The 60,948-nt window shown below is 41.8% G+C and overlaps 1 protein-coding gene across 3 annotated transcripts; it reads right to left on the reverse strand.

The window, feature by feature from the left end:
- On the reverse strand, positions 18,119–58,606 carry ANKRD46 (ankyrin repeat domain 46). 3 transcript variants are annotated; one of them, XM_018058306.1, is made up of 5 exons: positions 58,496–58,606; positions 30,958–31,053; positions 27,845–28,182; positions 26,523–26,681; positions 18,119–20,102 (listed from the first exon to the last, which is right to left on the reverse strand). In XM_018058306.1, exons 3-5 carry the CDS (start codon positions 28,153–28,155, stop codon positions 19,886–19,888), a joined length of 687 nt encoding a protein of 228 aa, XP_017913795.1. In that variant the 5' UTR covers positions 28,156–28,182; positions 30,958–31,053; positions 58,496–58,606; the 3' UTR covers positions 18,119–19,885. The 3 variants fall into 3 exon arrangements, with proteins under 3 accessions (XP_017913795.1, XP_017913794.1, XP_017913796.1); XM_018058305.1 differs by lacking the exon at positions 58,496–58,606 and adding an exon at positions 54,005–55,053; XM_018058307.1 differs by lacking the exon at positions 30,958–31,053.

Consider the following 60,948-nt stretch of genomic DNA (forward strand, 5'->3'; position numbering starts at 1 on the left):
TTCACTGCTGTGTCCCAAAGTCCTGGAACAGGACTGCCACATAGAAGCCGCCCTATAAGTGCTTGTTAGGTAAATTAATGACGTTTCTCCAGAGGAAGCAAACCTCCTACCCCAGACTTATCCACCCAGATCTGACCAGGCTAAAACAAAAGACTGCAAAGAAAAGATGGGTCTGGGGGATCCCAGGCCATGTTAGGACTGAGAAAATTGAGGGAGGCTCCGGACTCCTCCTGTTTTTGGCATCACTGACTCGATAGACATGAGCTTGAGCACACTCTGGGAGTTGGTGGTGGACAGGGAAGCTGGGCGTGCTGCAGTCTGTGGGGTCGCAAAGAGTCGGCCACGACTGAGCGACTGAACTGAACTGAACAGTCCGGCACTGTAGCCCAGTGCGGATACTGAGTACTTGAAATGTGGCCGGTCCAGACTGATGGGTGTTGAAAGGGCAAAATTTCAAAGACTTAGGGCAAAACAGAATGTGACATGGCTCATTAATACTTTTAAATATTGATTCCATCTTACTTTTTGAGATTAAATTTGAGATTAAATAAAATATACTATAAAAATTAAGTTCATCTGTTTCTTATTACTTATCAAAAGTATGGTTACTAGAAGATTTAAAATTCCTTCAGTGTCTTGCACTGGGTTTTTATGGGGGAGCCTGATCTGTGAGGAAAAACTACTGATGTCTAGAAGTCAAATCCCACGAACTTGAAAATCCACATTTCCTAAATGCAAGCTGATGGTCCCTTTATTTCAAGTCATCAAGAGATACAGCAGGATTCCATTAACACAAAGGCCCCTTCAGGATTTGACTACTTGGGTTAATGGGGACTTTTGAAGAAGCTTGGCTTTGTTTTCATTCATCTATTATGTGGCAATGCTTTGCCTGAGGGGCCGAAAGCCCTCCCGGAGACACACTTGGCCTCCCCCTTGGTTGCTCAGGTGGTTATTGAATTCCCACACGTCCAGGAACCAGGCAGAATGGGAGGGCATTGGGAGATAGAGGGCGGGCTCCCTGTCCTGTCCCAGAGCCCCTGCCCTGACCAGGTGGCTGGGCGGGAAACTGCTGTGCCTCGGGGCTGCGTCGAGGCCAAGGTGGCCCCGCTCAGACCTCCAGGATGGCGGCAGTGGGCACTGGGGGCTGAGCTGCTTGGGCACCCAGGCCAGTAGGTACTTGAGGCCCAGGTCTTAGGTCAAGGGAAAGGGCTCTGCGTAATCAGCATGAATACAAGGGGCCTAGTGCTGCTGGGAACTGAGTCTGAGATGGAAATACGAGGCTGTGAGCGAGGGTCAGGAAAGACCAGCTCCCACAGCCTGGGAACATTGTGGAGTCCAGGCCCCAGTAAGGGGTGCCCCAAAATGGGATCGGGGGACAAGGAAGACAGAATGAGGGGCTCAGTGTCCTGGGGACCTGGTGCCAGGTGGACGCAAGGATGGAAGGAGGGGCTGGGTTAGGGAGACTTTCTCGTGTCTTCCAAAAATCTGTGAAAGTGAAAGAAAGTTAAGTTGCTCTGTCCTGTCCGACTCTTTGCGACCCCATGGACTGGAGCCTACTAGGCTCCTCTGTCCGTGGAATTTTCCAGGCAAGAATACTGGAGTGGGTTGCCATTTTCTTCTCCAGGGGATCTTCCCGACCCAGGGATTGAACCCGGGTCTCCTTCATTGCAGGCAGACAACTTTACCATCTGAGCCACCTGGGAAGTTCCACGCACCCCCCCCCAGCCATAATTTTGCTGTATTATTTTTATATAATTGGAGAGAGAGAGGAGAAAGGAAAGATGGTCAAGGAAAGGCAACATTTCTTGAACACTTGCCCTTGGATATAAGCAATCTGCCCCAAGCCTTTCCTGGCTGTGATCATTCCCCTCTGACCCAGGGCTGGGGATCTGAACTGGGAATTATCCTCTTCAGTTTCTCATGAAAAGCAAAATAGGATTTCATCCTTTATTTATTCCCTCTTTCTCACTGTGCCAACGGTAGGGGAAAAAAGAGAAAAGGATATGAAGAACAGAAAAGGATTCACAAGAGATTGTAAGGCTGGAAAGTGTGTAAGAAAGGAAAACAAGATAATGAGATGTTATTTATAATTTGCTTTAACAGCAACTCAGAAATGCAGGCCAACCACTTACGAGAGGGAAGTGGGCTGCTTTGTGTGAGATACTCCAGGGATGGACTGGCAGGAGGCGATTTAGGGTGGGATCAGGGAAACCACATCCCCAGTCAATCTCCCCCTGGGTTACAGGGTCTCCTCAGCGGAGAGGGAGTTGCTGGGGGTCTTGCCCAAAGCCCAGAGGAGCAGGGGCTGCCGGTGGCCATAGCTGGGATGAAGGGCCGCCCTCTTGGAGCTCTTCTTCCATCCCCAAATCCACCCGTGAATGCACTTTCATCAACTGCAAACTGTATTTATGGCTTCTTGGAATTTTCCAAATGAAGTAACTATTTTCTCCAGACCATTTTCTTCTCAACTGAAATCGGATCCCCACTGTCCACGGAGACAAACAAAACAGCATGACGTCATCCACCAGGGAGTTGTCACTTCAGACGCAGTAGCAGCTTTTTATTCAACATCAGATGGATGTGACTTGCCTTGGGGAGGTCTTCGCATCCTGCCCTGGCAGAGGAAGAAATGGTCCCCTGAGCTTGCCTTGAGGAGCTGGGAGGAAGGAGGGAGGCAGGTGCACCAGGCAGGCTGCCGGGCAGGCCTGGACAGGCAGGGCCTGGCGGAGAGATGGCCCTGCTTCCCCTCTAACTGCAGAGACGCTGCTCCAGAAGTCATCAGGGGATTCGCCCCACCTGCCAGGGACACCAGCTCGTGTCCCTCCTTTTTCAGAGTCCTATGCTCAGGGGATGGCAGCTGGGTGCAGAGAACACTGACCTCTATTCAGCTTCCGCCCCCTCTGAAAAGGTGGGGAGGGTAAAAAAAAAAATCCCTGTTCTGCTCCCCTACAGAGATGCTCTTGGACCAAATGAGGGAGGATGAATCTGGAAAGCACAAGGCATATTGCCCTGTTCTTGCCCTCAGATCTCTCAGGGTGGCGAGCTGTAGCTCCTCGGCTACAAAACCCTTGGCTTCCTCCTGGGATGTTCTGGGGGGATTGGCAGGGGCAGGGATCCATGTCCTCTTGAGCTGATAATGAAGGTATTATTTAATGAAAGCTCAAAGAGGCGGAAGCCGACTGGTCGCTTGGGCACCCGGTCACTCATCGCCTGGTCACTCATCGCCTGAGGGCCTGACCAATCACCGAGAACAAAGGTAGCGCTGTCTCTCAGCCAGCAAAAGCTTTTTAAAGTGTAGCTCGGGGCTGCCACAGTTGTAGGTAGCAGTTGGCCTAAAGGGGAAGCAATCTCATAATTATGCTAACGACTGAAGAGTTATTGCCCACCAGGCCCTGGGCTGAGCTGCTCACAGGCACCGTCTCCTTCAGCCTCCGGTTAGGGTTACTATTCTCAGCTATCAGATGAATGGGGCAGGGGGAGGGGTAAGGTAAGCTGCCCGAGGCCACTCCAAGCTAATTGTGGGCTTAGGATCCAAACCAGGGCTGTCTGACTTCAAGGCCCAGGAGTTTAACCACCACACCATTCTGTCTCCTGGTTACACACAGAAGCTGTCTGTGAAAAGGGGTGCTTTATTTTGTTTTCATGTGAAGCTGGGAAATGGTCAGGCAGGGAGACAAAGTTGGGTGTGTGTGTTACCCTTGGGTGCTGAGGGTGAGGGCACCTCCCTCCTCCTTTCATATCCATCATTGCCACTCAGAAGCACCATGTTGACCTTCTATAACAATTTATCCAGAAATCAGGAAATGTCTGTACATACTCTAAAAGGCTGACATTAAAAATAAGTTGACAGTCCATATTTATCCCACAGCTGAGAATGTGTGAGCAGTTGGAAGCCAGTCAATCCTAAAGGAAATCAACCCGAATATTCATTGGAAGGACGGATGCTGAAGCTCCAATACTTTGACCATCTGATATGAAGAGCCGACTCATTGAAAAAACCCTGATGCTGGGAAAGACTGAAGGCAGGAGGAGAAGAGGGTGACAGGATGAGATGGTTAGATGGCCTCACTGACTGAACAGACATGAGTTTGAGCTCCCCTGTCCCTCACTGTCAGGGAGACAGTGAGGGACAGGGGAGCCTGGTGTGCTGCAGGTCATGGGTCTCAAAGAATTGAACATGACTTAGCGACTGAACAGCAACAAAGCCAGTGAACCAGAGTCAGGCCACCGTCTGGGTCATTAGGACTCCATTAAAGGCAATAAAGAATTCCAATTAGCAGGAGAAAAAGGGTTCAGCCACATAATTTTAGAACTGGAATGGTTTCTTTCTAAAAAGAATAATCCTCTTGATTTAACAGAAGTTGTATTCCCTGTAGTCAACAGAAGTTGACCTCCCTGGCAGTCCAGTGGTTAAGTCTCCACCTTCCGATGCAAGGGACATGGGCTTGATCCCTGGTCAGGGAACTAAGATACTGTGTGCCATGTGGCACAGCTGGAGAAAAAAAAAAAAAGCTGTGTTTTGAGCAGGATCAGATGTTTAGCTTGCAGCAAGAGAATCGTGATTTTGGAGTGGGAGGTCCCTTCTACTCATAGCTTTCAATTGAGTGAGGGCCAGAGAAAAAGATCATTACTTGCCTTCCGAGTCTCAATCTCTCTTCCAACTACAGCTCAAGATGTGGGCAGGGCTGCTGCTGCTGCTAAGTCACTTTAGTCATGTTCGACTCTGTGCGACCCCATGGACGGCAGCCCATCAGGCTTCCCCATCCCTGGGATTCTCCACGCAAGAACACTGGAGTGGGTTGCCATTTCCTTCTCCAGTGCATGAGTGAAAAGTGAAAGTGAAGTCACTCAGTCGTGTCTGACTCATAGTGACCCCATGGACTGCAGCCCACCAGGCTCCTCCATCCATGGGATTTTCCAGGCAAGAGTACTGGAGTGGGGTGCCACTGCCTTCTCCAGTGGGCAGAGAAGTCCTTAGCAAAGTCTAAGGTTTGTCAGAAGGGAAATAAAAGAGCATTGCTTCCTTGCATTGGATGCTGGGGCTGCCACTTTCTCGAATGGGAATTTCAGAATGGCTGAAGGTTTGTTGATGAAGCATCTAATGTGTTCCCATTTCAGACTAACACCTGTATTTTGAAGATCCGAAGAAGTATAGGAAGTATAATATAGAAGTATAGAGTTTCTAGGCTCAGCCATTAAAACACTTTTGTAATTAGGCAAGATGATGTCTTGACAGTGCCAATGTCATCACAGATACAAAAACCAGGAGAGAAAAGTTTTCTGCTTCCTAAACAGAAAACAAGCTCAATTAGAATGAAAACATAAGCTTCCACAATTCTCATTTCCAAGTTATAATCAAGAGTACTTCTAACAGAGGAATCCCTTCTAAAAGAATTTAGCAAATGTTGTCACCAACATCTGGATCTTTTCTCACAGAACTCAGTGGAAATCACCCTCTTGAGTCTTACAGGGTGTGCATTTGGAATTTTAAAATGTCACAGTTGGTTATAAAGGTACTTCCTTTCTCAGTGTATACTTGAGATGGGACAGTTCAGAGGTTATGAGCTGAGATATTTCCCTTCTCCCTCTCAGTGGAGAGGTCTCTGGATTCAACTGACAGCTGAAAGGCTCTTTCACCAAGGAGGAGCTACCAGAGCAATGAGATGATGCATGGAAGGTTCTATAAGGCCATTGATATTGAAAAATAATGGATGGGGATTGCAATTAATAAAGCAGTTGTTAAAGCTGCCTCACCAAGTCAGAAATTGCATAATACTGTGGTCATGTATGGATGTGAGAGTTGGACTGTGAAGAAGGCTGAGCGCTGAAGAATTGATGCTTTTGAACTGTGGTACTGGAGAAGACTCTTGAGAGTCCCTTGGACCGCAAGGAGATCCAACCAGTCCATTCTAAAGGAGATCAGCCCTGGGATTTCTTTGGAAGAAATGATGCTAAAGCTGAAACTCCAGTACTTTGGCCACCTCATGCGAAGAGTTGACTCACTGGAAAAGACTTTGATGCTGGGAGGGATTGGGGGCAGGAGGAGAAGGGGACGACAGAGGATGAGATGGCTGAATGGCATCACCAACTCGATGGACGTGAGTCTGAGTGAATTCCAGGAGTTAGTGATGGACAGGGAGGCCTTGTGTGCTGCAGTTCATGGGGCTGCAAAGAGTAGGACATGACTGAGCAACTGAACTGAACTTAACTGAATTATATAGATCATTTCCTCATAAAAAGTCAGTCAATAAATCAAATAATTTATTCTGCTGAGAGAAAAGAAGAAGTAACTTGTATTGAGTCCCTATAAAGTACTAGGTACTTTCAGATGTGGTAACTCAATAGGAGAAGCAAAATGTCCTAATGGCTACACACAAAATCACTGGAATTAGATTCTTGCTTTGGTTTACTCTATGACCTTAGGAGACATACTTCACTTTTTATTAAGCCTTGTTTTCTTTATGGGGATAACAACAGTATCAGCACTTGCAGGGTCTAGTATACATGCAAACACACAGTACTCAAATAAGACAGTTTTATTATTCCTTTAATTGTAAGTATCTTGGGGAGGGTATTATTTCTGTCTCACAGATGAAGAAAGACAGAGACGCAGAAAACCTAAATTATTTGAGCAAGGTCAGTCCATATTATGTAGTTTTGTCCAAGAAATTCTCCAGGCAAGAACACTGGAGTGGGTTGCCATTCCCTTCCCCAGGGGATCTTCCCCACCCAGGGATCAACCCTGGGCTCTACGGCACTGTGGGCGGATTCTTTACTGTCTGAGCCACCAAGAGAGCCCTAGGCAGAGCTGGGATCTTGTCACTCAAGTCTACATGTTTCCAATATAACCATAGCCTGCACCATCCGATGCAAACTGGAACTTAGACTAAACTAACAAATGAAGTTAGGCGAAATGCAGAAATGGTAATCTGATTAAATGTCTCCCCTCCCCAAATCAGGGGCTCTACCAAAGCAAGGGAGAATCATCCAGGCCTAAACTTACAGAGTAAGAATTTAGGAATCCTTATATTTTATTTTCTTCTAAATTTGAGTCAGAGTCTGAAAGAACAGCATGTGCTGATGGAATTGTACTAACTAGGACTATCTACAGAAAGTTACAGCCTTTGGACAGCTTTCTGTGCCAGTGACCTAGAAACTATTTCAAAACCTATTTTTGTTTCTTAGGGGCTGAAATTTCAGTAAAACAGTCCAGCCAACTGTGACCCAGAGTCTTCAAATTTAGAAGTTAATCTCCAAAGAAAGGGAATATTAATTTTTATTGTGACAAAGAATAACCTTCTGATAGCCCAATTATAAGAAGAAACAACTAACTCTGCAATGCCACACTTTTAAATACTTGCAATTTATAGCATGAAGATGCAAGAGAATTAGGCTAGCAATTATCCTTGAACCTCCAAAGAGGAATTTGGCTTATGGACACACATACAGAGTGAGCATTCTGCAACACTAATATTGCAGACTGTATCATTTTAAAAGGGATACAACTTTAAAAAGAGAAAACGAAAACAGGTGAAATTTGCTGAAATATATTTACTCATAAAATAAGTATATATATATACATTAATTTGTAATGATTCTGGCAAATAAAAATTTTATTCACTTACGTTTTTTAAATCTCAGGAGCAGAAACTTACTATTGCACATTTCAAGCTGGAATTATCCTTGGTCAGCGCTTACTATTAAATCGATCCTTAGACTAACTGGACATGAAAAATAACTCAGAGTTAAAACAAAACAAAGGGCTTCCCTAGTGACTTAGATGGTAAAGAATCTGCCTGCAGTGCAGGAGACCCAGGTTTGATCCCCGGGTTGGGAAGATCTCCTGGAGAAGGAAATGGCAACCCACTCCAGTATTCTTGCCTGGAGAATCCCATGGACTGAAGAGCCTGGCGGGCTACAGTCCATGAGGTCACAAAGAGTTGACATGACTGTGTGATTAACACTTTCAGAAAACCAAACCAAACCAAACCTTTAGGGAAAATAAAAGGGGAGAAGAATCTAGGCAATATCCCTAAAAAGAGTGATTCCTAAGCAGATACAGTGACAGCATAATCCTGGTATGAGTTATTCTTCTATCTTCACACATCTTTCACTTTAGAAATGCTTCCAAAGATGGGGGAAAGGACACAAAGGAACACCCGTTGAAGAGCTCAATTAACACCTGCAAGACATCTCTGATACACCAGGGAACCAGGTATTGAAGAGCCTTGTCGAACACCATCAAGCAGGGCATTTTATAACTCCAGGGCTTGAGTTTACAAATGGTCCTGCAACCACTGATCTAACTTGAATGAAAAGCATGCACCAGACAGCAGTATTGAAGACACCATTGTTCCAATAAGAAACAGTGGACTTACCAGTGATAAAGTGGTCCTTTAACTTCTGTTTACCTTTCTCACAGCATCTCCACAGTGTAAATCACTTCACAGGCTTCCCAGGCGGTGCAAGGGGTAAAGAACCCGTCTGCCAATGCAGGATACGTAAGAGATGTGGGTTTGAACCCTCCAGGTTTGACCCCTGAAGAAGGGCGCAGCAACCCACTCCAGTATTCTTGCCTAGAGGATCCTGTGGGCACAGGAGCCTGGCAGGCTGCAGTCCATAGGGTCGCAAAGAGTCAGACACGACTGAAGTGACTTAGCACACACACAAGACACTTTATAGACAAAGTCCATCATTTGATGTGGCTCTTTTTTTGGTTTGTTTGTTTTTAGAAGTAAAAAGATTTCTCACTTAAAATGTTTGTCTGGTCCAGTGGTTAAGAATCCACAAAGCAAGTATCCTCCAATTGAAAAAAAAAGAGAGAATCTGCCTGCTAGTGCAGAGGACGTGGGTTTGATCCCTGGTCTGGGAAGGCTTCACGTTCTATGGGGCAGCTAAGCCCGTGTGCCACAAATACTGAGCCTGCACCCAGAGCCCATGCTCTACCACAGGAGAAGCCACTGCAACGAGAAGTCTGCACTGCAACTAGAGAGTAGCCCCCCACCACTTGCTGCAGCTCGAGAAAGCCCATGGGCAGCCAAAAATAAAAAGGACACCCTGGGCTTATGACAGTATCAGCCTACGGAAGCACGTCAATATTTTGGTTATTATTGTTTTGGTTAATTATTAAAATACATAGAACACAATGTAAAGCTTATCTTTATGCATCTAGCATCAAATACTCTCTTGAAAATCAACTTTTATTGAAGTATAGTTGATTTATGATGCGTTAGTTTCTGCTGTATGGCAAACTGAATCAGTTATACATATACCCATCCACTCTTTTTTATATTCTAAATAGAATGGAATTCAGGTCATAGGTCATTACAGAGTACTGAGTAGAGTTCCCTGTGCTGTACAGTCGGTTCTTGTTGGCTGTGTTATCAATGTACACAGTAGGGTGTATATGTCAATCACAGTCTCCCAGTTTATCCCTCCCTTCACCCTCCCCCTTGGTAACCGTAAGTTTGCTTCTACATCTGTGACTCGATTTCTGTTTTATAGATAGCTTCATTCATACCATTTTTAGGATTCCACATATAATCGATACCATATATGTCTTTCTCTGTCCGACTTATTTTACTCAGAATGACAATCTCTGGGTCCATCCACATGTTGTTGCAAATGGCATTCTTTCGTTCTTTTTATGGCTGAGTACTATTCCATTGTGTGTATGCATGTATTCAGTTCAGTTCAGTTCAGGCGCTCAGTCGTGTCCGACTCTTTGTGACCCCATGAATCGCAGCACGCTAGGCCTCCCTGTCCATCACCAACTCCTGGAGTTCACTTAGACTCAAGTCCATCGAGTCACTGATGCCATCCAGCCATCTCATCCTCTGTTGTCCCCTTCTCCTCCTGCCCCCAATCCCTCCCAGCATCAGGGTCTTCTCCAATGAGTCAAATATTCACATGAGGTGGCCAAAGCCACCTAAAGTTTCAGCTTTAGCATCATTCCTTCCAAAGAAATCCCAGGGTTGATCTCCTTCAGAATGGACTGCTTGGATCTCCTTGCAGTCCAAGGGACTCTCAAGAGTCTTCTCCAACACCACAGTTCAAAAGCATCAATTCTTTGGCGCTCAGCCTTCTTCACAGTCCAACTCTCACATCCATACATGACCACTGGAAAAACCATAGCCTTGACTATACGGACCTTAGTCAGCAAAGTAATGTCTCTGTTTTTGAATATACTATCTAGGTTGCTCATAACCTTTCTTCCAAAGAGTAAGCGTCTTTTAATTTCATGGCTGCAATCACCATCTGCAGTGATTTTGGAGCCCAAGAAAATAAAGTCTGACACTGTTTCCACTGTTTCCCCATCTATTTCCCATGAAGTGATGGGACCAGATGCCGTGATCTTTGTTTTCTGAATGTTGAGCTTTAAGCCAACTTTTTCGCTCTGCTCTTTCACTTTCATCAAGAGGCTTTTTAGTTCCTCTTCACTTTCTGCCATAAGGATGGTGTCATCTGCATATTTGAGGTCATTGATATTTCTCCCGCAATCTTGATTCCAGCTTGTGTTTCTTCCAGTATAGCATTTCTCATGATGTACTCTTCATATAAGTTAAATAAGCAGGGTGACAATATACAGCCTTGACGTACTCCTTTTCCTATTTGGAACCAGTCTGTTGGTCCATGTCCAGTTCTAACTGTTGCTTCCTGGCCTGCATACAGGTTTCTCAAGAGGCAGGTCAGGTGGTCTGGTATTCCCATCTCTTTCAGAATTTTCCACAGTTTCTTGTGATCCACACAGTCAAAGGCTTTTGCATAGTCAAGAAAGCAGAAATAGATGTTTTTCTGGAACTCTCTTGCTTTTTCCATGATCCAGAGGATGTTGGCAATTTGATCTCTGGTTCTTCTGCCTTTTCTAAAACCAGCTTGAACATCAGGAAGTTCATGGTTCACGTATTGCTGAAGCCTGGCTTGGAGTTTTAAGCATTACTTTACTAGCGTGTGAGATGAGTGCAATTGTGTGGTAGTTTGAGTATTCTTTGGCATTGGAATGAAAACTGACCTTTTCCAGTCCTGTGGCCACTGCTGAGTTTTCCAAATTTATTGGCATATTGAGTGCAGCACTTTCACAGCATCATCTTTCAGGATTTGAAATAGCTCTACTGGAATTCTATCACTTCCACTAGCTTTGTTCGTAGTGATGCTTTCTAAGGCCCACTTGACTTCACATTCCAGGATGTCTGGCTCTAGATGAGTGATCACACCATCGTGATTATCTGGGTTGTGAAGCTCTTTTTTGTACAGTTCTTCTGTGTATTCTTGCCATCTCTTCTTAATATCTTCGGCTTCTGTTAGGTTCATACCATTTCTGTCCTTTATCGAGCCCATCTTTGCATGAAATGTTCCCTTGGTATCTCTAATTTTCTTGAAGAGATCTCTAGTCTTTTCCATTCTGTTCTTTTCCTCTATTTCTTTGCATTGATCGCTGAAGAAGGCTTTCTTATCTTTTCTTGCTATTCTTTGGAACTCTGCATTCAGATGCTTATATCTTTCCTTTTCTCCTTGGCTTTTCACTTCTCTTCTTTTCACAGCTATTTGTAAGCTTCCCCAGGCAGCCATTTTGCTTTTTTGCATTTCTTTTCCATGGTGATGGTCTTGATCCCTGTCTCCTGTACAATGTCACGAACCTCATTCCATAGTTCATCAGGCACTCCGTCTATCAGATCTAGGCCCTTAAATCTATTTCTCACTTCCACTGTATAATAAGGAATTTGATTTAGGTCATACCTGAATGGTCTAGCGGTTTTCCCTGCTTTCTTCAATTTAAGTGTGAATTTGGCAATAAGGATTTCATGATCTGAGCCACAGTCAGCTCCTGGTCTTGTTTTTGTTGACTGTATAGAGCTTCTCCATCTTTTGCTGCAGAGAATATAATCAGTCTGATTTCAGTGTTGACCATCTGGTGATGTCCATGTGTATGTGTATATATATATGGTTGGCACAGTGGTAAAGAATCCGCTTGCCAATGTAGGAGACACAGGAGACACGGGTTCAATCCCTGGGTCTGGAAGACTCCCTGGAGAAGGAAATGGTAACCTACTCCAGTGCTCTTGCCTAGAGAATTCCATGGACAGAGGGGCTTGGCGGGCTGCAGTCCATGGAGTCACAAAGAGTTGGCCATGAATGAGCATGCACACGCACGCACACGCATGCATGCACACGCACACATGCACACGCACGCACGCACACGCATGCATGCACACACACACATATACACTTTTCTTTTTTATCCACTCCTCTGTCCATGGACATTTAGGTTGCTTCCACATCCTGGCTATTGTAAATAGTACTGCAATGAACATTGAAGTACATGTGTCTTTTCAAATTATGGTTTTCTCCGGATGTATATTCAGGAGTGAGATTGCTGGATCACATGATAGGTCTGTTTCTAGTTCTTTCAAGAACCTCCATACTGTTCTCAATAGTGGCTGTACCAATTTCCATCCCTACCAACAGTGTAGGAGGGTTCCCTTTCCCCCATACTTTCTCCAGCATTTATTGTTTGTAGATTTTTTGATGATGGCCATTCTGACCAATGTGAGGTGATACCTCATTATAATTTTTATTTGCATTTATTTGATAATTACAGATGTTGAACATCTTTTCATATGCCTCTTGGCCATTTGTATGTCTTCTTCGGAGAAATGTCTGTTTAGATCTTCTGCTCATTTTTTGATTGGGTTGTTTAATAGTGAGATGTATGAGCTGTTGTTATATTTTGGAGATAAATCCCTTGTCAATCACTTCATTTGCAAATACTTTCTCCCACTCGGTGGGTTGTCTTTCCATTTTATTTATGATTTCCTTCACTGTGCAAAGTTTAAGTTTAATTAGGTCCCCATTTGTTTATTTTTGTTTATCTATTTTTGTTTTTGTTTTGTTTTTATTTTACTCTAGGCTGCTGCTGTTGCTAAGTTGCTTCAGTCGTGTCCAACTCTGTGTGACCCCAGAGATGGCAGCCCACCAGGCTTCCCTGTCCCTGGGATTCTCCAGGCAAGAACACTGGAGTGGGTTGCCATTTCCTTCTCCAATGCACGAAAGTGAAAAGTAAAAGTGAAGTCGCTCAGTCGTGTCCAATTCTTCGCGACCCCATGGACTACAGCCCACCAGGCTCCTCCATCCGTGGGATTTTCCAGGCACAAGTACTGGAGTGGGGTGCCATTGCCTTCTCGGATTACTCTAGGAGGTGGATCAAAAAAGATCTTGCTGTGATTTATTTCAGAGCATTCTGCCTCTCTTTTCCTTTAAGAGTTCTATAGTGTCGGGTCTTACATTTAGGTCTTTAATTCATTTTGAGGTTATTTTCGTGTGTGGTGACAGAGAATGCTCTAACTTGTATTTTTAAATAACATTAGAATGGTCTGTGGGGGTTGCGGGGATGGAGACCACAAGAGTAAGCGATGGTGTACCTGAGCTAAGAGTGGTAAAGTGGATTTGCACAACAGTTCTGTCCTTCACACCTGAGGGACCACAGTCATTGAGCCCTTCCCAGTCTTTTACCCTCGCTAGATGACTTCTAATGGCGCACTACCTCTAAAATTCTTAGTATTTATTAAAGTTTATTTTTCAGGCTTCATTCAAACGATTCATGAAAATGCTAGAATAGAACTAGGACATTGGCCTTCCAGGGTTTAGACTACTACCTGCTTATTCAGTGGAACTCAAATACTTTTTGAACAGAGACATGTAAAGAAGGTAAGCACAATTGCAGCAATGTCAAAAACCGTAACTGCATTCTGAATAGGAGGCAACAAACTATTTTTCCAATTGCAAAAGGTTAATACATTTTATGTCATTAGTTTCTGGAAAATGACAGGTAGTTTTGTGGTAGTTCTATCAATCCAAACTAATAACTGCCTAATTAACAACCCAGCCCCTATTATGATCCAAAAGTGACAGAGGGCTTAAATACTACAGAATAGCATAAATTCAAAGCGAACATTTAGACTAGGAAATAGAACTAAAGATGAGGATATAAAATGAATCAGGAATGTGGTCCTAATAAATCACCATAATGACTAATATTACAGTCATTTCTGATGGAACTCTCATCTGGCATTAAAGTTGACAGCGTCCAATGTGGAAGAGGAATTCTACTTGATCAACTACATAATTCACAGAGAACATAAAATGGAAGCAAAGTTCAGCAGAAATGCAGTTTTTTGTGGTTGTAAAAAACACTCACAGATCTTCATATAGAAGAATTGTGCCAACAGCATCCTCAATAACTTTCTATAGAATAGATGCAGTGGTTAATACAGTGCTAGTCCTAGAGACAATTCAAACTCCAAGATGATGGCACCATGATTGAGGAGAGGGCGGCATCACAGTGCAATGGTTAGAAGAGACCCCAGTCTTATACTGTCTGACTTCAAACCCCAGCTCTGCCAGTTAATAGCTGTGGGACCTGGGACATTATTCCAACCTGCCTCAGGTGACTCAGTTTCCCTAACTGTGAGGTGGGGCTACAAGAGCAATCTGCTGAGAATTAAGAAGCACTGCATTGTGTTACTATTTGTTAACAAAGAGCTCAGTAAAAGCAGTTGTGGTGGAAACTGCCTTCATTCCATTCCATAGCTAGTTCTATCCAACCCGACGAGCCCAAGGGAGATTTGAGAATATTGCTGTCCAAGAGAAGTTTCTGCAAAAACTGCCATCCAAGGACTTCCCTGCGGCTAGTGATTTTCCAAGGTCCAGTGGCTAGGACTCTGCACTCCCAGAGCAGGCTGCCCAGGTCAAGCCCTGGTCAGGGAACTAGAGCCCACAGGCGAAACTAAAGACCTCATGTGCCACAGCTGAGACCCGGCACAGCAGAAAAGAAGTGCTATCCATAAAACAGCCTCCTGTGGCTAATGAGCACTAGAAATGCGGCTAGTTTTGTTTTTAAACGTACAGCGCATTTGAGTTTCAGGCTCGGATAACTGTGCTAATGAAGGATTGCATTTCTAACTTAATTTAAATGAATTTGAGCAGCCACAACGATGAGTGGTTACGACACTAGACATATACACAGAAAATCTCCACTGTTGCAGAAAGTCTGGACAGTGCCAATCTAAAACAGCTTCCAAGCAACACTGTGAATATGGTTATCAGCTAAGTTTTCTGATGACTGTCAGACAACAAGGATCTCCAGACTGTATTCCCTGACATCTAACTAGAGCATGTCCAAACCTCTGTTGCCCAGTGAGTGGAGACCCCTAATGCCTGACGTGGAGCTGTCTGTTCATGATGTAAAGTGAAGAGAACAAACGCATGGAGGACTGGGCTGAATGCCAGCCTACCAGCACTTTGAGGGATGCCAAGGAGGTATCCACAGCAAGGCTGAGATCCTCCCTAGAAAACTGTTTTGAATCAACTTCAGAGCCCAGAGGAGTGGGCTTGATCCCAAAGTTCTACTTCATCTAGCACAGCTGGGATTGTCGCAGTTTGAACAGTTTTAAAGGGTGCTTTAGCCAGTGCTGGCCTCTTTCCTTCTCCCCAGTGTTCCATTAACTTTGAGGAATGCTACTTCCTGGTATACCCTCCAAAATAAACTACTAGGAAAAAGTAAACCGAGATGATAAAAGAAGCTGTAGTAGGCATCCCAGATAAAGGTGAGTAACAATTGCTGAAATTAATAGAATGACTTAGTATAAATCATGTAATATAAAGGAAAAATAAAGGGAAAGTAATTGATAACAAAGTGTGTATCTTGATATGTGAGTGCCCACACACAGCCACACTAGAAGAAACAGTGAAGTCATCAGTGCCCACTCACAGGGTTATGTGGGGGACTCAATTATTATCACTAGCACTGCTGTGAAGAAAAAGATTTTTAGGAAGAGGTAAAGTTCCTGGTCAAGTTTTGAACAAAATAAATAAAGAGTGCTGTGCTTAGTCGCTCAGTCATGTCTGACTCTTTTTGACCCCATGGACTGCAGCCCACCAGGCTCTTTGGTCCATGGGGATTCTCCAGGCAAGAACACTGGAGTGGGTTGCCATGCCCTCCTCCAGAGGATCTTCCCAACCCAGGGATCGAACCCAGGTGTCCCTCATTGCAGGCAGATTCTTTACCATCTGAACACCTAAAGAAAGATGGTTTCTTTTCTTATTCTCTACACGCTTAGAAATGGATGTGAGGCCTGAAAATTCTGGACTCATCTCAGAACCACCTGGAAAATGAAACCAACAGATAGGAGGACAAAGTGAAAAGCACAGAGGAACTGAGCTAAATTTGGATTCTGTCACCCTTGGGGTCAACTCTACCTCTGGGCTTCTGGTTACATAAATCAATTAATTTCTTACGGTTTAAGCTGCTTTGAATTTGCATTTGACTTCTTGAAGCTGAAAGCACTTTGATACATGCATAAACAACTTCACAAGTCAAAGACTGAGGCCTGGTTAAAACAACAACAACAATAAAAGGAGAACATTGTTGTGTATTTCTATACCAAATGGTAAAAAAGGAAGCAACTATGCTTTTTTTTTTTAAACCCATGGTATGTGAGGCAGGCTGTGCTGGTGCAAAGCCTGCATGCTCTTATGTCAAGGAGCTTGCAGTATAAGACTCTAGTCCTTCCATCCAGCGGCAGATATATGGCAAAGGAATGGTCAGCACGTTCACACACATGCAGCCTGTTGGAGGAAACGTGTGGAAAGCACATGCTTAATCTGCAAAGAAAAAATACACTTATGATTTAAAAAAAAAAGTCTTTGTGTTCAGAGTTCTACAGGGTGCACTGTGAACAAATAGGAGAGAAAAAAATAGTCTAAGTCCCTGTTCTCATGAAAACTATCATCAAAAAGACCCCCCTCAAAAAAATTCAGTTGACCCTTGAACAAGGGTTGAACTGCATGGGTCCACTTATACGTGGGTTTTTTGTTTTTTTTTCATTAAATATGTAGTTCTACAAGATCTGCTCTTGGCTGAATCTGCAGGTGTGGAACCATGGGTACCAAGGGCTCACTATAAAGTTACTCCCTGATTTTCAGCTATGCGTTGGTCAACGCCCTGAGTCCCTAACCCTCATACTGCTCAAGAGTCAACATACATGTTTACCAAGTGTGGTAAGTTAACCGTGTTAGGTTTTCTGAACGTGCCAGGATCTGAGCTTCAAAATTATGGGTTAGAAACCCTGGGAGGTTACAGAAACATGGGCCATATAGGAGGAGGAAAAGGTGTGTTTAGAAACAGGATTGAAAATTTTAGTACCATGTGCTGCTGAAATGGCAGTAGGTACGATTCTAGATGGTTCCACAGCCAGACTCAGGTCAGACAGCAGGGTAAAAGCAAAGAACAAACATATAATTGGGGAGAGAGCCTGAATGTGGAATCGCTATTCCAACTATAGCCTGTCTGCCCTTAAGTAACTGACCAATTACCTAACCCTCATAGTGTCAGTGTCCTCATCTTACAGGGAACATAAGGATGATCATAAGGATTAAACGATAGTGAAGTCGCTCAGTGGGGTCCGACTCTTTGCGACCCTGTGGACTGTGTCCATGGGATTCTCCAGGCAAGAATACTGGAGTGGGTTGCCATTTCCTTCTCCAGGGGATCTTCCCGACTCAGGGATCGAACACAGGTCTCCAGCATTGTAGGCAGACGCTTTAATCTGAGCCACCAGGGAAGTCCCAGGATTAAATGAGATGAGGTTTTAAAGTGATCTGTACAATTGGGAGGTGCTTAATCATGGTAGTTATTATCACTCGGGTTTCCCAGGTGGCGCTAGTGGTAAAGAACCCACCTGTCAATGCAGGAGACATAAGAGATGTGGGTTCGCTCCCTGGGTCAGGAAGATCCCCTGGAGAAGGGCATAGCAACCCACTCCAGTACTCTTGCCTGGAGAATCCCACTGACAGAGGAGCCTGGTGGGCCACAGTCCATGGGGTCGCAGAGTTGAACACGACTGAAGTGACTTAGCAACAGCAGCATTATCACTCTTAAATCCCTAAGTAATTCACCCAAATTAGTGTCAGAATATTTACAAGGCAAACACAAACGAAACTTGATACACATATTACATGGGGTTTCAAAAAAAAGCTCTTTGCTTTTTTGAACAGCCAACTGGAACCTATTTTTTAAAAAATCCTAAATTAAAAGAAAAACAATGATAAATACAAAAATAGATTGTGATTAAGAGATTATAAATATATTTATTGGTAATATTATTGAATACAGAATGCAGAGAACAGAATACAAAGAAATCATCACTTAAAAGGAAACATTAATCTTTAAAAATGCAATATTTACATATATGTTAACCAATTTTGCACATCTGTTTAGAGTTACAAACAAATACAAAGCTAATTCCAAAGCTTTTAATCTGAAGTGTTCTCCATTCTAACGTCCACTGCTTTTTGCTGTATTTACACCAAGTATGATTAATTTTGTTTGCAGCTAATCTAAAAGGAAGATGCTATGAGCTGACCCTGAGGCAGTCAGGTAAATCAGGAATTTCAGAACAGCTCCTTAAGACAGGATAAAGTCACATGAAAGAAAATGCCTCAATCCTAGATATATAAATGCAAAAGAGAAAATATTAAGAAGCAAAAAGAATCACAGAAATACCAATTCTAGTCTAAATTATAATTTCTAATTCTAGCAACAATTCAATTACCAGTAGCTTAGATGACTATGTTCTAAAAAATAAAACCATTAGTTTTTTCACCACAATTTTCTGACTACACCTAATGAATCATGTCTTCATATCTTTTTTTAATAACCCAATAATATGATATAAACATAGCAGAATCATTAACAAGAGGCCTTCAAACACACTGCAGAAAGCTGCAATATAGTTTGGGGGCCAGATTTCAATTTACATAATATTACCATTCATAAAGACACCTGGTACAATACTGTTCAGCACTGTTAACTCAGAAATGCTCCATCCATTCTTTCCATCAGAGAACAACTGACATGGATGGGATTGTTATGACAATTCTAATAGGGCCTCTAAAGAGGATTGCACATAAAATGAAAAAATTATGAACTATGATATAATCATGACAACACAGCTAGCTTATAGAACTGAATTTTTTCACCATAATCAGTGACATTAAACATCAGAAATATTTATTCCTGCTAACTACTGAGTAGAAAAAGTCTTCCAACTGTATTTTTGATGAATAGGATATCTTTGAAATAAACACTAGGGGGAAATTAAAAGTTTCTCGATTGAAAATTCTCAAGTTCATTTTTCACAGATATTAACAACAAGCAAAGCAGCTCACACAAAAAAATCAAACTTATCTTAAAAACAAATAAGTATAAGATCAAATCAATCATTTTTGAGGAATATATAGCTCCTTTTCACAAGTTCTGTTTGGTTTGTGACTAGACTTGAAAATATTAAAATAAACCAAACAGATCCGAACAATACTGATTCGTGCTACAAGATCTGAAAAAAGCATTTCAAGTTTTAAGCTGAAGGTTTCATTTCCCCCCTACCCTACTATTCCCCAGAGAAAGTAAATAGCGAAAAGCAGCTCTTGCAAAAATAAACAAAAACAAAACAAAACTACCAACCCAAGCTTTAAACATTTCACTCTAGTTGGTCTTATGTTAGGGTAAGGTTTCTGTAGCAAGGATTTCCTAGTCTCATCCTCTCTCTCTCATTTGTTAGTCAATGCCACATTTTTATCAAATAAGGCTATGCAGAGCCTTTCCTAAGAAGTCAGGCTGAGCTGGAGGTAGCTTTAGGACAGCATCCTTGACTACAGTATGTAGTTAGTTCAAACAGACAGGTTATTCTTCTAAAAGGATTACAATGTGTAAAAATGCAAAAAGAAACAAAAGTATAGCCCTCGCTGCTTTGCACTAAGAGATTTTGAGAACCTGAACAAGCACTGGAAGCCAGGACACTGGCAGCTTTCTCCTCTCCTGTGAGCTTCTTTAATGCACCAGTTCAGGCTGGTTTTCCACGAAAGGCAGCACCCCACTCACATAGTAGGCGATGCCAAGAGACAGCAGAGCGATGACAAAGATCAAGAGCAGCACCCTCCAGAAGCCCAGATCCTCTACAAACTCCTGCCACGTGGTACGGAAGCTGGACAGGACCCCCTCACCCTGCTGCAGGTTGGGATTGAGGAGCGAATGGCTTTCCATGGCGCTGTGAGAGAAGCAAAGGAAAGAAAGGGCATGAAACAACACGTCGCCCATTTCAAAAACAAAAAACCACAGAAACTGCACTGTTTAAGAAGACCAACCTTAAAATATACATTGACGAGAAGAAAACTGACATATATATTCTAACCCATTTATGTACTGACTTAAATACCCATTTATGTACCGATTTAAATATCTGCAAGTATTTGGACAATTTACCTTGAACCATAAATTGCTAAACAATAATGATTATGTTCCTTGGTTAAGTATCTAGAAGAGTAAAGTTAGAAGCTCCAATACTTAGGCTATCTGATACGAGCCGATTCATTGGGAAAGACCTTTATGCTAGTAAGATTGAGGGCAGGAGGAAAAGGGGGCAACAGAGGATGAGATGGTTAGATGGCATCATCAACTCAATGGACATGAGTCTGAGCACACTCCAGGAAATGGTGAAGAACAGGGAAGCTGGCATGCTACAGTCCATGGGGTTGCAAAGAGTTGGGCACAACTGAACAACAACAAAAACATCCCAACCGTGAAGCAGAAGTCTTGAAAGTGAAAGTGAAGTCGCTCAGTTGTGTCCAACTCTTTGCGACCCTGTGGACTGTAGCCTGCCAGGCTCGTCCCTCCATGGGATTCTCAAGGCAAGAATACTGGAGTGGGTTGCCGTTTCCTTCTCCAGGGGATCTTCCCAACCCAGGGATCAAACCCGGGTCTCCTGCATTGCAGGCAGACGCTTTAACCTCTGAGCCACCAGGGAAGAAGTCTTAAACAGTGTGTGAATCTTAAAGGCAGATTTTTTATCAATTTAGTTCAATAATCTGACCAATGAAGGAATTCCTTCTTTAAACTGAAATACTCTGATAATGGATGCTTACTATGTTGTACACTTGGACAGGGCTAGCCATTAGTGATTCCTCGTAATAGCTTCCTCCCACTGGTTTTAGCGCTATCTTGTACAATAACATAAGGTCAGTTTACTTCTCCTCTGTATAAAGGCTGAGTCTAGCTGAAAATAACAGTGCAAGTGCCATAAAAACTACCTAAGCGAGGACACGGCTGCCCCAAATGGAGCCCGCCTGACACTGGCACTCCAGAGGCTGCACGGTGATGAGCTCGAAGCTCCAGGGGACTAGCGCCCACAACTATGTCACAGCCCGCAGGACCAGTAGCAGGGAATCATTTAGATAAAGCCACAATGACCATGACCATAGGTATCGACCAGTGATTGCTGCTATTCTTCTTCCTAAACTTCTTTTCATATTCTTCTGACCATCTTGGGACAGAACAATGGAAACAGCACAAAACAAGGTCTAAGAGCCTGGTTCACCATGCATAGTTGACAGGTTTTTTTGGTAAGTTACAATTTTACTTTATTCACGGACACTCTTAACCACAGACCTCTCAGCCTTTCCTGGCATTAGTGTCTTTTACAATCCTAGGAAAATGACTTTGTAAAGGGCCAGTCTGTTTGCCAGCTAAACTTTTTTTATATGTTAAAAAAATGTTTATCTTCTGAATAGGAGAAAACATTTTTAATGGGAATTTATAACAATACAAAAATTTAAAGAAAACTCTAGCAAGTTCAAAGATAAGATTAGAACTCTGTGAAGTTCAGTAGAGGTTAATTTTTGGGGGGGGGCTCACTTCTCTATTTATTAGAATAACCACATGTGGAGAGGCATAAAGCACTTAAGTTTTATATGACTACAAAGTTATCACAAATCCCAAACTTCTTAGCCACAGATATTTCACTTACTCTGTTTAAAAAAAAGGCTTTTAAAACATCTGAGTTAGCTTGATACACAGAGACCCTGAACTACATATTTTTAAACGGTTGTACTTCCTGCTCGAATAATGTCTTCATTTTGACTTACATGAAATTCATTGACTACATCTGATTCAAAATGCTCTCATACTTAAAGGTGTTAGATATACAGGTATCCCCCACTTTTTGAAAGTTCACTTTATGCCACCTCACTTTTAAGAAACATCTACTATACTACCTCTATTTGCTAATTAAAAGAAACCCCAAGAGGATTTTTGCTTTTATAGGAAGAAAGGCATAAAGCAAAATAGTGCTCAGCATTTGTCTTGCAGCAAGACTGGCACCACCAAGCTCAGGAACCTCACAGCATCTCAGTGTCCAGCCACCCCAGCCTGAATGGTGTTTGAGCACCTGTGTTTTATCTCAGTTTGTTTTGTGCATCTGTTAGTAAGATGAGTCCTAAGGTTCTTTACTTTATGCCATCTCAACTTAAGGAAAAGTTTCCTAGGAACATTCTACTTTTGGACAGTGGGGGTGGGGTGGGGACCTATAAAATGAGACTTCAGTCGCGCCTTCTCTAAGAGCTCATGAAGTTCTGACACTCAGAACTGTCTATGGTGACTTGATCCAGTGAAACATTTTCTACTATCTAGGAAATATGTGATCCTAGTGTGATGGTCTGAGTGCACAATGTGTAATTTTTTTTGTACACCGTGTCATCTACACTGTCCCTGTTAGCCCATACCTAAAATAAAAAGGAACTAAATTAAACTTAGGTTAAATGGTGTAGGGAAGTATTTTTCGCCAACTTGATTTATAGGCCCTTAAGAAGTTATGCTATGTTTCAGGGAATTATAAGGGAACAGGAAAATACTAAATACATTCAAAATCTTGCTTTATCCCCTGTTCTAGAAAAGGCTAATCATCACATAGCTATGCCACAATGCCATGTCTAGCCAACACCTTTAGGCTTCCCCCTCACTTTTTTTTAAGTTGATATAATTCATGTACCATAAAATTCATCTTTCTAAAGTACAAGATTTAGTGTTATTTAGAGAATTCACAAAGCTGCAGAGCCACCTCCACTATCTAATTTCGTCTTACCGCCATACTGAACCCTGTGCCCTTCAGCAGCCACCGCCCCTGCCCCTGCCCCTGCCCCTGCCCCTGGCACCCACTGCTGCCCTTTGTGCCTGGCTTCTCTCATGCAGCATGTTCTCAAAGCTCATCGGTGTTGTGGCACGTGTCAGTATTTCATTACTTTCTATAGTGGGATAACATTTCACTGAATGGATAGATGACATTTTGCTTATCCATTCACCAACGATGGACTTTTGGGTGGTTTCTACCTTTTGGCTATTATAAATAAAGCTTCTATAAAATCTGCATACAAGTGTTTGTGTAAACATGTGTTTTCAATTTTCTTGGATATATACCTAAAAGTGGAATTGTTGGGTCATATGGTGACTCTGTGTCACTTTTCGAGGAGTTGCCAGACTGTCTTCCACAGCAGCTATTTTACCTTCCCACCAGCAATGTACGGTGGTTCAAAGTTTCCTACATCATTGCCAGTACTTGTTATTGTCCACCTTTTTGACTGCAGCCGTTCTGTTGGGTATGAAGTGGTATTTCACTCTGGTTTCAATTTGCATTTTCCCTAATGACCAATGATGCTGCCTTTAAGCTTTCTAATTTAAGCTTCAACCACACCTTCCTATCATGACACTGAAGGGCAGGAATAAGACTCGGCAACTAGGTAGTACAAGTATTAATAATTCAGTTTTTAAAGAACGAGCTTTACCTAATGCTGTAAATAATATGAATCCTCATATTGAAGTGCAATGGCAAGTATGTGAAAGAAGCAGGAAAAAATATTTCACACTGCACTGCTCAAGTGACTAATCACTTCTGAGTTAATAAGGAATCACAACTGAGGCAAAATAAAACATATTTCTAATACAGAGATGCCAAGAAACTGGCTAGTAACAAAATATACCAAGCAAGGTCCTGAAAATACACCAGGAAGAGCACATGTAGAACATTTTTCATGGTAAAGAAGCCCAAAGTCATGATGAAAATAAATTTCAAGTTATTTTAGAAGCATATGATCTTTAACAAAACCAGATAACTCAATGTCACTAAATTTCTTAGAGCAATCTGACTGCCAATCCAGGGCACGCAGGTGAGAGAAGGGCTTGCCAGTGCACCGCTGACTTATTTTATGTACTTGCCAGCCTTCAGTGATAAGCCATGAGGAGCATGCACCGTTTTAGAAGTAAAACACTTTAATTTCTTTGGACAATAATAAGTGTTTGCCACAAACAAAATAATCCTAAACTTGAGAGTGGAATTAGTGGTCCCGAAGAAGTACTAATGAAGAGGGAGGAAAGGGATCATGCGCACAGAGGAATCAAATTAAGGGTGAAGTATGACAGCCAGAGAGGATTTCATCTGGAACTCACAGAAACAATGATCCCAACAGTCTAAGTGACCATATGCTCCTAATTCTAAGTCCTGGTCAATCTGCTACTGAGTCAGTAGCCAACAAGGGCCCCAGTCCCCTGAAAAATCTGGGAGGAGATCATGTAAGTTCATTATACTTCTTACCTTGCAATGTCTGGAAGGCTGAAATTACATGGTGGTCAACCAAACTACACTCTGGTACAACTAAATCTGGCCTAGAGACTTTACCTGTTGAGCCTGTGATGCCAAGAGAAAAGATGACTGATTACCTTGTCAGAGCTTCCTGAACTATGTTCTAAACTGCTTTTAGATGAGGAATGATGAGATATTTGAGACCCTGTCAGTCACTCCATCTTAGCTTCAGTTACATACAGGAGCCCAAACTTCATTTGTTCCAACTCATGTTAAAGTCACTTTCACATCACTGAATTGTGTATGTGTTAAATCTTATCTTACTCTCCTCCTGTTTTACTTTTCCCTTAGTACTTTAATTCCCTATCTCTGAAACTACCTTTCCTAATATTGTCCAAGTTCTTCTATCTTTCTCTGCCTTTTTTGAAATCCCATTCTTTTTGTGACCTGTGCCTAAATTCTCAAACTCCTGTTTCCTTCCCTCCTATTCGGCTCTTCTCCCTTGTATTGCCAATACAGCAGGCTGCCCTGCATAGTGGCCAACAGAACATTCTGTGCATGTGGGCACACGGTGCTTCCTGTTAATGGCTCTTCAATCGTAATCTGGAGCCATAAGGACCAAGAGAGAGTTCAAAGAAAGTATCAAGCACTTTACTTGAAAGCAAATAAATATAAAGCTGACAAAAAGTTGTCATAAAAGATTCACTCAATGTAAGACCAGAAGCTATAAAACTCTTAGAGGAAAACACAGGCAGAACATTCTTTGGCATAAATCACAGCAAGATCCTCTATGACCACCTTCTAGGGTAATGGAAATAAAAACAAAAATAAACAAGTGGGACCTGATTAAACTTAAAAGCTTTTGCACAGCAAAGGAAAATATTAACAAGGTGAAAAGACAACTCTCAGAAAGGGAGAAAATAATAGCAAATGAGACAACTGACAAAGGATTAATCTTCAAAATATACAAGCAGCTCATGGAGCTCAATGCCAGAAAAACAACACCCCAATCAAAAGTGGGCAGAAGACCTAAACTGGTATTTCTCCAAAGACATACAGATGGTTAATAAACACATGAAAAGATGTTCAACGTCCCTCATAACTGGAGAAATGCAAATCAAAACTACAGTGAGGTTTCACCTCACACTGGTCAGAATGGCCATCATCAAAAAATCCACAAACAATGAATGTTAGAGAGGGTGTGGAGAGGAGGAACCTTCCTGCACTGCTGGTGGGAATGTAAATTGATGCAGCAACTATGGAGAACAGTATGCAGATTCCTTAAAAAAAAGACAAAAACTAGAAATAAAAATACCATATGACCCAACAATCCCACTAATGGACATGTACTCTGAGAAAACCATAATTTAAAAAGACATACGCACCCCAATGTTCATTGCAGCACTATTTACAACAGCTAGGACATGGAAGAATCTCGATGTCCATAGACAGATGAATGGATAAAGAAGCTATAGAAGATATACAAGATGGAATATTACTCAGCTACAAAAAGGAACAGATTTGAGTCAATTCTAATGAGGCAGATGAACCTAGAGCCTATTAAACAGAGTGAAGTATGTCAGAAAGTGAAAAATACTGTGTATGTTAACACATGTAAATGGACTCTACAAAGACGGTACTGACAATCCTACTCGCAGGGGAGCAATGGAGACGCAGACACAGAGAACAGGCTTGTGGCCACAGAGGGGGAAGGAGGGGCGGGACGGACTGAGAGAGGAGCACTGAAATGTATGTGTCATCACACAGAAAGCAGAGGGCCGGCGGGGACTTGAGACCTGCCGCAGGGAGCTCACACGGGTGCTCTGTGACACCCTGGGGGGTGGGATGGCAGGGTGGTGGTGTGGGGGAGGCTCAAGAGGGAGGGGACATGCGGATGCCTATGGCTGATCCGTGTGGATGTATGGCGGAAACCAGCACAATACTGTAAAGCAATTATCCTCCAATTAAAAACAAATACATTAAAAAAGACAAAAGAAACAAACCACAAAAAAAAATTCACTTGAAGTGACTTGCCTCTTAAAAAAATGAAATCTTAAGTACCTTTCACTCTCAGCTGTCTGCATGGTCTCTAGTTTTGAGTGAGTTCCTCTGTTAAATCCTTTTACCTCCTGTTCTTCCAACGATTCCAGCAATCGGATGACATCTTTATTCACTCCCCTGCGCTTTGCCAGAACTAGGGGTGTAGCACCTTGATGGTTGCTAAAAAGTTCATAAAAATAAAAATAGCTGTTACACTACACTGTTAGTAGCCATTTGTGGAGATCTCAGTGAGGAAGGCATGGGCCCCATTAACTCAAAATTCAAAACCAGAGCAGAACCAGTGGTTGAGATGGAGCCTGAATTTTGAGTTAACCTTTTTTTTCTTTTAGGAAAAAGGAAAAATATACACATAGTTAAGAGTAGATAAACGAGAATAAAGAAAAAAGAGCATCTTCCTAGAAACTAATTGGAAAAGTCTAGATTCTAGATTCATTCTTATCTGACATTTATATATTTCATGAGAAGAGTGTCTATTTTTTAAAATGTCTAAGAACTAAAAGAAAAAAAAACACCCAAGCTCAAAAGCAATCAAATAATCTGCTTTGGTTCACCTAACCATTTAACAACAGGAGAAAGCCCAACTAACACTGAATCCTACAGTTAATTCCTACCACATTTTGTCCTATAGTAGCAGTATCATTTACTGTCTTATTCGGATTTAGGGACATTATAGCACCAATAAATTAGGTATAAAAAATGTAGCTTAAAGGTCAAGGTTTCTTTTTAAAGTGACCTGATTTTATTCCTACTCAAGAGACAAGGTATCACGAAAACAAAACAAAAAACACTACTTCTTCAAATTGTTCAGTATAAGAAGGACTCTGAGTCCAGAGAGATAATGAAGCTAGCATGGTATATTACATGATAGAAGGCAAACAAGCTTTGGAACCAGGTGGAACTAGTTTTAAATTCCAACTGTGTTAAGTTATTTAACCCAGAATTCTTGTCTCAACTATTTCATCTATAAAACGAATACTTAAGAGCTATTCATTCTGAAGGTTAAATGAGCTAACACAGTAAACTCAGTGCCCAGGTCATAATAGATTTTCAACAAATGTTAGTTCTTCTTTTTCCCTTGTCTTATAATACATAATTAATTAGTAGCAGAACTTAGCCACTATTTTCATAGAAAACTTTACATTGCTTCAGCACAAATCTAGAAGTCAGGCTCTTGTTCCCTCACTCATTGTCCTCAATACCTTTCTGAGCTTGTCACTACACTTGATCAATGAGGAAACAAAATCGATAGATTTCAAGATTAGACCACTGGTTGAGAGGCTAATGGGAGGAAGTGGCGAGACTTCAAAAACCACAGAACTTACCAAATATCAATTTTGAGTCCATTGGAAACCAAGAATTGAATAGTATCCACATGGCCACAGAGATGAAGAGCCGTGTTTCCCTGATAATCAGTGGCCAGGAGATCAGCACCAAATTTATGTAACAACTGGCAGATGTCTACATTCCCTCGGGCTGCTGCGAGGTGAAGGCCTGTTCTGCCCCTGCTGTCACGAATATTTGGGTCAAAGCCACTTTCCAGAAGCCTCTTGGAGTAGTTAAAGTCTCCATCAATACAGGCCTGTAGCAAGGGTACATTAGTCTGAGAAGAATCATTTACAAAAACGTAGGACATTGTTCGGATGCAGTGGATGGAATGTGCCTGTAAAGAAACATGAGGTGAGTTGAGATTCAGAGAAGCCAAACTAAATCAAGAGAGTGAAGTCATTTAGAAAAGTAGTATTTCTTATTCTTCTTGGTCTCCTGCCTCTAATAAATGACTTCACCAAAGAGAAACATCAGAGTTATCAATTATGTCTTATTTTCCATTAAAATGTCTAAGTTTTCCCATGTCTGCTGGATCAAAATTGCAATTAAATTATCATAAAGCCCGATTTCAGTTTTCATCATATAAAAAGACTGAGATATTTTTAAAGTAAAGCAAGACATTAAGTGCTTAGGTTTAGCTTTATTACATTGTCAGAAGACACAGACAGTAAGTTTCTTACACGCACACTCACATGCACACACAGCAGTTCTCTTTCATATATTTGCTTCTTACTGTACTTGAGATATTCTATACGGTAAAACAGAATCATGTGCTCAAAAGTCAACTAAATCAGCATGAAAAGAGACAATTCACTTAATTCACACTCCGTAAGGACCTGCTCGATGCTGTTTGGGGCTTCCCTGATGGCTCAGTGGGTAAAAAGTCTGCCTGCCGCTGCAGGAGATGCAGATGTGGGTTCGATCCCTGGGTTGGGAAGGTCCCCTGGTGGAAAGCAGGGCTCCCCACTCCAGTATCTTGCCTGGGAAGTCCCAAGGACAGAGGAGCCTGGCGGGCTACAGTCCAGGGGGTTGCAAAGAGTTGGACACGACGGAGCGACTGTCAGTTTCACTTTCAAATGCTGTTTAGAGCACAGAGGTCAAATTTTAATAGAAAGAGAGAAGCTAAGGAGAGCAGCAAACTAAATTTAAAAACGAGACCTATCATGAAATTAAGAATGTCCATCTTTTTTACAGTACGGATCCTATTCTGCTTTGTTCTATGGTTATCTAGCTACCTGATTTTGCCAAACGCCCCCTGTCTGAAGATGGAAAGATGAGGTCTCCACGGGAATAGCTGTGTCCATGCTAATATTGCATCCATCCGAGTAGACTCACTTCACCAACGGGTTTGTCCACACCTCTTTCACTGACACTCCCTGCCCCCAGCAGTCTCTCGGGTCTCTCAGTGTACATGCATGCGTGTGCATCTCTACCCCACCTGCAACCATCTCTTCCTTGATTCATTTAAGAAAAAGTTAGAGCCTGACAAAAGAAACTCTACTAAGGAGTTAAAGAGAAAACAAACCAAAAGAAGAAAACCAAGGTAGAGACTGATGTGTCTGTAAAGATGGCTCCTAAGGTTTCAAAAGCTTAGTCACAGATGAGCTGGCTTGTAATTTACCAGGCAAAGTCTTTCTGGAACACAGATGGAACTGGATGCTATTGTGCCTAACCTCACAGGGATTCAGGAAAGCCTGGCTCTGGAGTCTGGTGAGATTCTTGGCCGGTACTCCTTTTAGCCTGGTTTCCCACAGAGCCACTGCCCCTCTGGTCCTGGGCCATGTTAAGCTCTGCTGCTGCCATGGGGGCAAAGGGGAAATGGTAACATAGACTGAGGGCCTGTTCTGAGCCAGGCACTGCATTAAGGGCTTTTAATGAATTTTATTTAATCTTCCTAATAAGTCCATGGTAAGATTTACTACACTTGATTTTAGTAGGAGTCATTGAAGCATTCTAAGTCAAGGAAATGGCATAGTCTTAGTATATCATTCTTTCAAAAAGATGATTTTGTTGGCAATATAAACAGGTTGGATTGGAGGGGCTCAAGTCTGGAGACAGGGAGATCAATCAATAAGTCATTGTAGAAATCCAGGCAAGAAATGAGGATAACCTGATCTAATACAGTGGCAGAGAGAAGGGGGCATACTGGAGGGATATCCTAGATAGAATTAACACAGATATGCAGAGTGAGAAGGAAATGTTGAGGGTAATTCTAAATAAGGGGGAAATCTGCTTATGATTAAGAATTACAGAAATCAAGATAAGATAAACTTCAGATTATGATACTATATAATACTTTTAAAAGAAATTAACCCATTGGGAAGATGTTACTCAAAAAACAGTAAAAAATTCTCTTTCAAGGGTAATCTCTCTATTTTCCCCTATAGTATTCATTAACTGGATCATACAAAAAAGACAGAGGTATCACAAAAGTCTTAAAAGTTAAAATACCATGTATCAAGGATTTTTCAAGAGGTACTGTGCTTTGGTTAAATTCTCTAAGAATAGATAATGAAAACCAATCTACTTGGTGTTTTTGAACCAAAACACAGCAAGAATTCTTGTGGTTTTCAGACTGGGATTCTTTTGAATATTGGCTCAGTAAAAAGGGCAAGACTTTCTTGTCTATTTTTTGAGTGAGAATAAGCATGGTATATTTTGTGAGTTTCTCTGTGTCCTTAAGAAACTACTACCCTCCAAATTGAATAAGCCTGAAGTCTAACAATTGGAAAAGGCAATGGCACCCCACTCCAGTACTCTTTTGCCTGGAGAATCCCATGGATGGAGGAGCCTGGTGGGCTGCAGTCCATGGGGTCGCTAAGAGTCAGACATGACTGAGCGACTTCCCTTTCACATTTCACTTTCATACATTGGAGAAGGAAATGGCAACCCACTCCAGTGTTCTTGCCTGGAGAATCCCAGGGATGGGGGAGCCTGGTGGGCTGCCATCTATGAGGATGCACAGAGTCGGACACGACTGAAGCGACGCAGCAGCAGCAGCAGCAAAGTCTAACAATAGGTCACATTTTTCATCTTGATCACAGAACTGAATATGACCAAATTCAAGGTTTCGCATATTGTGAAGAAGTCCACAGTAGAAAATACTCACGTAAGCCTTAGGATTGGATCTTTCTTTGTCACGTGACAGTTTCTCTGAATTCTTAACAAGGTTCACCAGAATATTCAGAAATGTGCCAGCAAGGATCTACAGTAAAGAGAAAATTCAGTTATAACAAAGGACCTGCTGTTCTACTAAACCTAGACAATGCAGAGGGACCTGTAAATACTTCCTAGACAATCTATGGGTAAAGCATCAACTTATGAAGTTGGTAAAGCCACTGAGGAGTAATAAAGTGGCAAAAGGAGCCCACAAACACAGTCAGAAAGACTAAAGAGTCAGATAATGTGCCACCAGCAGTGAAGAAAATTCACTGGACTGTGAAAATTCACTCTAACTTACTAGAATTTGAAATGCATATTTTTCACATTAGAAATGGTGGCTGCATCTCAGGTTAGCCCACCAAAGCAATTTCAGAAATAAAATGCTATTTGCAGTGGGGGGAAAAGTAAAAACAATCCAATATTTATGTTAAACCAAATAGGTATGGCTGCGCAGGCGAAGGAGGGCTGAGAGGAGCTACTCCACGTTCAAGGTCAGGAGGGGCAGCTGTGAGGAGGTACCCCTCGTTCAAGGCAAGGAGCAGCAGCTGCGCTTTGCTGGAGCAGCCGTGAAGACATACCCCACGTCCAAGGTAAGAGAAACCCAAGTAAGACGGTAGGTGTTGCGAGAGGGCATGAGAAGGCAGACACACTGAAACCATAATCACTAGCCAATCTGATCACACCGACCACAGCCTTGTCCAACTCGATGAATCTATGCCATGCCGTGAGGGGCCACCCAGGCCGGACGATGGATCATGGTGGAGAGGTCTGACAGAATGTGGTCCATTGAAGAAGGGAATGGCAAACCACGTTAGTATTCTTGCCTTGAGAACCCCTTGAACAGTATGAAAAGGGAAAAAGATAGGACACTGAAAGATGAACTTCCCAGGTTGTAGGTGCCCAACATGCTACTGGAGATCAGTGGAGAAATAACTCCAGAAAGAATGAAGGGACAGAGCCAAAGCAAAAACAATACCCAGTTGTGGATGTGACTGGTGGTAAGAGCAAGGTCCGATGCTGTAAAGAGCAATGTTGCGTAGGAACCTGGAATGTTAGGTCCATGAATCAAGGCAAATTGGAAGTGGTCAAACAGGAGATGGCAAGAGTGAACATCAACATTCTAGGAATCAGCGAACTAAGATGGACTGGAATGGGTGAATTTAACTCAGATGACCATTATATCTACTACTGTGGGCAGGAATCCCTTAGAAGAAATGGAGTAGCCATCATGGTCAACAAAAGAGTCCGAAATGCAGTACTTGGATGCAGTCTCAAAAATGACAGAATGATCTCTGTTCGTTTCCAAGGCAAACCATTCAATATCACGGTAATTCAAGCCTATGCCTCAACCAGTAACGCAGAAGAAGCTGAAATTGAACAGTCCTATGAAGACCTATAAGACTTTTTAGAACTAACACCCAAAAAAGATGTCCTTTTCATTATAGGGGACTGGAATGCAAAAGTAGGTAGTCAGGAAACACCTGGAGTAACAGGCAGATTTGGCCTTGGAGTACAGAACGAAGCAGGGCAAAGGCTATAGAATTTTGCCAAGAGAATGCACTGGTCATAGCAAACATCCTCTTCCAACAACACAAGACTCTACACATGGACATCACCAGATGCTCAACACTGATATCAGATTGATTATATTGTTTGCAGCCAAAGATGGAGAAGCTCTATACAGTCAGCAAAAACAAGACCAGGAGCTGACTGTGGCTCAGATCATGAACTCCTTATTGCCAAATTCAGACTTAAATTGAAGAAAGTAGGGAAAACCACTAGACCATTCAGGTATGACCTAAATCAAATCCCTTATGATTATACAGTGGAAGTGAGAAATAGATTTAAGGGCTTAGATCTGATAGACAGAGTGCCTGATGAACTATGGACGGAAGTTTGTGACAGTGTACAGGAGACAGGGATTAAGACCATCCCCATGGAAAAGAAATGCAAAAAAGCAAAATAGCTGTCTGAGGAGGCTTTATAAATAGCTGTGAAAAGAAGAGAAGCAAAAAGCAAAGGAGAAAATGGAAGATATAAGCATCTGAATGCAGAGTTCCAAAGAATAGCAAGGAGAGAGTAAAAAAAAAAGCCTTTCTGAGCAATCAGTGCAAAGAAATAAGAGCAAAACAACAGAATGGGAAAACTTAGAGATCTCTTCAAGAAAATTAGAGATACCAAGGGAACATTTCATGCAAAGATGGGCTCAATAAAGGACAGAAATGGTATGGACCTAACAGAAGCAAAAGATATTAAGAAGAGGTGGCAAGAATACACAGAAGAACTGTACAAAAAGATCTTCACGACCCAGATAATCACGATGGTGTGATCACTCATCTAGAGCCAGACATCCTGGAACGTGAAGTCAAGTGGGCCTTAGAAAGCATCACTATGAACAAAGCTAGTGGAGGTGATGGAATTCCAGTTGAGCTATTTCAAATCCTGAAAGATGATGCTGTGAAAGTGCTGCACTCAATAAGCCAGCAAGTTTGGAAAACTCAGCAGTGGCCAGACTGGAAAAGGTCAGTTTTCATTCCAATCCCAAAGAAAGGCAATGCCAAAGAATGTCCAAACTACCACAAAACTGCACTCATCTCACACGCTAGTAAAGTAATGCTCAAAATTCTCCAAGCCAGGCTTCAGCAATATGTGAACCGTGAACTTCCTGATGTTCAAGCTGGTTTTAGAAAAGGCAGAGGAACCAGAGATCAAATTGCCAACATCCGCTGGATCGTGGAAAAAGCAAGAGAGTTCCAGAAAAACATCTATTTCTGCTTTATTGACTATGCAAAAGCCTTTGACTGTGTGGATCACAATAAACTGTGAAAAATTCTGAAAGAGATGGGAATACCAGGCCATCTGACCTGCCTCTTGAGAAACCTATAAGCAGGTCAGGAAGCAACAGTTAGAACTGGACATGGAACAACAGACTGGTTCCAAATAGGAAAAGGAGTACGTCAAGGCTGTATATTGTCACCCTGCTGATTTAATTTATATGCAGAGTACATCATGAGAAATGCTGGGCTGGAGGAAGTACAAACTGGAATCAAGATTGCGGGAGAAATATCAATCACCTCAGATACGCAGATGACACCACCCTTATGGCAGAAAGTGAAGAGGAGCTAAAAAGCCTCTTGATGAAAGTGAAAGAGGAGAGTGAAAAGGTTGGCTTAAAGCTCAACATTTAGAAAATGAAGATCATGGCATCCGGTCCCATCACTTCATGGGAAATAGATGGGGAAACAGTGGATACATTGTCAGACTTAATTTTGGGCTCCAAAATCGCTGCAGATGGTGACTGCAGCCAGAAAATTAAAAGACGCTTGCTCCTTGGAAGGAAAGTTATGACCAACCTAAACAGCATATTAAAAAGCAAAGACAAAAAAAAAAAAAAAAAAGCAAAGACATTACTTTGCCAACAAAGGTCCGTCTAGTCAAGGCTATGGTTTTTCCAGTGGTCATGTATGGATGTGAGAGTTGGACGGTGAAGAAAGCTGAGCGCCGAAGAATTGATGCTTTTGAACTGTGGTGTTGGAGAAGACTCTTGAGAGTCCCTTAGACTGCAAGGAGATCCAACCAGTCCATCCTAAAGGAGATCAGTCCTGGGTGTTCATTGGAAGGACTGATGTTGAAGCTGAAACTCCAATACTTTGGCCACTTCATGCAAAGAGTTGACTCATTGGAAAAGACCCTAATGCTAGGAAGGATTGGGGGCAGAAGGAGAAGGGGACGACAGAGGATGAGATGGCTGGATAGCATCACCGACTTGATGGACATGGGTTTGGGTAGACTCTGGGAGTTGGTGATAGACAGGAGAGCCTGGTGTGCTGTGATTCATGGGGTCACAAAGAGTCAGACACGACTGAGCGACTGAACTGAACTGAAATAGGTACATTTAAGAAAAAAAAATTTCTAATTTGAATGCTGGTATACTTAAATCTCTGAGATTGTTCCCCCATCTTTTCTCTTCAGTGTGAAAGAAAACTGGCTCAGACCTAACTGCAGTGTTTTCCACCTATCTGACCTCACCCCTCTTGCACCTTGGTGGTGCCCCATCTCTGCGCTTTCACTGGTAGCCCCTCAGGGCACTGAGAGACATTTCCAGAGACTTCTTTTCAACCACTCTCTCCTCTTGAAGGAACATGGAAGGGAGCGAGGTCATGGACAGGAAGTATGGACCACAAAAAATCCTTAGTAATTTGCTAGGTAAACATTTTTGTGTGCCAAAAATGTTCTAGAAACCATGCAAAGTGGTAAAGTTGGAAAGTAAAGTCTAAATTCCAAATTTATAGCTCCAGCTGAAATTCATGACTTTTACTAGTCATTCACGCTGTTACCAAGTCCCCTTGAGTAAACTTATATAGGAAAGTAATTAGTGGCATTTTATGAAGCTCCATTTACCAATGTAAGTTAGGTTGTATCGTAAAGGCTATCAGTGTGAGGCTGGAAGTGAAGACAAGGGCTGACAAACTGCATGAGAGGACCAGTCCCGTAATAGTTCAGCAAATACCATGACAACTCAGTAAAACTCAAAACATATACCCTTCTCGACTGTTCCCTAGTTTTCTGTCAGTCTGTAATACCAGTTTAGACAAACTTCCTTTATCACCGATTTATCAAATCACTCAACTGATTTCCTTGAACAAATAATCTGTGTTTACCCAAAGCTTACTATTTTCCTCTCTTGTCCTGCCCACTGGAGCTGAGTGTTCATGACTAAAGCCTCTAATATATTAATATAAAATCTGCCTTTTTCAATGTTAAAATGGTACAGGGGTTATTTTGAAGTTTGTAACATTTATATTGGGTTAGCCAAAAAGTTCACTCAGGTTTTTCCGTACAATCTTAACGAGAAAACCTGAATGAACTTTTTGGTCAACCCAATATTATGAAAAGGACAACTGCTGCTTTGTGATTGGAGACAGAATTACAGATTATATAGTTATGCACCCTCAAAGTAATCCAAATGTTTCCTTAAATTCACAAGACTATTTTCTGCCAGTTTCTTTTGATATGACAAGGCCCCATAAGAAAATAAATCATCAAATTACAAATTTACAATTGCAAACTAAATATTTTATAAATGCATTAGACTTACTAGAAACCTGCCAAGAAAATGTCAAAGACCCTAAATAAATCACTAGAAAGCTATTAACAGCTTCCACCCAAAATAATAGAAATGAATAAAAATCAGGATATATATTAACTGTCGTCTGAAGGGTGAAGAGGACTAAAGATTTTTTTCAGTTAAATTTTTTGAGATAATTGTACATTTGGCTTCAGCTATAAGAAATAACACAGAGAGATCCTGTGTGGCATCCAGTCAGTTTCCCTCATGATAACAGAGAGTAAAACTGTAGCACATCAGTCAGGATATTAACTGATACTGATAAAGTCAGGACATGGGCACAGAACCTCTCCATCCCCACCAGGGTCTTTGCCCACTTACAGCCACACCTATTCCCCTCCTGCCCCCACCTTCCCTTAAATTCTGTCATTTTAAGAATGTTACATAAATGGAGCCATACAGTATGCAACTTTGAGGATTGTTTTTTTTCCACTCAACATAATTCTCTGGAGATTTACCTGGGTTGTTGTCTGTATCAAAGTTTCTTTCTTCCTTTCTTTTTTCTTTTACTGCTGAGTAGTATTCCATGGTATGGATGTACCACAGTTTAACTGTCTACTTACTCAAGGACATCTGAGTATCTCTAGTTTGGGGTGTTATGCTAAAGCTTCTAAAACATTCAGGTACATGTTTTTTATGGGAATATAAATCTTCATTTTTCTGGGATAAATGGCTAGGAGTGCAATTTTTGAGTCATATGGAAGCCTAAAGATTTTGATGAAAATATTGTTGAGTCTGAAGGTATTCATTTTCCCCATGTAAGGGGAAAAAAAAAAAAGGAAGAAAGAAAGGTCTTCTTTGAGGTCATTTCTCTGGGTGCTAGGAGAGTAAGAGGTTATTTATGGGAGAATTTGTAGAACTCACCATGTGGAAGGGCTCAGGTGGAAGCCCTGGTATTTACCAAGGGAATGTGTCATAAGAACCATTTCACAAGCAAAGTTAAAGGTATTAATGTGTGATATCTTTCGAGACTCACAGAAGGCTGAGTCTGTCACCTTGTGAAAGGATGTGGGCATACTGGAGGCAGCCTTAGAGGTGGGGAATGCAGGAGGGAGAGGGACGCGATGCAGTCAGACTCTCCTGCCAGGGGCTGCTTTCAGGAGTGTACAGGACTCTAGAGGCAGTTTCTCTACAGTCAGATGCTCAGAGGGCTTGGTTCCTCCACCCAGAATGTATCTGGAACTGGAACACCTAGGTTTGAGCCCCACTTCAGCTACATAATAGCTATATGACTCAAGTACCCAAAATGTAAGTTACCACCCTCCCGAGGCTGGGCACAGCTCTGAGACCAGTCCTCAACTGTACTCTAGCTTGCAGAGCACTGATCCCCTGTTAACACAACAGTTTCTAACAACTGGGTGACCTCTAGTGGGGAATAAAGACCTCGAAGAAAGAAAAAGAGAACTGGTTCCTCCTCGCAGAGGAAAAACCACAAAAACAGCCAATACTGGGAACAGTCAAGCCCCAGAAAGTCCTCAGGTTGTTCACCATGGCCTAGTTTTGATTCCTATGGTTGTTCAACGACTGGTTCAGAGGCCAACTCCCTGGGATTGTTAGAAGCAGGACTTTGGGGGTCAGGTCTTAGAGGGCTGGTATAGCTTAGCTTTAAAACTTCCAACTCCATGCTCTGTTATACTGCACAGGAAACTTCATGAGGATGGAGTCACTCATTCTCGGGGACAAGGCAGTCACCCAGATCTCAGTAACAAGAGCTCCTAAAGCCAAACAACGCTTGTATAAACCCACATAACAAACAGTAAGGAGGTTTCGGTGAAAACTTGTGAGTTGCCAACTTGATAATAAAGTTCTAGTTAACACTCTTTTTCTTTTATTTTATAGTTTTATTTTACATTAATTTTAGGTCAATCTCAACAGCTTTAAGTATTCTTGATGGTTAAGAAACAGTGAAGAAAACATGTTCTATTTTAACATATACTTACTACACCATAACTTTAAATTGGTCTTCTATATCCAACATCACTAACCATACAGAATGTATTGATTTATTTTTCATTTTGAAAAATCACTGGGAAAGGCAAGACCAAATGCTACATTCTTGGTTCAAATGGACTGACAGCCTTATGCCTACACAAGCAACTTTGATCAGAGATCAAAGTACCAAACACTCAACAAAATTCAAGGAAAAATGGCATACCTGAAGAGATATGCTATCAGATCTTATTGCCTGCATTTTCTAATGTCAAGGGAAAGTACTAAAACTGAGAATGACATTCAGTAAATGGAAACCCCAAATCTGGATTCACTATACCTCACCTGGTTATTCTTACCCAATATTAGAAGGATACAGTTGTTTTTAAAACATAAAATGATCTCAAAGAACCATAAAACAAGAATGTCCAATGAATTTATTAAATCCTAATTGCTTGCACTTTAAAATTACCTTTCTTAAAACCTAAGCATTGCACAGATCCACAGATATTAGACAAGGGGATAAAAAGCCCTATATAAAAGAAATTTAGCTGTGAGCAAGTAAAAATTTTAACAGTCTTTAAACCCTTTCCCAAAACACAGATAATATATTTCTCCATCTATTTATCTTTAGCAGCTATATTTCTCTAATGTTGTTGCTAAGTCATGTCCAACTCTTTTGCAACCCAATGGACTATAACCCAGCAGGCTCCTCTGTCCATGGGATTTCCCAGGCAAGAATATTGGAGTGGGTTGCCATTTCCTTCTCCAGGGGCTCTTCATGACTCAGGGATTAAACCTGCATCTCCTGCATTGCACGGGGATCCTTTACCACTGAGACCTCCCTGGAAGCTCCGTATTTCTCTAATAGAGTGGTCTTGATAATTTCCAAGACTTAGAAAATTTAATGTGTCTAAGTTTATTATTAAGTGTCAGAGTGGATTTCAAATTTAGTCTATAAGATTTCCAAAATGCCATGCTGCTTCTAATCAAGGTTTATACAAAGCTTTGTTGCTTGTTTACAACTGTTTTTAAAATTCCTGACAGACCATGCCTCTAAGAAGACAAAAAACGGGTCTGACCTGTCTGTGTATCCTGGCAGATTACACAGTGCCTGGCACATTGTTTCTTAAAACCTAGACATGGGGGGATCCAATAATTCTTTGCTGAATGTACACTCAGTTAAGTTCACTATAACAGGATTTTGAAGTAACATTTTTCTCATGACTAGTTCTATAGTTCATTGTAAAATTCTTAAGAAAATAAACATGAACAAAGAGAAGAAAGTAAATTATCATAATCCTAACAACTAGAAGCAACTACCATTAATATTTTGACGTTACAGTCTCACAGCTTTTTTCTCTATATGAATGAATGTTTAATTCATACTATACATACTAACGTTAAACTTTTTAATTTATTATATTATGAACATGCTTCCATGTTACCAATCTTCTAAATTATTTTTAATGGTTATATTCTATTGTTTGCATGTACCATAATTTTATTATTGAATATCCTAGCATATTAAAAAAGAATTCGCCCTATAGTCTTCCAATTATTACCCAGGTTCAAACTCACTGACACTGTAAATCAGTCAAAATGAAGATAGTCTAAGAGGCTTTTTAAATAACGTTTCTGGACAAACTTTGACTGTCACAGTAAGTTTTCAGGCGATGTATTTAAACATGTGACACAGATGACCCTGACTGTAATGAAAGGCTGTGGAACCAGCTCCATTTCTTCCTGGCGAATGGTGTTACTGTGATAGCAATCTTAATGCAATGCTTGCTTTGCTCACTATAAAACTTCCAAGATTCTTATTTACAGTTCATCTTAAAGTTAGGTTTAGGATCCTTTTGCTGCTGTTGTTCAGTCGCTAAGTCGGGTACGATTCTTTGGGCTATAGCCTGCCAGGCCCCGCTGACCTTTACTCTCTCTCGGAGTCTGCTCAAATTCATGTCCATTGAGTCAGTGATGCTACCTAACCATCTCATCCTATGCTGCCCCCTTCTCCTGCCCTCAATCTTTCCTAGCATCAGAGTCTTTTCCAATGAGTCGGCTCTTCCCATTAGATGGCCACAGTATTGGAGCTTCAGGCTCACTATCAGTCCTTCCAATGAATATTCAAGGTTGATTTCCTTTAGAATTGACTGGTTTAATCTTCTTGCAGTCCAAGGGACTCTCAAGAGTCTTCTCCAGCACCACAAATCGAAAGCATCAATTCTTCAGTGAGCGGCCTCCTTTATGGTCCAACTCTCACATCTGTACATGACTACTGGAAAAACCATAGCTTTGACTATGCAGACCTTTGTTGGCAAAGTGATGTCTCTGCTTTTCAGTCTGCCTGCAATGCAGGAGACTCGGGTTTGATCACTTCCCTGGGTTGGGAAGATCCCCTGGAGGAGGGCATGGCAGCCAATTCCAGTCTTATTTGTGGAGCATGCACATTTTATGGTATTCCCGAGTCGAATTTAACTGTCTAAAATTTTCTAATTTTGTGATTTCTTCAACACCAAATTATCAACTACTTCATTATTAAAAATATTTTATTGCAGTAAAGGGGAGGTTAATTTCAAATGTGTGAATTAGAGAATGCCACTTTAAGAAAGGCCAGTACATTGTGCTTAAGCTCATATATTGATATTAATTAAAAGTGGGCTAATTGGGTATTACTTAGGTGATATTCTTAGGGAACAAAGAATTTATGTTTATAAATACTTATTATGTTAGAAACCAGAATTGAAAGAGACACATGTACCCCAATGTTCATCGCAGAACTGAACAGCCAGGACGTGGAAGCAACCTAGATGTCTATCAGCAGATGAATGGAAAGAAAGCTGTGGTACATATACACAATGGAGTATTACTCAGCCATTAAGAAGAATACATCTGAATCAGTTCTAATGAGGTGGATGAAACTGGAGCCTATTATACAGAATGAAGTAAGCCAGAAAGAAAAACACCAGTACAGTATACTAACGCATATATATGGAATTTAGAAAGATGGTAACGATAACCCTGTATGTGAGACAGCAAAAGAGACACAGATGTATAGAACAGTCTTTTGGACTCTGTGGGAGAGAGAGAGGGTGGGATGATTTGGGGGAAGGGCACTGAAACATGTATAATATCATATAAGAAATGAATCGCCAGTCCAGGTTCGATACAGGATGCTTGGGGCTGGTGCACTGGGATGACCCAGAGGGATAGTACGGGGAGGGAGGAGGGGGGTTCAGGATGGGGAACACGTGTACGCCTGTGGTGGATTTATGTTGATGTGTGGCAGAACCAATACAATATTGTAAAGTAATTAGCCTCCAATTAAAATAATTAAATTTAAATTTAAAAATTTTATTATGTTATGATTACTATTTATAATGGAAAGGGCAAAATGATTTGTATGTTTGCTATTACTCTGCAAACAACTGCTTAGCAACATGTATAACATTTATTTATTTATTTATTATACACCAGGCACTGTTTAAGTATTTTTCTAGTAATAACTGAGTCCTCATGAAAAAGACCTATACGGTGAGTACTACTGATATCATTATTCTCATTTTTATAGGTGAAAAAACTACGTCCCTAAGTTTGTTTTCATATGATTCTTTTTAATATAATGAATTAGTTTTTAGCAAATCTTTTCATTGAAGGTTGTATAAAGGGAAACATTAGTCTAGTCTACACACTTTGAATTAACTCTTAGAAACATTTCACTAAAAGTAAACTTTTTAAACTGTGGCAAAACAATAAACATCTGGAAATGTTTCTTACTCTACAAGAATGTCAATCTAGTACATATCATTCTGATAAACTCTTTGCAATCATCTCACACAAATTAGACTTTTTTTAAGAGTAAGAAAAATAAAAATAAAATATTTGGAAGTGTTTTCCACTTACAGGAAGTGACTATGTTCCTGGACTCAATATTCTCAAGCATTTCTTACTTGTTGGGATAGTGAGAAAATACTTGCCTAAAATTTTATTTCTCCATCAGGAAATCACAACAAACCAAACAAGAATTTCTAAAATACATATCCTGAAATATTTATATTACTTAAACATTATTTTTAAATTATTAAAATTTAGTGGGACTTCCCTAGCGGTTCAGCGGTTAAGATTCTATGCTTCCAATGCAAGGGCAATGGGTTTAATCCCTGGTTCCAGAACTGAGAGCTTACATGATGCCTGGTGCAGCCAAAAAAACACTTTCTTTAGTTACAATTCAAATTTCAGAAAAATATTGGCTTAAGATAGATAAAAATTAATTTTTCACAAAGAGAATATCATCTTATTTTATTCTGATGCCTTTTAGTATTTTCTAAAAATTTTTACTGTGTTCACCGTGTTAAAAATTCTTAGCAAGGGACTTCTTCTCACTGAAATTTCCAATTTTTAATCTGTAATAATAAAATAAAGACATTAAATTAGTACTGGGAGGTCAATGTGAAGTATATTACTTTTGCAATAAAGTTATTTGATTTTTTAAAAAAGCTTTTTCCTAGCTACCTCAGTATTTTATTACGTGACCTGATAGTGCCACCTTGTGGCCCACCTGGACTTCAAAAGCAATGTGAGCATCCAGTACTGGTATAAAGCCAGAACGAGGGCCTCTGAAGTTTTCCTTTGTCTCATTTCAGTCACTTATTGTCATTCTTACTAATTTTGAAATTGTTCAGAATTGGTCTGAACTTCAATTTTCCTTAGAAAAGAAAAGCTCACCTAATATAATGTGTCAATTATACCTCAAAGAAGAAAGAAAACAAAGCGAAGGAAGGAAAAGGAAGGAAAGGGAGGAGGGAGGAAGGAAGGGGAACTCCGTGGCGGTCCAGTGGTTCACTCTTGGCGTTTTCACTGCCAAGGGCCTGGGTTCAGCCCCTGGTCTGGTGCAGGAACTAAAATCCCATAAGCCAGGCAAAGCAGCCAGGGTAGGAGAGGGGAGAAGAGCTTACTAGGCAAATACAGCATAAATATGATTCCAGGCCTTTTAAAAAATCTAAACCTCATTAAGCCCACCTTTGATATCAGACTTCATATACACAGAATTGTTAAAGTGTTACAAAAATGACCTTCTTACTTATTAATTTATTCAGTGTTATTTTAAAATATAGGAATTACAGCTTTTTGTAAATTATTCCTTATTTTCTAAACAGGACAAAATTTAACCAGACTTCACCTCAAATCATCTGAAAGCAAAAGACTGTTCTTAGGAGTATTTCTATGAAGATTTTACAGCTGAAGGGTGATCTAGGATCACCTAACAGATTATCTAACCCAAGCTCCCAGGTTTATAGATGATACCGAGAACCAGAGAGCCTGTAACTTTTCATGTCAACCCTCACCTCTAGGGGTCTAGCCTTATTCATGATCTATGGTAGAAATACAAAGTACATCATCTTCAACGTAACAGGTTTTCACAATTCTAGAACCTGCAGCCATTCATGCTCTGAATTACGTGCTAGATGGAAGCTAGTGTGTGTGGCATCCTTAATATAAAACACCCATTCTAGTGACAAAGGGTGGAACAGGACACTCCCTGGTCTACACAACCCAAGAGAGGGCTGGTCAGCACCACAGTGGACCCTGCTCACAAGTAACTAACTGTCAATGAGGGACCATTAGGGAAGCAATTCAGCCAAGGGTCACTGGTGTGGCGGTCGTCAGGTGGAGAGTGAGAAGAGGCAGATTCAGGCCTTCTTTTGGAGACCCTCCAGCCCACCCAGCCTTGGGCCAGCAGGTGAGCTGGGAAGCACATATGAAGGCTCCAGAGCCCTCACCAAGGCCCCCCACTAGCCACGGCCCAGGCCTCGAGGAGCAGTGAACCTCTCCCTGCTCCCTCTCTCTGTGACCTAATAGCAGTGGCCGTCTGCCTGACCTGTGAGACCTGGTCTCGCCCTTTGGGCCACCTGAGGAGACTGAGGACCAGTTGGGTTGGATGCCTGGCTCCCTCAGGGATGACAGCTGGGAAGGGTGTGGGAACCTGGCCCTGAAGGAGCTGCCAACTGAGATCCGCCTCCTCTCAGCCAGGACTGGGACCTTGGAGGCTGAGAGTTGTGCTTTGGGATCTTGCCTTTCTGGTCAGGACAGAGAATACCATTCATCTGGTAGAGATTTACAGGGTCATCATTACCTGTTACTAGACCTTAAGAACGAAGGAGCTGACACCGAGAAGTGTGCAACAACTCACCACACCCATCCGTCACCTTTTGCTTTTAAAGGGGCTTGCTGAAAGCGTTCAGTAACTTTGGGGTTCTTAGGGCACGAGCCACCCATCTCCTTGTATGAGCCTGTAACAGACCTTTCTCTGTTCCAAACTCTTGCTTTAGTACTGACTGGCCTCACTGTGCGTTGGGCACACAGACTTGCGTTTCGGTAACAGTGAGGCCACATGAACCACTCCAGTCTAAATCACATTTAGAGCTCCAGAATGTTTACACTTGTGGCCCAGGTAGACCCTTAAAATTCAGGAACTCCTCACATATCATTATTAGACCTACATCCTACCCAACCTGTTCCAACCTTTGGGGACTCTGGTAAATAATATGCCATGAAGAAAATGACTGACAACAGGCTGAAGGGGCTAACTTAGCCAAATCTTTAAAAATGGCATGTGTGGACTTCCTTGGGAGTCTAGTGGTTAAGATTCTACACTTGGAATGAAAGGGCTGTGGGTGTGATCCCTGGTGGGGGAACTAAGATCCCACATGCTGCAGAGTACGACCAATAAATCGATAAATGTTAAAAAAATAAAAGTGGCATGCTTATATAGAAACTATATATATAGAAACCACACGGGGTAACAGGTATTTCTTCCCACTGGAAACAGTTAAGGGTGACATCTTTGGTAGGAAGAAAGTGCAGAGTTTTAGTAAGAGAGTTGAGTGTCTAAGGCTTTAAAGTGTCTAAAGCCTTTGGTTCTTTTCCTGCTCTCTCCTTTGGACTGTGGGTAACCTATTTTGGGGAAGCATCTTTGATACCCCAAGAAAGTAGTGAATTACATGCTTAGAAATGGCTCTAGGTTCAGGAAAGAGAAATACGGATTTTTTTTTCCACTAGGGTTTTTTTTTTTTTTTAACCCAGCTTAGGAGGATAAAAATAAGTGTAGGATTTCAAGCAGAAGTTTTATTTTTCAGCTGGAGCTTTCCTTGCGCTGCCACTTAGGAACCTAAGATGTGGGGCAAGAAGTAGGAAATGCTAGTACTATAAAGCAGGATGGAGTCAGCAGTCCTGGTAGCTTCTTTAGTGGAACAGTAATTCCGAATGGACAATGAATCATAGCAATCCCCTTTCTGCCTGAGACCTGGCCCCCATGCAGCCTCTCCTAGTAAAACAGCAGATCTGTGAGTTGGCTCAACATCTGTGTACTCAAGAGTCTATGGTATCTTTCAGAAACAGGAACAGAGGCTGGCAAAACTCTGTATCACTTTCCCGTGGAACTATTTTTATAGACTGCCCAAAGACCTACCAGGCCATTGTGACCAACATGGCAAAGAGTGGTCAGTGACTAAGGTCTCAAGACCATTCCATTTCATGATTGTTGTCTATAGATTTTATCTTTAAAATTTTTTTTAAAAGAATGGTTAACTAAATTATCAACATTTTATCAATCAGACCACTCTTTTTAAAAAAAGTTCCATGCCTCACTCTGCTGGTTGAAGTTCACCCTTCAATTCTTTCAGGGAGGATTTGTAAGCAGTCCACTCTTTCAGTCTTCTGACAGTGGCTTTATTTTTACTTTATTCTTGAATGATAGTCCATGTGATTACAAGGCTGTAGCTGCCAGTTACTTTCCCTCAGCATTCTGAGGCTATCATTCCACTGCTTCTTGGCTCTATTATTGCTAGAAGACATCTGCTTTAGTCTAATTGTTGCATAAGTCTTTTTTTTCTTTGGTTTAAAAATTTTCACTTTAACCTTAATGTTAACAGTTTTGCTGGGATCTATTTAGGAGGATTTATATATCCTGGTTGGAATTCTGAATTTTTATAAGTTATAATCTAAGGACCATGGCCTCTTGAATTCTGGGGAATTCTCACTTACCTCTTCAACTACTGCTTTTCAATCATATCTTCCTATTAGATATATGTTGGAAACTCAATTTATGCTTTTCTTAAAAAAAAACCCAAAACTTTTCTATGCTGTAGCTTCTAGGTACAGTTCTCAGCACTATCTTCTAATTGATTTATTATCTCTGGCTGGATTGAGTCTAAGTTTATCACACATCAAAAAAAACAAACCCCTCGACTACTGTACTTTTTCACTTCTAAGAGTTCTAATTTTGTCTTCATCTCCATCTGCTCTTGTCACTTTCTGTTTCATAATTTACCATTTTGAATAAAGGCAAGTGCTTTCTCTACTTGAGCATAAGGACACTTGAAAGTCTTTGTTGGAGCAACAAGTATACACTGTAGGTATACTTGTATATACAGTGTATATACAAGTATACACGGTAGTGTACAGTATACACTATAGCCATTATCTTGTAATAACCTATAATGGAATATAATTTGCAAAAATACTGAATTGCTATGCTGTACCCCTCACATCAAGACATTTAAAGCAACCACACTTCAATAAAAAAAGGAAAAAAAAAAAAACTTTGTTGGCTAGTTTCCTACAATCACTTACACTAAGACTGAGTTTGTGTTCCAATGCCACACTGCTGGATGGGTTTTTCTTGACCCTGGATCTTTGTCATTCATTTTGGAATTTTTGCTGTAAGCTTATTTTGGGAGAAGGGTTTGTTTTTGTTCTCCATTCCTCCTGCCACATGCTTACTCCTCCACATGGTTGCCTCCGACTTGCCACCTGACAATGAGTTCAGAACCAGGTCTTATAAAGGCTGAAGATCTTATATACTGGCCAAAACTAACCGTGCTTTTTACTCCCTTGGAGGCCCAGTGCCACTGTAGTGGACACAACTGGCTGCCTACCATTCATGCCTTTTTCTGTCCCGCAGTACCCAACACTATCACTCCTGGCTGTCCCTAAGTATATTTTGAGGAAATAAGCTCTGACTCCAAGTCATATAACATGTAACATGGTACATTCTTCTAGCTGCAGTGGTTTATTGTTTTTAATTAATTTTTTATTGAAGTATAGTAGATTTATTAATACGTTATCTTAGTTTCTGCTGTACAGCAAAGTGAATCAGTTATACATATATCCACTCTTTTTTAGACTCTTTTCCCATATAGGTCATTACAGGGTATTAAGTAGAGTTCCCTGTCCTCAACAGTAGGTTCTTATGCAGTGGTTTTATTTAGAAGTAGACATATTCCAGTCCAATAAGACCCTTTACTTACTGTGATATATATTCAGTTCAGTTCAGTCGCTCAGTTGTGTTTGACTCTTTGCGACCCCATGGACGCCAGGCCTCCCCGTCCATCACCAACTCCCGGAGTTCACCCAAACTCATGTACATCGAGTCGGTGATGCTATCCAGCCATCTCATCCTTTGTCGTCCCCTTCTCCTCCTGCCCCCAATCCCTCCCAGCATCAGGGTCTTTTCCAATGAGTCAACCCTTTGCATGAGGTGGCCAAAGTATTGGAGTTTCAGCCTTAGCATCAGTCCTTCCAATGAACATCCAGGACTGATCTCCTTTAGAATAGACTGGATGGATCTCCTTGCAGTCCAAGGACTCTCAAGAGCCTTCTCCAACACCACAGTTCGAAAGCATCAATTCTTTGGCACTCAGCTTTCTTCACCGTCCAACTCTCACATCCATACATGACCACTGGAAAAACCATATATATTAAAGTGATATATTCTTTTTTTCTGATAATAGGGTATAAACAGAACATCTAAAATTGCTTTAGTCATTTTGACATGGATTTCAGAAGGGACAGAGGGAGAGAGAGAGAAACAGATAAAGAGAAAGGCAGGGGTGCTGGAGATGGGAAGCATACAGGGAAACAGAGCCAGACCTTGATTAACCTCACATGAAGCTCATACTAACTATGGTCTTTTCAAATACAGGCATCAATAAATTCCCTTTTTTATTGACAGTTTAGGTTTTCTGTTACAACCAAATATTTAAATGATACAGAACCTGAAGTCTTACTTCCTTGGTGGATCAGAGGGAAAAGAATCCTCCTGCAATGCAGGAGACCAGGGTTCAATCCCTGGGTCGGGAAGATCCCCTGGAGAAGGGAATGGCAACCCACTCCAGTATTCTTGCTTGGAGAATCCCATGGACAGAGGAGCCTGGCAGGCTACAGTCTGGGGGATCCCAAAGAGTCAGACACGACTGAGTAACACTTCCTTTACACTTTCCTTGAACCTAAAGTAGTCATTACCACTTGATTCCTACTGCTGTGTGCTTCTGCCACTGCTTTCTAAGAAGGAAAAAATACTGCTTGTGTTACATGTTTCAGCAAAAGACAAAGATCAAATGAAGGGTGGGAGCAATGATATCTAACTCTCTTCAAGAAGCTGAATTAACTAAGGTCTAACAAATCTCATTTGAAAATGGAATAAATAGCACAGCAGGCAGGAAGCAGACTGAAAGCTGGGTAAATTCTAGGCGCTCACCAAGGAGATAACTTGAAGTACAAGTTGAACAGACAATCTGAATAGATGAGATAAAAATAAGCTCACTGTGGGGAAAACACAGACAATACCGGTTTTTGTTCTGTTTTTAAGAAAAATAACCACGAGGCAAAATACAGCTTCAAATGGGGAAGTGGCAGAAAGAGATTTAAATGAAAGAATCAGTGCCATCTGGCTCGTGGAAAAAGACATATTAGGGCTAAAAATGCCACCAAAGTTAGAATGCTTAAACCATTCTGACAACGCCACACCCAGTTCAGTTCAGTCACTCAGTCGTGTCCGACTCTTTGCGACCCCATGAATCGCAGCACGCCAGGCCTCCCTGTCCATCACCAGCTCCCGGAGTTCACTCAGACTCAGTCCTGCCACATCCAGGACATTAAATAAATTTTAACTTAGACTAAAGAAAAAAAGACACCATAAGAGAAAATACAGGTTTCTTGGCTAGTTTTAATATACTTAGGTTAAAAGGTAAAACAGGGACTTCCCGAGTGGTCCAGAGGTTAGGACTCTGTGCTCCCAATGCAGGAGGCCTAGGTTCAATCCCTGCTTGGGGAGCTAGATCTTGTATGTCACAACTAAAGATCCTGCATGCCACAACTCAGACTTTTTTTTTAAAGTAAAACACAGCAGAGGAATTTCACGAAGACCCAATGTCGAAAAAATAGCTAAAGAAACCGTGTGTGTTCTTGCATTTGCTTCTAGATGACTTGGCACCATCCCTAAATAACAATGTGCACATCTTTCAGTTGATTGTATCCAACTGCATAAATCTGTCAGAATGACTACTTATTGGATAGTTCCGTGAATACACAGAAGCATCAGTATTTCTTTGGCATATGTGCGTTTATGGCCACATGACCAAGAGCTGGGAACAAAAAAATCATCCAATTTTTTGAAATCAAATGGGTGTATGCCTATCTCCATTGAACACAGTTTAGTCTAGAACTGTTTTGTTTCTCTAAGAATTACTGGCAAATCAAAAGTTAAATTACACAAGGTTTCTAAATACTGCAGTGAACAAAGAGGTCTAGAAAAACTGAACAGCACTAACAAGTTCTGCTTCAAGTTCTACACTTCTCCAAGTTCTAGAGTTCTGGGCATATAAACAGGAAGTGGAATCTTATCTCCAAGAGACCCCTGCGTGTTCACTGCAGCATTATTCCCAAAACCCAAGACAGGGAAGCAACCTAAGCGTCCACTGACATGAGCGGATGACAAAGATGCTGTATACACACGACGAATATTATTCAGCCACAAAAAGCAGGAAATTCTGCCGTCTGTGACAACATGAATGAACCTGGATGATACCACCCAAAGAGAAGTAAGTTAGACACAGAAAGACAAATACCGAACGATCTCACTTACATGTGATATGGAATCTGAAAGAGTCAAACTCACAGAACCAGAGAGCAGAAGGGTAGTTGCCAGGGGCTGAGGGAGGGGGAAACTGGAAGGTGTTGGTCAAAGGGTGCAAACTATCACTCATGGCATGGAGCTAATGTTCAGCAGGATGATTGTAGGTAATAGTATGTATTGTGTACTTGAAATTTGCTGAGATCTTGTGTTCTCATTACATACGCACACAAAGGTAACTGTGAGGTGATGGATTGTGTGGGGCAATCATTTCAAATTTATGAAAATATTAAATCATCACACTGTACGCCTTTTAAAAAATCAGACTGCATAAACACTATGTACAATTTTTATTTGTCAATAATATTTCAACAAAGCTGGAAAGATCCTGAAAGATGATGCTGTGAAAGTGCTGCACTCAATATGTCAGCACATTTGGAAAACTCAGCAGTGGCCACATGACTGGAAAAGGTCAGCTTTCATTCCAATCCCAAAGAAAGGAAATGCCAAAGAATGCTCAAACTACTGCACAATTGCACTCATCTCACACGCTAGTAAAGTAATACTCAAAATTCTCCAAGCCAGGCTTCAGCAATACGTGAACCATGAACTTCCAGATATTCAAGCTGGTTTTAAAAAGGCAAAGGAACCAGAGATCAAATTGCCAACAGCCGCTGGATCATTGAATAAGCAAGAGAGTTCCAGAAAAACATCTATTTCTGCTTTATTGACTATGTCAAAGCCTTTGACTGTGTGGATCACAATAAACTGGAAAATTCTTCAAGAGATGGGAATACCAGACCATCTGACCTGCCTCTTGAGAAACCTGTATGTATGCAGGTCAGGAAACAACAGAACTGGACATGGAACAACAGACTGGTTCCAAATAGGAAAAAGAGTACATCAAGGCTGTTTACTGTCACCCTGCTTATTTAACTTCTATGCAGAGTACATCATGAGAAACACTGGGCTGGAGGAAGCACAAGCTGGAATCAAGATTGCCGGGAGAAATATCAATAACCTCAGATATGCAGATGACACCACCCTTATGGAATAAAGTGAAGAGCCTCTAAAGAACTAAAGAGCCTCTTGATGAAAGTGAAAGAGGAAAGTGGAAAAAGTTCGCTTAAAGCTCAACATTCAGAAAACTAAGATCATGGCATCTGGTCCCATCACTTCATGGCAAATAGATGGGGAAACAGTGGAAACAGTGGCTGACTTTATTTTCCTGGGCTCCAAAATCACTGCAGATGGTGATTGCAGTCATGAAATTAAGACGCTTACTCCTTGGAAGGAAAATTATGACCAACCTAGACAGCGTATTAAAAAGCAGAGACATTACTTTGCCAACAAAGATCTGTCTAGTCAAGCCTATGGTTTTTCCAGTAGTCATGTATGGATGTGAGAGTTGGACTATAAAGAAAGCTGAGCGCCAAAGAATTGATGCTTTTGAAATGTGGTGTTGTAAAGACTCTTGAGAGTCCCTTGGACTGCAAGGAGATCCAACCAGTCCATCCTAAAGGAGATCAGTCCTGGGTGTTCATTGGAAGGAAAGACTGATGCTAAAGCTGAAACTCCAATACTCTGGCCACCTGATGTGAAGAGCTGACTCATTTGAAAAGACCCTGATGTTGGGAAAGATTGAGGGCAGGAGAAGGGATGACTAGAGGATGAGATGGTTGGATGGCATCACTAACTCAATGGACATTGGTCTGGGTAGACTCTGGGAGTTGGTGATGGACAGGGAGGCCTGGCGTGCTGCGATTCACAGGGTTGCAAGGAGTCAGACACGACTGAGTGACTGAACTGAAATGAAACTGGAGAAAAGGAAAAAGGGATAAGCATATATTTAATTTGGAAATTAGCTATTCTTTTGTCACTGATTTTATTTACATATTACATATACTTTATGCATAAGATCTAAGTTGATCATTCTTTTGTCTGTATGCTGGTGTGGAAAATGGGTTTTTATTACCAAGATATAAACCATAAATTTAAGTTCTAATAATACCGAAAATAATTTTAAATAGGCAAATCTTTTTCAAACCCCACAATACAATCCTTTACAAAATCTAATTCTCACTAATTTTCCTTGTAAGAAATCTAGAAAAAGTCTTTAGTAGAATGGTATGGAACAAATTTGGTAATGACATTTCTATAGTGACAATCTCAAAAGTTCTTCCATTTTTAAAGGATGAATAGAGTTAATGAAAAACCCTGCAGCATAAGAGAAGAGGTTCATTAGCTCTACACAGAAAATATACCACTGAAAATTATTTACAAGAAATGAACAAAAAAAGAAAAAAATCTGGCTTAGGAATATACCAAAAAAAGAAAAAAAAAACTTAGAACTCAGGTTATGGGGGAAAAAAAAAGTACCATATGGAGACTGGGATTTAAAAAAAGACTATGAATTAGATAAAAACATAAAAGAAAATTTAAAATTCAAATTGTAAGCAGAGAAAGTGTTAGTCACTCAGTTGTATATGACTCTTTGCAACCTCATGGACTGCGGTCTGCCAGGCTCCTCTGTCTGTGGGATTCTCCAGGCAAGAATATAGGAGTGGGTTGCCATTCCCTTCTCCAGGGGAAACTTCCCAACCCAGGGATTGAACCCTGGTCTCTCACATTGCAGGCAGATTCTTTACCGTTTGAGCCACCAGGGATGCCCCTGTAAGCAGTAAAGAACATAACAAATATTACAAAAAATCAAATCAGCGATGGAAAGGCCTAACTTAAGAAACTCTGCAAAAGAAAAGTTAACAAGGACATGTGAAATGATTATGACAACTAGAGAACAGAGCCAACCCATGAAAAATTGCCAGAGGGGGAAAAATGAGAAAACAACAAAAAACAAACTTAAGAAAGTACTTCTCTCAAATTAAAAAAAGATTTCCATCTGTACACTGAAGGACACATCATCTTCCAGATAAAACTAATGGATTAAAAAAATCAGTAGATATAATCCTAAACTTCAAAATAATTTATTTAATCACCTTAAGGGCTATGGTTTTTTCAGTGGTCATGTATGAATGTGAGAGTTGGACTGTGAAGAAAGCTGAGCACTGAAGAATTGATGCTTTTGAACTGTGGTGTTGGAGAAGACTCTTGAGAGTCCCTTGGACTGCAAGGAGATCCAACAAGTCCATTCTGAAGGAGATCAGCCCTGGGATTTCTTTGGAAGGAATGATGCTGAAGCTGAAACTCCAGTACTTTGGCCACCTCATGTGAAGAGTTGACTCACTGGAAAAGACTGGAAAAGACTCACTGGAAAAGAATGATGGGGGGCAGGAGAAGAAGGGGACGACAGAGGATGAGATGGCTGGATGGCATCACTGACTCGATGGACGTGAGTCTGAGTGAACTCTGGGAGTTGGTGATGGACAGGGAGGCCTGGCGTGTTGCGATTCATGGGGTCGCAAAGAGTTGGACTCGACTGAGCGACTGAACTGAACTGAAACCTTTACAGTGCAACTGTGAGCTGAACTTGCTATGGAAAAGGCACAGGACAAGACCACGGAAAGAGTATATATCCACAGTAAAGATGGTGTAAATCTGGTATATACTATATACCTTGTAGATTATTTTTTATTTGGCCATTAATTTACTGAGGGCAGAAACAAGAACCTAAACTCATGTTGAGATCAAAAGACAGTATATTTCAAAATAAATCCTGGTTTTCAACTTTCATGAGTATGTATTTTGTTTTAAATGCACAGTTTGTAGCACCTCTAAGTTAATTTTAATCTGAGGTAAGAACAAAAATAATTGACAAAGGAACATCTTCTACCAAAGGGCTTTTATGAGCGCTGAAATGAATTATGCAAAGAAGGACAAGCTTTTGTGTGTATGGGTTTTGGAGGTTAATAACACAGTATCATTTTCAGTATAGCAGTATAGTTATTTTACTTCTACCAATCATTGATAAAGTGATCCAAGTCTGACTGCTAAATAGATGGAGCTAGAAATAAAATTATTTACTGTGAGGATGACTGCAGTGCTTTCAAATTAGAGTTTACAGCTAACCTCCTCTAAAAAGCTGTCCATACTTGCTGACTCCAATCCCTTTCCCTAGATTCTCTCTTCAAACCACACTAATCAGATCTTCTTCCCACTCTTCTCAGGGTGCTCTTGCATCAACACCCGCGACCGGCACACTGCTAAGCACAACATTCATTTCGTGGTCCTCATCTCCCGATGTGTCGAATCAAAGACTGCTCCTTCTCAGTCTCCTCTGTGGTTCCAACCCCTGAACACGGAAAGAAAATCCCAGCGCTCAGTCCTCGCTTCTTTAGACCAGATCTCATATAATCTCAAGGCCTGAAACACTACCTACTTGCTAATGATTCCTAAATTTCTATTTTGAGTTGGGACCTTTCTACTCAACTCCAGTCTCACGTAACACCACCTCAACAGGCATCTCAAACCTGACTCGTCTAAAGCTGAACTCTTGACTGCTGCTCCACCAGCCTCCCCAACTCTCTCATCCTCGAGTCTTCCCCATGTCATAAAGGGCAGCTCCATCCCTCCACTAGCTTAGGCCAAAGGCCTCGCGCCATCCTTCCCTCTTTTATCCTCATACTCCACATCCAATCCATCAGCAAATCCTGTCAGCCATACCTAGAAAACAGCAGCTTCTTACTACACTATTGTTCCCACTTGGTCTAAACTCCGTCACCTCTCATTCGGATACTGACCCAACCTAACTGGGCTCCCTGCTCCTACTGTCCCTTCTGAACACAGGCACCAGAACGATCCTTTACACCTGTTAAGTCAGGCCCCCCCACTCCCCTCAACCACCTCCCTCCTCACTCAGGGGAAAGGCCATGGTCTTCACCAGGACAGATGAGCTCTAGAGCTTACCTCACCCTTCCTGCCTCTGCTCAAACCCACTGGCCTCCTTGCTGGCCCCCAACAAACCTGGCGGCCTCTAGGCCTGGGCCCTTGCCTGGTGCACCGGACCCCTACACAGCTGCAGGGCTGTCTCTGACCCCTTCGGGTTGTACTCAGGAGCCTTCTCTATGGAGCTGTTCCTTATTTCAAAACTGCTTCTGCTCCTTCCCTGGATCTCCCTATCGCCCTTCACTGCTTCATTTTTCTTCTAAGCAATAATTACCACCTGACTGGATAGATTTTAATTTTTAATAAGTATTTTATTTATCATCCCCATCCCCACCTTTCCCCAGTGGAATGTTAGCTCCAGGAGGACAAGAATTCTGTTTTCTTTTGTTCCTCTCGCATCTCGCATCTCGGGGGATTAGAACCATGCTTGCCTCTGGGAGGCACTCTGCATACATTTGCTACGGGAGTGCTGAATATGCAAACTCTTAAATCCTGATAAGGCTAAGGGATTTAGCACACTACAGTATCCAACTTCTCTCCACAATGGGAAATACCACTTTACAGGAACTAGAAATGCCTTTCTCTTCCATATAGTAAGTAATACAATTTGCTCTAAATAACACGCCCCAAATTTCTTAATTCCTCTTTACTACGGTCTTTCAAATGTCTTTCCTACATCCTCTAAAATATTAACTTACGTGCTAAGTTGCTTCAGTCATGTCTGACTCTTTGCAACCCTATGGGCCCTATGGAACCTGCCACGCTCCTCTGTTCATGGGATTCTTCAGGCAAAAGTAATGGAATGGGTTGCCATGGCCTACTCCAGAGGCTCTTCCGGACCCAGGGATTGAACTTGCGTCTCTTACGTTTCCTGCACTGGCAGGTGGGTTCTTCATCACATGGACAAATCTTTCATTCCCCTTTAGCATTACTGTCGTAATACTGCAAAGGCAAAGTGAATTCACTAAAAATGGTATCAAAATGCAAACAATGATGAAAAGTAATGAAGCTCATTAACAACCAAATAAACCCAACCCTGCTGCTGCTACTGCAGCTAAGTCGCTTCAGTCGTGTCCGACTCTGCCACCCCATGGACGGCAGCCCACCAGGCTCCCCCGTCCCTGGGATTCTCCAGGCAAGAACACTGGAGTGGGTTGCCATTTCCTTCTCCAATGCATGAAAGTGAAGTCCCTCAGTTGTGTCTGACTCTTAGCGACCCCATGGACTGCAGCCTACCAGGCTCCTCCGTTCATGGATTTTCCAGGCAAGAGTACTGGAGTGGGGTGCCACTGCCTTCTCTGGGAGGGCCCTAGTCCATGCTTAACTTTATTATCACTATACTCCTTAAAAAGCAAACATTTTTCTAATTAAACTCCTTTTAAGCTAAAAAGGAGTTGGTACAGGATACTTGCATTTAGCCATGAAAATTAAACCTCAGGGAAATCAGTTCAAGCTATTAGGTTGGTGTGAAAGTAATTGCAATTTTACACTGTTGAAATTGGCCATATGATACCAGAATACATTCTTAAATAAATGTGGTTATGTTATACAGCATTTTAATGTGTATTTCTTGCTTTATGTTTTTTGCTAATGACTTATTGCTTGTTGTTTACATTTATTTTAGACCATGGAAATGACGTTAGACAAAATGCAAATTTGAGCTTTTTTTTTTAATTCAAGTTCCAAATGGGTTGTAAAGAAGCAGGGAAACAACTCGCAACATCAACAAGGCAATCTGGAACTTCTAACTACGTACATGCAGTGATTGTTCAAGAAGTTCTGCAAAGGATATGAGAGCCTTGAAGGTGAGGAGCATACTGGTTGGCCAACAACCAACTGAGAGTCATTATCAAAGCTGATCTTACAACCACACGAGAAGTTGTCAAAGGACTCAACGTTGACCATTTTACAGTTGTGTGGCATTTGATGCAAATTGGAAAGGTGAAAAAGCTCAGTTAGTGGGGGCCTCACAAGCTGACCACAAATCAAAAAAATCATTGTTCTTAAGTGTCATCTGCTTTTATTCAGCAACAATGAACTATTTCTTGATTGGATTGTGACACACAACAAAAAGTCGACTGTATACGACAACCACTGACAACCAGCTCTGTGGATGGACTGAGAAGAAGCTCCAAAGCACTTCCCAAAACCAAACTCGCACCAAAAAAAGGTCATGGTCACTGTCTGGTGGTCTGCTGCAGGTCTGATTCATCACAGCTTTCTGAGTCCCGGCGAAACCATCACATGTGAGAAGTATGCTCAACAGATCGGTGAGATGCACGGACAACTGCAATACCTGCGCTGGCCCTGGTCAACAGAAAGGGCCCCATTCTTCTCCATGACAACACCCCCCCACACGCCACACAACCAGCACTTCAAAAGTCGAGCGACGTGGGCTATGAAGTTTTGCCTCATCTGCCATATTCACCTGACCTCTCACCAACTGACTACCCCTTCCTTAAGCATCTTGACAACTTGTTGCAGGCCAAATGCTTCCACAACCAGCAGGAGGTAGAAAATGCTTCCCAAGAGTTCGTGGAATCCCAAAGCACGTATTTTCACACTATAGGAATAAACAAACTTATTTCTCATTGACAAAAACACGTTGATTGTAATGGTTTCTATTTTGACTAATAACGATGCGTTGGCGCCTAATTACAATGATTGAAAATTCAGGGTCCAAAATCGCAGTTACTTTTGTACCAACCTAATACAAGTCAAATTGATAAGTAAACAAAAGTCTTATGGAATAGGTTTGTATAGGTAACAAACAGGAACACTGGAGTAAGGAGATGAGGTTCAAATCCTTTACTAACTGTTCGACCTTGGACAAGTTAATTTAGACTGTGTGCCTCGGTTTCCTTATTTGTAAGATGGAAATGGTACCCTCTGCTGTTGCTACAAGGATTAAATACAGACACAATACGATGTAAAGTACCCAGCACAATGACATACAGTAAGCATTGAAGACTTCTCTTACTATAATCCCCGCCCCGCTAGCAGACCTCTTTACGCTCCTAGGTACCATTCTTTAGAATGAGAATTGACACTATTAAATGATGTATTTTTTCCCCCTTCGTTATATTCGGCAGCCAATTCTAAACACCGTGGGCCGTTTTAAAGAATAAACGTCATTTTCTCGAGGCAGAGCCCTGTATTGCCAGATGATCGGCCTCCTGCATTGCATTTTTAATAAGGAGCAGCCCTGTCTTTGAACCCGGGTACCCGGGGCCATGTAATATCGGGATAGTTCGCGCACATCTCAGCAGCTTCTCTTCACGCCTGGACTGCGGGTTCCGAGTAACTAGCCGCATACTGTCCGTGCCGAGGCCGAGACAGCGCACCTTTTCTGGCGGAGTGGCGAGACGCCGGCCGGGGGGGCGCCGGCTCGGACCGTCGACCTCGCGAGGCCCCGCCAGGCCGCCCGCCCCGGCCACGCCCGCCGCGCGGCCGCTACCCTCACAGCAGCCCCCAGCGCCCGCGCCGGCCCTCCCAGCTCCCCCGGGCAGCACAGACCCGAGACCGGCCACCACGGGTCTGCTTCCCCGCCGGCGGCCCCGCCTCTCAGGTCCCTAGCCCAGGCCCCAAGCCGGGCCCTCCGGTGCTTCGGGGCCATCGCAGGGAGGTGTCAGTGGCTTTCATCCCGGGGCTGCCCGCGGGCCGAGGCCCAAGTACCTTCCAGTCAGTCGAGGAATGGCGGCAGCGGCACCACCTTCCTCCCGGCGACCGCGGCAGAGGCGACGGCAGCGGACGGAGAGGAGGGGACGGGCTGGCCACTAAGACGAGCGGGCCCTAGCTGGCCAGAGCGGCCTCACTGCGCCGCGGCTGGTGCGCCCCCTGAAGGCTGGAAGTCGCACTGGCGGCTCGACCAGCTCTGAATCACTAAGCAAAGTAAGAAAACTGCTGTGGGGGAGAAGAGAAGACAACTGAAAAAGGTTCCATAGGTCTGAGTCCAGGAGCATTTTGCACTTTTTAAGCCCTTTTCTAAACAAACATCCCACCTCTCAGCTAAATGAAGGACAAGGACAGTCTTACCAAGAGTCTTACCAAGTCTCTAAGTTGAGTTGGACTCTCTGTGACCCCACCGGCTGCAGCAGGCCAAGCTCCTCTGTCCTCCACTATCTCCCAGAGTTTGCTCAAATTCATGTCTTTCGAGTTGGTGATGCTGTCTAACCATCTCATCCTCTGCTGCCCCCTTCTCCTCCCCGCTTCAATCTTTCCCAGCATCAAGGTCTTTTCCAATGAGTCAGTTCTTTGCATCAGGTGGCCAAAGTATTACAGCTTCAGCTTCAGCATCAGTTCTGATGAATATTCGGGGTTGATTTCCTTTAGGATGGACTGGTTTGATGTCTGCAATCCAAGAGACTCTCAAGAGTCTTCTCCAGCACCACAATTTGAAAGCATCAATTCCTCGGTGCTCAGCCTTCTTTATGGTCCAACTCTCACATCTGTTCATGACAACTAGAAAAAACATAGTTTTCATTATATGGACCTTTGTCAACAAAGTGATGTCTCTGTTTTTTAATACACTGTCTAGATTTGTCATAGTTTTCCTTCCAAGAAGCAAGCGTCTTTTAACTTTGTGGCTGCAGTCACCATCTGCATTGATTAGGGAGCCCAAGAAAATAAAATCTGCCACTGTTTCCACTTTTTCCCCATCTATTTGCCATGAAGCAATGGAACCGGGTGCTATGATCTACCAGGAGCTGTAGGCATCAATTAATAGTTGCTGGCCTTCAGGTAAGTCTTCTCTGTAACCCAAATTGATGTATTAGTAATAGCAACTGGATGCTCTAATTTTCAAATATGAACCTAAGTTTTTTCAAAAAAGGTTTGACTACTTACATCCCACTTTTTAAAATTCCTAGACGAAATGCAACATGTGCCTAGCCAAAACTATAAAGATGGTGGGTGGTGAGAAGTACATTTACTGCAACTTTTTTTTCCTGAGTTTACCAACAACTCCAGTCCTGTAGCCAAGACTTACCCTGCACAGTGATCCTCTCTTCCCTAAATTTTAGCATACTCACTCAGCCAATCCACCTTTCCTCTCTAGGGGGTCTCATGTCCATCCATTCCTTGGCTATTACTAACAGTGTGTTCCTGGAAGTGTTATGTAAATGTTTGGGAATTTTGTCAAATTTGAGAAAGACTATATCATGTCTCTTTCACGAAAGAATAAGATTTCAGACATTTCACATTTTCTTGTGCAGTGACTATCATAAATATTAAATATTCTTAATTGATGACATTTATTAACCAATTTGTCATGATATTCTCCTTGAGGTTGTGTGTTGAGTTTATAATATCTTCATTGATGCCAGTAAATTGTGTCAAATCAGCAAAGAATTTCTCCAGTGTGTTCTTACAATTCCTCTTTTTTATTAATCGGTTAACAAACAACCCAAGACCTTAGTCATTACTTCTGTTCAAATGAATCTTTCCATCTTCATGATCTGCTTTTGTTTGATCTGAAAAAGTGTAGAGACTGCTAAGTGTAAGAAGTACAGCATTCCTCCTGGGGGATCTGAGAACCCATTTCCTTGTTTCTCCAGCTTCTAGAGGTCACTATAGTCCTTGGCTCATGGCCTCTTCCATGTTCAAAATCAGCAGTGTAGCATCTTTTCTTGTCTCTGTCTTCTGCTGCCAACTGTGTATCCTCTCTAACTTTGACCCTCCTGCCTGTTTATAAGGACTCTGGATCATGTTTGGTACATCTGAAGAATCCAGAACAGTCCCTCCATTTCAAGATCTTTAATTTTAGTCCCATCAGAAAAGTTCTTTTTACTGTACAAGTTAACATAGTCACGGATTCTGGGGATTAGGACAGGGACACCGTTGGAGGAAATGTTATTTAGCCCAGAGAATGGCCCTGATGCTTAAATTCCATTTCCTTCAGGGAAATCTACCTTTTCTTCCTCATTAGCAAAATCTATTTGGTCCTGAGTTCTGATTGTGAGAGTTCCAACAAGAGGAATACCTGTAATTATAACCAGGGTAAGTGTTAACGAAGGAAAAGAAGGGAGATGTTATATGAGGGCAAACAGAACAGGACCTAATTTAGATGGAGGAGCAGCAGTGGTTTTGAATAAGTGATATTTAACTGAGATGCAAAGGAGGAGGAATTA

The sequence above is a fragment of the Capra hircus genome, chromosome 14, assembly GCF_001704415.2.
Source record: "Capra hircus breed San Clemente chromosome 14, ASM170441v1, whole genome shotgun sequence".
Taxonomy (NCBI): Eukaryota; Metazoa; Chordata; class Mammalia; order Artiodactyla; family Bovidae; genus Capra; species Capra hircus.

What these genes read in the sequence shown, in the direction of transcription:
- ANKRD46 (XM_018058305.1), bottom strand. Translation starts at nt 54,025, where the DNA reads ATGGACAGCTTTTTAGAGGAG. An exon ending in TGGACAGCTTTTTAGAGGAG is followed by an intron (nt 31,054 to 54,004) that starts GTTAGCTGTAAA and finishes TCTTTACTGTAG; the next exon opens with ATCCTTGCTGGCACATTTCT. An exon ending in CAGACAGCTGAGAGTGAAAG is followed by an intron (nt 20,103 to 26,522) that starts GTACTTAAGATT and finishes CTTCTCTCACAG; the next exon opens with CGCCATGGAAAGCCATTCGC.